Here is a 72,089-nt window from a genome sequence, read left to right on the forward strand (position 1 = left end):
TTGCTGATAACACGAGTCTTTATATAATTGTTGAAATTCCTCAAATGTCTGCCCACGTGTCAAACACCGATTTGTCGCAAATTATTCCCTGGTCAAATACCTGGTTGGTCTCTAAACCAGCAATATCTCCTGTTTTCATGTAAACGTAATAAACACCAACATCTTGACCTTTTTATGAACAATGTTCCAGTCGCGACAGTCAGGTCCCAAAAGCATATTGGACTAACCTTTGCAGAAGATGCAAAACGGGCAACTCATATCTCTAAAATGGTAGACAAGGCTTTGCAGCGAATTGGAATCCTCCGATTGTTCAAGTATTTATTATTTCGCAAACGTTTGGAGCGCATGTATCTTTCATTTATCCGAAATCTCTTGGAGTATGGCGATGTCGTGTGGGACAATTGCTTTAATGAACTAAGTAACGAAATTGAAGCTGTCCAAAACGAGGCTGCAAGGATCGTAACTGGCGCTACCAAATTCTGTAGCCTTGACCGTCTCCTAGTGGATCTTAAATGGGAATCCCTTGCCGAGAGAAGAAACAGTAATCAGTTAATTCTCCTTTATAAAATGAAGAACAACCTTACCCCATCATACCTTTCCAACCTGATACCCGTACAGTCCGAGCACACATATTCGCTTCGTAGTAATAAAGATATTCCAGAAAATATTCAAAAAGACTCAGCTGTACGGGTCTTCATCCCTGCCCTCAACTATCCGGTTATGGAATTCTCTTCCATCGCCCATACGAAACACCACTACAGTAACTGCATTCAAACATAAACTCACAAAAAGACAAAGCACAAGATCGCCAAATCTTTATAATATCGGCCATGGAAAAGTGCAGATCCACCATTGCCGACTACGTCTAGGTTGTAGCACATTAAACTATGAATTTCGACGTAGAAACATCACTAATTGTCCTCTGTGCTCCTGTGGTGCAGAAGTAACGCCATCCAACTACTTATTGCAATTCCCAAATGTTGATGACTTACGCGACTCCTTCCTTTCAAATCTGGCGCGTCCTTTGACGCTAAACAATCTATTATTTGGGGATGACCGGTTATCACCTGAACACAACACACCTATATTTTAGCGTGTCCAAGGCTTCATTGCAGCAACAAAACGCTTCGATGTATAGACGGTAGTTTGGATAAATTCCCCTCCCCCTGATCCCACATACGTGTGTGACAATACGAACTTCCTTCTTTTGTATATATTAATGATTTAGATTTACAAAAGCATCCTTAGCAATTCATTTAGATTTTTTGTCTTGTAACTCCAGCATGGCAGAGAACTAAAACAAGCATCAAATATGCTTGTCTTCTTATCCATGAGAGGTTTAATTACTTCTTGATATGCACATTACTATAATAATGTTTTCTTCCGAACCAATAGATATGTCAAAACTAAATTCTCAAGGAACTCGCTTTTTAGACACTCTAGTTGTCAATGTATCATGCTTACTTAAACTCAATCAAACGTATGTCGCCAAAGTTTAAAGGGTCATTTATGAACAGAATTTAAATTTAATCTGAGCCGTTTGAAGGAGTGTATTTCAGACGTATTTTAGTGATTGGGCCTACGTGATGTAATTGTGTTTGTAAACGTGCACGAGGTATCGAATACTATTATTTTAAATCTGAAATTGCGGTAAACCTCATTGTTTAAAGCTTTGCTATCTTTATGCATTGAGACAGTGATGTTACTTCCGGGTTGATAACAAGCGACGGATTCAACTAACTATATCGGTACATAATAAACGCATATACATCGAAGTCAACGGTTAGCTGCGAGAATATTCACTTCCTGATAAATCATTATTTAAACTCATTCGAGGTTAAACTCATTCACTCTACCGGCTTTCTCAGCATATAATAATATTATTTTTCAGAACAACAACTACTTCACTGTTTGTGAATGTTTCAATTAAAAACGCTCACGCTGTCGTTGACAATACTTGGAATTATAAGTGTCATTTTACTGAAACATTTTGCTGAGGGTAAGTAAATAACTTACTGATAAAAAATAATATATGCAGGGCATTTACAAATATTTGGTATTCATTGCTTCTTTGTTTTTGTTTTCTTCACTATAACTCTGTCATGGAATATTCTTTGTATTGTTTGGTGTATTTTCCATTTTAGTTATAATATGTCTTTAAGTTGTTTACAAACAAAGATATGTATTTTTCTACGCGATTCATTTGTTTATTTACTTTAGTATTATGCCAGGTAGAATTTGACTTAAAATGATGCTCGTTGGTCTTTTTCTTAAAGACCGAGAGCACGTTTAGCGTTGTAAAACTACACGAAACAATACTGAAAGAAGTCCCAAACCAAATCAGAGCCTAAAAAATATAGTGCGCAAATACTGTATTTTTCTAATTGTCGGCTATTTAACATATCTGACTGACAGCCGCGTGGTTTAATTCCTGAAGAATAATAAATCTATTCATTATTGTGAATAATTTGTTTCATGTTTAGTATACTAGATTGTGAGATTGAAACCTTTTCTTGGACGGGTAGTTTCTCTTTACAAATAAAACGTTATGTTCTGTCCGATAAATAACGATAAATCAAACACTCTTATATTAGTTAACGCCTGATTTATCATGTTATGACACATCTCCAGCGAAACAGGTAGATTATTCATGACCGCGAAGGCTGATTGAATGCCACGCAGACAGAAGTAACACGAGAACATTATTTAAATATCAAAATTCGTCTACTTTAAAATAATCTATTTTTACTAGTGCATGCCATGTACATAATTATATCCTAACTGATTGAATCCTTCCCAGTATACCCAGTATTCAATCAATAAACCTTAAGAGCACCAACTAATTGTGGTTCACAGTCCTCAATCAGGTATAGAAACTTACTATTTCTATTATTTGCTTATTAAGCTTTGGTTGACATTACGGTGCAATCGTACAATGTCATTAACGAAACGAACAAAACTAACAAATTCGTTTAAAAAAGATTTACAATCATGATATTTTTTTATTCTGACAAAATATTGAAATATACTGACGTAACAAAAATGACACTTTCGCCATAAATAGCCATTTCAATGTAAAGCGGGTGTGTCAAAAAGTGTCTATAGACGCGTACGGGTTTTAAGTTTGTGCGCTGTAAAGCGAGTATCGCTTGATGTCGACAAAGAGCACAGTTATTGTGGTAAAATTACGAGCCAGCCACATAGAAGTTTCGAATTTGATGCGCGTCTATTAAAGTTCCGGTATTCATGAATAAAGTCTTAATGTTTCACATCTGCGTATGATGGTTTGAATTTACATAAGAAAGAAGAACATAATTTACACACATGTGCAAAACTGCATAATATTGGTGGTAAGTTCGTTTGGATCACGTTTTGAGCACAAGAATATATAATTTATATATTCCACAGGAAAAGTCACATTCATATGAAGAATAATGCTTAATAAATTAAATGTATTTTACACAGTATCACATTGAAATTATCATTTTACCCACTCTTGGTATTGTAGGTATTTTCCATATTTAAGATCGTTAGAGTTAACAGATTCCATAAATTATTAAGATCGCCTCGTCATACAGATAAGTAAGCTGGTTTATGGTAGAGTCGCCCTTAACAAATCCGGATTGAAATATTTTTGTAACTAAGTAGTTTTATACGTGTTTGTGGACACAGCGCTCTATAGGTATTCCGATGCAACTCAATAGGGAAATCGGTCGACAATTTGACGGTTGGGATTGATCTAATGTCTGAAATATTGGCGTGAAATTAGCTAGTTTCCAAGATAAAGGGAACTAAGAGTTTGATACAAGTAATGTTGAAAAAGAATCCTTGTGGGGTGGCCAATTCGTTGCATTCTTTTTAAAAATAGCCTTGGGCTGATAAAGTCCGGGCAACTTGCCTTCGATTGGTTGGTGACAGATTTATAACATCTTTAATATCTTGTTCGGACAGTAGTTTTAAGGTGAGAACGGTACCAGTGAAATTGGGGAGAGAAGGGTGAGAATGGTTTACACTTTCTAAGGTCGATTGTTTGCAGTAGTAGGCGTTCAGTACGGCTGTCATATCCTAATCAGTTACTGCTTCTTTTTATGTGTCAATAGGTGTTGGAATAGGATTTGATGGTTTCTTGCGGAAAAGCGTTTCGCCAGTTTGAGCCATTTCTTTGCCGTGATATTTTCGGAGTTGATTTGATCCATTGTCTTTTTGTGATGATCTGCCTTTGCTTTTGTGATTAAAGAAGTTGTTTGATTTCGTGCATTTCGAAACTTAGTCAATACTGTATGATCATTTGACATTTTAGCGATAAAACATGGACAACGGCCTGTAAATCACGACTATCTTTCTACAAACAGTATCTTTTGTTTTATATATACGTAAAGCTTGTTAAGCCCGTGCATATTGTAAATGTGCACGAATCATAAGGAGATCAACTATGGGCGCTATCCTATGTTTTGTAATCGCTGTCTGTCCGACTGTCATATACACAAGGCGGCGGACAGTCCTAGTTAAAACCCCTTTTCCTTATGAGCGATATGTTCTTTTGAAATGTATAAATTCCTTTCGCCAATAACATTTAAATCACATACATCCCATAAATCAAGACCATGACAACAGACACATACAACGCATATGAAATAAAAGTACAAACATTCAGTTAAACCTTTTTATTTTAACTCGATTGCACCGAAAGCCTAAGTCTTATTTGAAACGCTCTCGAGTCCAATTCCTGGGACTAGAATTAGTACTTGGTGTCATTGGGGTTATACCTAAAGAGATTTAAACAACGCTCCCACTGTGGGGATCGAACCCGCTAGGCGGACACCATATCCACTACGCCAATGCGACTTTTAATGCAACTGCATGTATTTATGACGTGAATGTACATTAAAAAAACAGTGGTATGCGAAACGTCATTTTTAAGATGGGAGTCCTAATATATATTAGTAAAGCCGGCGGAGCACATTTGTTTTCTGACTGTGTATTAGCAGGGGCATATTTCAGACAATAAGTTTTTCTACTGATAAATTCAGAGAGTTGTAACCTTAAACATGTAAAATGTTGAATGATAAACACTTCAACAGATACACCGTCAACCATTTATAACCAACCACACGTATTATAAATGCAATTTCCCGACACAATCACAAACCAGGCTTACAGCCAAAACACAAATTGTAGGAACATATAAATCATTGGACATATAAATTACATGTATTTGGCAAGTTTACACACACTTGCCTAAACAGGATAGTTAATAAATATGTTTCATGCTGCTGTTTACATATTCAACTTCAATAATGTTCCTCAAGGATCATTATCGTAGTAGAGATTTTAAAATATTACACTATTAAGTACTTAAGAGAAATGTTGCAGGTCTGAGTAATGACGGCCGAGTGCACTTGATAGTTATTGGCATTTTTTAAAACCTGTCTATGTTTTTAGAAGTGGGGAATCGAACGACATGTGATTTGGCTATAAAGGAAGTGAAAATAAAGTATTTGTATTATTTGCTTAAAGGTAATTCACGTCGTAAGTAACTGTTTGGTGGTGGTTGTGGTGGTGGTTGTGATGGTGGTGCTGTTGGAAAATAAGTTTATTTTAGAGACAATATATATTTTCAAAGACCAATTAATATAACCCTTATTTATTTTTCCTGATGGATGATGTTTGGTAACAATTGCACATTGCTCGTGAGTTGCACAAGTCATTTGCATGTGTTAATATTCAGAAATGTGCATGCCATCAATTACGATTTTTGTACACTTGGGGCACAAAAGAAAAAGATCAAATTGTGTTTCAAATTTCATTTCTTTGAAGTATATCGATGGTATTGCCATTTTTTTAAGATAGATTTCAACAAAACGAAGTATATTTGGATGTAAAATACCTTTTTTCTTTAACAATTTGATAGTTATTCAAACTCAGATTTTAAGACAAGGCAACAACGTGCTTAATTCAAAACTGAGTTTAACGACTTATCCATGTAGAACGTTACAAAAACTTACTGTAATCTGAAAACCGCAAAGAAATGCTCCTCATTTAGCCATTGACAACTTACCACGGTAGTTAATGTGTCTGAAACAATGGTCAGCAATAGTTGTCACACCATGAACAACCATAGTAGGTAAACCATTGACAACCATTGTTGGTTAACCAAGGTTTACGAAATCCAACCATGTGCAAAAACAGACCCCGAAGCTAACAACATTGTTTACAATGCGCCATATGTAATTCAAAGCTTTTATCACGGTTGTTATTGATTGGCATTAGTACAAATTACCACATCTGATCAACCATGCGTAAGCGGTTGAAGGAACTGGATGGAGGATGTGATCCAGAAGAAGCGGAAGCTGGTTCCCCAGATGAAAGTCGATATTTCAATTTGGTCTTGGAACGTTCAGGGTTTAACGAAAAGTGAAACAAGTGAAGTTATTTTCGTTAATTTAATTAATTCTCATGCTTACTGTCTATTGCACAAAACATGTAATACAAAGTCAAGGGATGCTTCTCTTTATGGTTTTATATCATACAAATCATAGAAAAGCTCAACACCGAAATGCTCATAGATCTAGCGGTGGAATGCTGTTTATTTTAGGAAGCATTTAAACGATTGAATAACTATTGTACGCAATCATTATAATACTATTATTTGGTTAAAATATTTTATTTTAAATAGATGTCAATATTTTTTTATTTGCAGCCTACAAATGGGGTGAATAATCTTCTATGTATTATAAGTTTTTTTTGAAATGTTTGAATTACTAGAAAATGATTGATCACGATTCTTGGAATCGAGTAAAGTATACATAACTGGATCATTTTTTTACTAAGAAAGTGACGCCGATATTCGGCGTCTTCCCCTACCAGAATTTTTCCCCTAAACATACCATTTTCCCTCCAAAAATATAATTTTTCACCAAAATATAATATTTTACCCTCAAAGAAATGTTTTTTTTCTTTTGCGAAGTCGACACTTATCCAATTTGTACCATGTACAACGATCTCGCTCTCTCTCTCTCTCTCCCGACGAACACTCAAATCTGGGAATCCCAGTGATTCTATATATAGCTCTTAAATTACATCATGGAAACTGGGCAACTAATCGTATTAATCATGTGACTATTTTACTGGATTCCGGTCTTGCGCGAGAAGGGTGTTTCGTCAATTAATTACCGGAAAACAGTCGAATTTCATCCGGGTTATTTGAAAGCCAATATATAAACGTTAAAACAGAAAATAGTCTCACAATTGGCGTTCATTCACGAACAAAATAAAACGTTCGGACTCGGAAAATATTAATTGCGTTTACGCATTTTTTAAGAATGAATCATCAAAAACCGTTGAAACCCAGCAGGATTCGGAGGTACATGTAATCAACATCGATTAATACTGTCGGATTATTGTGAAAGTGAAAATAGACAATCGGCAGCTGCAGCACCTTTCCCTTCCAATACTGTAGCAGATCTAGATCGTCAACCCATTCATCATGAAATTGAAATCATAATATTGACATCGTTCCCCGGCCCCAGTTGAAAACATTTCCCATTATTAGATCTACACCTGCAACTTTATTTAGGACTTTGACTTTAATATCATACTTGTTCATGTGTTTAAGAACAAAAAGGTCAGAGACATGCCTCTTTTTCTAAAAAAACCCCCTGAAGTCTGTAGGTGAGTTATAGACATTGAAATGAACAGTTTTTATTTTTTCCCCAAATATGTCTCTTTCGCGCTCGATTTTCCCCTTTTGCCCAGCGTCCAGCGTCTTTCCCTTTTTCTAAAAAAAACCCCTGTGGATATTTAAACAGTAGAGTAGGCAAAACACGTGATTATTTTGTATACGACTATGTTTATACTTTGTACATTATATAGATTATCGCACTGATCAAGTCTCTGTTAGGGCCTTAGTTGATTAATTTATATAATAGTTATGACAGTAAATTGATTGATTTGTGTAAATCAACATGTACACGTGTTGTTAATGGTAGAATATGCGACAGTAGTAAACAAACATTCTAAAGCTTTGTCATTATAAGAAACTTTATAACAAATTAATACGGAAAAATAAGGGGTGTGCATACCGTACAGAAATGACTGTAATTGAAAACTTAAAGTAAACAAATAATACACGAGATGTTTAGTTCAATGGAAGTTTTTTTGGAAAACCTTAGTCACAGTACTTTCAATGGCAATAATACCGAGGCAGAACAATTGTGTTCCAGTGATTATTTTAGTGATGATAATAATGTGTTTCCAGAGTTAGACCAGTCTATTAGTGTTAATGAAGTTATATGTGCGATTAAATAACTCAAGGGAAATAAGTTAGCTGGTGTTGATTTTATATTCAACGAATATTTACTAGAATTTATCGATACAGTTTGTAATCATTTATGTGATATTTTTAATTGTATATTACAATATGGTCTGTTCTCCGAACACTTGACATAGGGAATTATAATCCAATGACACAAAAGCGGCTCTGTAAACGATATTAATAATTACAGAGGAATAATACTTAGTTTATAAGCGCATCGAATGTTTTGTGAAAACAATTGCAGTATTTTGGATTTACGATTCGGATTTCGTAAGGGTTATTCAACCATCGATGCTATATACATATTCATGTCTATTATACAATATATTAATGAAAATAAAAGGCTCTATGTAATATTTGTAGACATGATGAAATGTTTTGATAGTATATATAGACATGCATTGTGGTTAAATCTTGATATAACTGGCATTATAGTTAAATATTGCAAATCGTAAGAGATATGTATGAACACGTTAACTATTGTGTTCAATCATGCTCATCGTATTCTGACTACTTTTGTTTCGGGGTTGGTCTGCGCCAAGGGGAGATAATGTCCCCTTTGCTCTTTTCTCTATTTGTAGATGACCTAGGTATATGTTTAAAACATAATATAGTGCCTGGCTTAACTATAGACAATGTTTACTTATATTTAATTTACTCCTTTTTGCTGATAATATGACCAATTGGGTAAAAATACTAAAGAAGACGAAACCCATTTGGATAATCTTTTATATTGTGATACGTGGGGTCTTAAAGTAAATATTTCAAAGACTAAAATTATGGTTTTCCTTAAGAGCGATCCTTAACGCAAAATGAGACATGGGCATACTATAGCCATAACATCGAAAAAGTTGATAATTTGTATTACAAAGGTACTGTTATAAATAATTCAGGTACTTTCACATTAAACCAAGAACACTAAGTAAGTAAAGCCATTATGGCTCTGAAAACTCTAATGATATAAGTGAAAAATGCATGATCTAAAACCAAAAAATACTTGGTCAGTCATTTGATGCATTTGTTGTTTCGATTTTTAATTATGCCGCCGAAATATGGGGTTTTACGAAGTCTAAAGAAATCAAGTTCTATAAACGTATGCTATAAGTAAGACTCAACAGGTGCAATGCACGTGTGTATGGAGAATTGGGTTGATACCCACTTTACATTAATCGTTTTATAAGAATGTAAACATATTTGTTTAAAATAAGATTGAGTAATATTATTATCTCTTCTGTGTATAATATGAGTGAAATGAGTGTTCAAGAGTGTCTTTAAAGACACATCAATCGGGTCACACATATTAAAAAGTCGTTAACCGATTATGGTTAAGGATATGTTTTAATAAGCTTAGCACGGTGTGTGTTACTTCTTTTATATGTCCGTTTAGAAACTGATTTATAGATACATTTAAACAAGAGTGGTATGGTACATTAAGTACCAGACCTGTATGGGATATGAATAGAATTTTAAACATACAATATTATAAGAACCTTATTTGGATCTGTTACCAAGGATTGTACGCGTTCACTTTGTTAAACTGAGAATTTCTGTAAACCCATTGAGCATCCAAACAGGGAATATAATAATAATCCACGCAATGAAAGATGTTGTTTATGTTACAATAGTAGAGACATTGAAGACGAGTTTCGCTTCGTTTGTATTTGCCCTGTTGTAGTGTTTTTAGACAAAAATACCTTAAACGTTATGTACATGTTTATTCATCTGTGTTGAAGTATCACCAATTACTGATGTCATGTTGTGTAAATATATATCAGATGCAATTCATTGATCACTAACACCATATAATCGGTATCCCTTACACAATCTTTCTGTCATTTAAATACTATATGTTTTGAAATTTTATTATATGCACAATTTCAAAAGTATTGAACTAAATGTATTGGAAATGTGACATACTTACTTATATATTGTATGTATCAAGACCATGTACTATTGTATAAGTCTAAATAAAATGCCTGTTCTGTATATATTAGAATATGATCTAGGAACAAAAAAAACTACAATGGTTTACCTTTAAGTTTGAAATGCAGTCCATGATCATATAAGATTCATTTTGAAATCAGTTTCTAAGTTTAATATTCCTAAACATGAGGTCTTTCACTGGCATAAACGAATAAGTTTTAATTTTATTTTACTATTTCATACTAAGGACCACGAAGAAGCGCCAAAAATTTGCGTATGACAACACCAGCAAATTAATTAATGATTTTAAAGTTTACTTACTTTTTTTTTGATATTTCTAATAGATGTATTTTCGTACTTAAAATTGTTTGTTCATACTGTTTATGTTAGAACATATGTTTAGTAAAAAATAACACTTGATGACTTCAAATATATTGAGCATTTATAACATATTGAGCTGATATTTTGTCCGAAACGTTATTTTACTATATGTCCCAAGAGTACTTATCACGATGACATTTTACCCGAATTATTAAAGCAGAAAAATAAACCATGTATAACTTAATGTTTTCAAAATGAACCAAAACTATGCGTTCTTTTACTTGGTCGAATATTCACAGAAATTCAGTTTGCATTGACTTCATACTTGTAATCAGTGAAATGATTTTACACAACAATTTATGTTAGCTTACGATAAAGGTTATATTAAATAAATATGTTTTGTATGCCATTTTCACGTCTTATATAGATCATTAATGATAAAGATACACTTAACTTTGTCTTATTTAAAGAGTTTGAAAATACTTAAGATATACCGAAGTTAAATTACTTTTGACAAGTGCTCGAACAAACTCTGGCTTGTGATGTCATAAACTATAAATTGTTAAAATATCAAAATTTCCTAATTTGTTTTATTTCAATAATATTTAGAACATAACTTCATGTTAGTCAAGTACCATACATGACAAACTACAAACTGAAATATGAAAAAAAAAAAAAAATTTTGCAGCTAGAAATGTAACAAAATGTGCCTGTATAGTACCAAAAGTTAAATTTGGGGTATACGTTATGAACAGTTTCCTTTTTTTCCCAATGTTTGAATACCAGAGAGTGATTAATTTGAATTAGTTTTTTATTACGATCATTGTTTTGGTTTATTAAGATATCATATTGTTAATTTGTTTAATACAGATTTTTTTATTCATTGTCCATTAAGTTGCACTTAATTAAGTTGTACGTGTATGTGGAACTTGTATATGTATGTTTTAACTCTTCAACGGCGTGTGATGTTTTTACTCCATTGGTCACAAGCTGGCTTCATTAGTTTTTAACATAACCCTATACGGTATTTGACACACCAAATATTTAACCCATGACCATTGCGGTTTCAAATCGTTTTCATTTTTAAGCTCTACTGGCCGAAGGCCTGAAGAGCTTATGTCATGGCGTGGTTTCCGTCGTCCGTGCGTGCGTGCATTAGAATTTTTCTTGTTTACGCGGTTAAGTCCACAGTTTTCATCCGATTCTTTTCGAACTTGTTCAGTGTCTTTATATTAATGAGGACTCGAACCCTATTGAAAATGGATTACATCAGAGTAAAAAGTCCAGAATTATCTCCCTTGAATTTGAGAAAATTGTGAAAGAAGGCTTGTTTACGCAATCAAGTCCACAGTTTTCATCCAATTTCCCAACTTTCACATTGTCTTTATCTAAATAATGAGTCAAACCCTATTGAAAACAAGCAATATCGGAGATATAAGTCCAGAATTATCTCCCCTTGAATTTGAGAAAGAAAATTAAAACTCATTTTTTATGTGATAAAGTCCATAATTTTCATCCAATTTTTGGCAAACTTGCACAGTGTCTTTGTATCAATGAGGGCTCAGACCCTTTTGTAAAAAGAGCAATATCGAAGCAATAAGTCAAGAATGACTTACCCTTGAATATGAGAAAATTTTGAAATCCTTTTGTTTACGCAATTAATTCCACAGTTTTCATCCAATTATTTCCAAAATGTGCACAGTATCTTTATATCAATGAGGACTTGAACCCTATTGAATATGAGCAGTATCGGAGAAATAAGTACACACTAATCTCCCATTGAATTTGAGGAAATTCTCCTTGTTTGCGCGATAGAGTACACAGTTTCCATCTTATTCTTTCCAAACGTGCACAGTGTTTATAGCAGTAGAGCAATTCAGGCCCTCATGGGCCTCTTTTTTACATTTTACTTTGTCACGGTGACCTACATACGCAATTGATTAAACTAATTTGAAAACTTTCGGGTGTGGGCTATGGAATACGTGTGGACGATGTAACACACACAATTAAAAAGCCTTACCCTTTTGTATTAGAGAAACATATTGTAAACGTTTGTTTTCGAGCCCTGGCTGCCGGTATATGCAACAAACCGGAATAATTTGAATAACTTTTGAAAGAGGATCACCTGAGAAGATTCGTTAAAATCTGTTCAGCGGGTTAGGAGCGATGTTTATCTGAATGAAATGTTTACGGACGAATGAATTCAGACACTCTGACAACGCAAAACCCGGCCTTAAAAGCTCCCCCTTTGCTTTGCACGGTTGAGTATAGACGTTATAACAAACTATATATACCTTTACGAATCCCATGTCATACGGTTTCGCCTGTTTCAGCGCAGAATATTCGACTAGTAAATGGATCAAGATCTAACCAGGGTCGTCTCGAGGTCTTCTACAACAACACTTGGGGTACAGTCTGTGATGACAACTTCGACAGTTTGGAAGCAATAGTTGCGTGTCGCATGCTGGGATTTTCTGGGTTTGTAACATTATTATGATGTTGATACCCGACATCTGATGATCTTTAGCTCATCTGAGTCCAACGTATTGATGGTGAGCAATTGCTGTGATTTGCTTTTCGGTTTACCTGTTGCTTATAATGTAGAAAACAAATCTTTAAAGTTTAAAATGTTAAAATTGGAAACATGACGGCTTATAGGTTAGGATTTGTCATGTAACATTGTAAAGTGGTTATCTACCAAGTTTGTTCACATCATGCACCTGGGGTATTATTTGTCCCGCCTAGGATATAACTTGTTTTTCTTATATGAATGAAGTGAAAATTTAAAAATCTTCTATTAAACCGTAAGGCTCAATGGTTTAGTATTTTACATTAATATCATATATTGGTTCTCTATCAATTTCATTAAAATAATAAACCTGGGGTTTTAAATTTGCTTCACATTGGGGCAACTTGTTTTCCTTATATTTGTATATTGTTAACGAAAATAATCTTATCTGAAACCGCTAGGTATGGACATGTAATGTTCAAGTCATTCCCCTGAGGTCGAATTTTCTGGAGACGGGTTAACTCATTTCCCGTGTATTTATATTGGTATAACTTAACCCATATTATTCTCTTAAACATCAAGGTACCGTGGCGTTAAAGTGCTATGTTTACTAGTGTAGCGCTATTTAGAAGTTTGTACAAATAATGAACTCGGGGTCAATATAAGCGCTTTTTTATGGTTAACTCGTTTTCCGTATATTACAAATATGCTCTTCTAAAACAACAAGATCCAAAAGTTTGTAATTGTTGATGAAACATAGTGACGGGTCACCTATAAAGTTTATTTTAATCATGGCTCTAGGGTAAAAAGTACTTCGACGTGGGAATAACTTTTTTGACTTAAATGTAAATAGTGAAAAATCGTTGTGTCTGAAACTGCAAGGTCCAGAGGTTTTGTATATGTTTGTTCGAATAATGCTAAATGAGTCGAATACGCCCCGCTCTTCTGGTAATTTATATTACTTATATGTATGGAAAGAACCTTTATTTTTTTTTATCTGAAACCGCCTTGGCCTGGAATCTCGTTTTTTGTTATGTGACCTTGTTGAGCGGTATTCCACAGAGTTTCTTAACATCAAGCCTTTTGGGTCATGGCGACAAAAACATGTCGAGCCATGGCATCGAAGATAAGCAGTGTGTGTAAATGCTTAAGGATATCTATGATGTATGTGTAATGTAAAAATGCTGGATGCCACTGTTTATTTGCAACGTTTCTTCGTAATTAGGTCAAAGGTAAACTAAGTGCATCTTTAATGTCTCCAAGTTGAAGTGCCACGTTATCTTAAATGATTGAATTTCATTTTTCAAAATACAACATATGCATTGTTCTACATCTAATTGTCGTATTGTGAATACGCCCAAAGTATACTACATTCATATACATATGTTTCTTAGAAAACATTTTAAATTAGGCTAATTAAAAAAAGAAAATTTATGAACGAAATTTATTCAGCAGCTTCCTTTTGTGTAATCAAAGATCTAGATTAAAAAATAATAATGAAAGATCAACTTTCTATCTAATAAACAACGAAATATGTTTTAATTATAAAAACCCACATATCAAAATAGGTGGGTACATTTCTCCAGTAAACATTATTTGAGGTATATAAGTATTATAGTTAGAAGTTCAGCCTCTAAAGACTAAACATATTTCAACATGGAATTCATATACGGAGATTTGAACAACTGCATCAACACAGCACAAAAACTAACTTTTGTGGGATTCAAATATAAGCAAACTGAAACTTTTGCAGGATCAGATAAAGATCATTCTTAGTACCATTCTACGACGTCTTTTTTCTAAGGCACGTTTCATTCAATAAGACACAAAACAAACACACATGGCGACAACAAGAACCAAAACATAAAACTGATGTCATCGATTTGGAAAAGGGAATACGTTTCAATTTATTTGAAATGTCAATAATGGTCAATGGTAAGGTTTTAACGGTATCTACATGAAAGAAAAACACATCGTCCACCAAATACAATAAACGGCTATGAACATATATAAACAATTCAGTAAAGTATATATTTTTATGTGGAATAAAGTTTCATCGAATAGTATAATTCCGATTTGATGGTCGGAACATTATTTAACAAATATATTGAATACTTTTAAATGTAGAAGCCCAACTGTTGTATTTTGTATAGCATTTAGAACGTAGAGAGTAGTGGGGAACATTCATACGTTATATCTTAGGTATATTATTCGAATTCGAATTAGTTAACAAGAGAGTTTTATGTTCTCCTCTAAATCGTCCATAAATTAGGTGCGTAGCCTCGTTTAGACACAAACTAGTGCCTTCACCTATTGTAAACCAGAAGGACATACACTTATGAAACAAGGCGTTGTTTTCCAATTACTTAAATAAGGATTTCTATCATTTTATAAAAGCTTCCCATAACAATTAATGTCGATTGCCTTAAAACTAAAAAAGTAGGCCTTATTAAAACAACCGTTTCACAGATTATGAAAACGACAAACATTAAATAGTGTGTCAATTCCATGACAACAAAATATCTGTAAACGAAACTGACTGACATGTCATCGTTGACAACTTTTTAATTTTCCAAACTCCTTGGTTTAGAAAAAGTTTCAAACTCCTAGGTTTAGTCAATTTAACGAAGTCTTTTAGGAAATGTCATAAGCGTCAAAATACTATTTTCATCTATTAATATTTGTGTTGTTGTATTGAAATAAAACAAACAAATTTATTTAATTAAAAGATTTTAAAGTCCCAAATATAACTTACAATAAGTCCGATGGTACAAGCTTTGATAAGTATAATTGACATTTGGTTCTCGGTTTGAACATCCGCCTCTCATGCAGGGGAGCTGGGGTCAATGCACGTACATGCTCATTTGTTTTTTTTTCCAATTATATTTTACTATGTTTAATACATTAAAACACAGTTCAAGTAATATAGATAACAATGAATACAAAATATTAATATTATCAGTAAAATATTGATACACTTGTGTTAAATTACTTATAGGAATACAACTTGGCTTTGTTACATAACAATTATTCAATAACATACTAACACTATTTATAGGGTTTTCCCCAAAAGTCGTGTTTAGTCCTTGTAACATTAGTATTATAATTATGCTTTTAAGCGATGATTAATTGATTGCGTTTGATATGAATATTGTTTTCATGAGTTTTCACACTATTTTTCGTAATTCCTTTATATGGGTACCCTAGCAGTTTGAAACCTGGTTTGGCTGAATCCCTGATCCATGATACAGTTATATACTCATTCACATAAATATAATACCTTCCTTAAGCCAATTCGTAATATATATTGTGTCCTAAATGAAAGTACATTAAAAAAAGACATTGCTATGTTCGCAATTATTTTCATAGCATGTAACTAAATGTTAGTACCAAGTACTTAAAAAAATAAATGGTTATTTTCTTAGCTTTATTCTTTTTGTTAACATATAAGAATGTTCTTAAAACAGACATATGCATTACAATGGAGATGTGTACAAAGTGCACCTTATTGATATTTCACCTAAAACTCGGCCGTAACATTTGTTTTTGCCCGTGCCATCAAGCAGAAGCATACACGAAAGTGTGGTTCAGTTGCGCAATTATTATATATAAGCATTTCGTCTATGTGGCTTGGTTTATATTATGTTACATTATGCATAATGCCCAGGAGTTTCAAAGTCCTCGCAAATGTGGTCTCTAATGTCTTGACATGTAGAGTGTGAACTTTTTAACAATCAATTATTCTTAAAGCCCATGACCTGTAGATTTGGTATACAAAAGTAACATTATATGATGATCCTCAACCATTTTCTTTCTTAAATCATGCCCCTAGAGTCAAATTGTGCCCGCCCTAGGATAGCCTGATATCCTTATGTGTAAAAATTGAATTAAGAAAATATTTTCAGAAACCGCAATGCCAAGAAGATAAGTATACATCATTGTCTTTGACCACGTTTGTTTCAATCATGCCCTTAAGGTCGAAATAAGCATGAGGTGAATGATATTTGTAGTTGTCCAATACAAGTTTATTCAAGTCATCTTGCCGGGATCATAACAGGTCAATGCCCATGTTCGCTGAGAAATTCATATAGAAAAAAATGACGGTTAAAATCGTCATGATTTGGTTGGTGTGGTAATATTTTTATTGAAAATTTAAAATTGAAAACATTGAATAACGACTTGTAGTACAATATCACTTGTATTCTTTGTATAGTACTTGCTTATGTTGTCATAAGAGAACATTACACGCTAAACATATTATAATTATGTTTCCTGATAGTAGATTATGTCATGAACTCTCCCCATCTAACTGATTATGATGAATGAAATTATATAACAGTGCTCAATATAATATTACGCCTATACAGTTTATAAGCGAATAAAATGTTATGAACTGAGAGCAAATCTTAAAAATAACATCCTTATAACAACTGTCAACAACGAACGGAATGGCCCCAACACAAATGTTTTTATTAATAGCCCGCCCCCTATCATCGTACAATCAGTAAGTCTTCTGGTTGACAAAACATTGATTATCTGAATATGTAGTGGTTTTAGTTTCCATAACATGGGTTTTACAATTGGGAGAAGAATTGACTTGATGATTGAATTATTGATTCAGACTGCAGGATATGCCAATAGTGAATGTCTTTCTTTTCTATAACTTTTACCGAAAACATTACATTCAGTTAATTGACCATCGTATCAATCAATTACTGTCTTGACCAATTACATGCGTTTTGACGTTCACGATTTTGTTCGTTAGTCTGTATATATATACATTTGATTGAGATTTTAGACGCGCTGTGATTATTTCTGGGGATAGTGATCAGCGTCGGCTGGTCCTGAATACGGTAAAACTCTCAATGCTTTACATGGACTGTTTCAGGACGGTGATTCCGGTTTTTATTCTGACATGTCTATAAATATTTTTCTGTGATAAGAGTGGATACGAACACGAATGGCTCTCTGGGTAGACTTTATGTCGTTATATTGTATGGTTAATTATATAAGTAGAAGTAAACAAACTCGTATCGCTGCGCAATACAATCAAGTATTAGAAAACCCATCGGCAAAAATAGGAAAGACGTGGCTTCACATTTTCATATAATGATGATTAAAACCAGGTTTGAAGCATATTTTCAATAACATACAGGTTGGCTTATAACATGTTCATGATCTAGTCTTTCAGGTTCACTTCTTCGAGATTCTTATTTTAATGATTGCTCCCTTGGCAGGTACCCGTTAAAGTATGCAGTACAAGATAAGGCCGCTTTTGGACAGGGTAACGGTCCAATATGGCTGGATGAATTGATGTGCACTGGTAATGAGTCGAGTTTGTTCAACTGCCGGGCAAATGCATGGGGCGTTCACGACTGTGGTCATACCAAAGATGTCGGAGTGGATTGTGACTTTAGTGAGCATTCTGCACTATATTATTATTATTATTATTATTATTATTATTATTATTATTATTATTATTATTATTATTATTATTATGTGTTCTTTATCAATCACAAGCACGATTTAATCATCATTTCATTGAATTAATTGAAACCTGTAACTTATGTTAGAACACTTACTATACACCTTCAACGGCTTATTGCTTCAACGGCTTATTGTATTTATGCACTTACAGAGTAAGAATTGACTAGTTAATGTAGCCAAAATAAAGAAATTCACAAAGAAAAAGTAACGGACATTTATTGATTAGATGTTAACTGTAATTACATGTTAACTGACAACAGCACCATACTTTCACAATTCTGCTTTGTGGCTGATTTTTATAGTTTAGTTCCACTTTAACCAAACTGATTTCTATCCATCACAAATTATATTTATACGTTAGATAAGTGTATGATTGCCATTCCAAGACAAATCCTGCCCAAATATTATGTGTGTATTTATTTGTTTCATTATCGTGTATTTCAGTTTTAATTTATTGGTGGCCCGATATAGATATGCCTCATATTTATATTTTTCAAACAAAAAGATGATAACACCATTAATAAAACGATAATACTAATGCTAGATTCGAAATTTCCAGTTAAATATTTGAGCGATAATAAACAAGTACAGGATATGAAAGTTTTTATTTAATTTTGCTCGTATATTTATTAAATTTAAAAACCCTGAGACGAGTGCCTACATTTTTATGATGTAGTATGTACCAGTGATTGGACATGTGTCGAGTGTGAAAGATATGCACATAGTATTTTAGCCTTCATAGTATTAGTTGTACGATGGTCTTAAATTTTAAGCCAAAAACAAACAAAAATACACTGACTATAACACCACACGTAACTTAATCGTTCTTGTGCTTTTGGTCATTTTTCATTTAAATCACCGGCGTATAATTGGATTCTTAAATTATGACAATTAAAACGATATAATCATTTTTGCCTTGTTTCTCATGTTTTCAATACATAATTATATTAATATTACCTAAATTTTGAGCGGTTAATGTGTTATTATGTATTACTTATCTTCTACAACAAAAATGTGTCAGATCAAGATAGTAAAGCCTATGCAATACAGTCATTCATGGGTGGAGGGGGGGGCTGATTAGTATCCTGAGTAGTAAAGAATCGTATCATAAATCAAATTTACATAATTGTGTTTCTCAAATGAAGAGAACTGAAATTAAATCATGTGTAAACCGTCTCACAAAGTTACAAGGTTTCCCAAATCCGTAAAATTGGAGCATATTTATCAATGTCTCCTATGCTAATCTATATCCCATAGCTCTGTTGTTAACTACCGTGTTATTATTGCAAAAATGGAAATATCCGTTTACCTCGGATTTTAGACATGCAGTTGATTACATATGTCTTATAAAAACGGAAAATACTGCAAGTTCGTCACAAATACGGCAACCAAATTCGGGTAACGTCGGATAGTGTAGAAAACTTTCGGAAAGTACTGGCTCCAGCTGTTCAAACTTCAGGAAACAGTATCAAAAGGTTGCAATTATAACAAGAATTGCACGATGTTTTTTTAAGACGCGTACTTTGCATACAATTTTTCGTCAGCATTAAGGGGGTTATCCGTTCAATTGACTATAAAACCTTACAAAAATCAATCTACAACCGCTTCTGTCCGCAATGTACCGATATCCGAACTTTTCATGCATTGAACCGCCGGTTTTCGTTATTTTGACAGTTAGCAACTGTCGCAGTGCAATATTTCGGTGTTTGAGTTTTACAGTAAGAACTGTCGATCGATAACTTGTCCCTTTGACAGTCAATTCAAAAGCAAAGTCAGGTGTTTTTGGTAATTTTCATTTGCATTATGCGTATTTTTTATCAAACATATGTTTGTTTGGTGGAAATGATTGTGTTCCACTGGCAAAAAAAGATCAGAATCCACCATTTGAGTATTTACTACTGCTCTTGTCAGTAATATTACCCTTGCGATTCCCTTTGCGATATCATTTTAATTCGATTCCCCTATTTCAGGTATGAATGTTCGATTAGTAAATGGATCCAGGCCTAGTCAGGGGCGTCTCGAGGTTTTCTACAACAACTTATGGGGTACAGTCTGTGATGACTCGTTTAACAGTTTTGCAGCAAAAGTTGCGTGTCGCATGTTAGGATTCGACGGGTGTGTAACATAATTATAGAGTATTAATTCGTCATCTTATGATTTTTTTTTGCGCGTCTAAGCATTAATTTTTCATGGTGAGTTATTATGTTGGTAGGTTATCCGGTATGCGTCGTCGTGTGTTGGGAGTAGTTGTTAAAATCGTTTCGGTAGATGGCTATAAATTTGTGTCTACTGGTTCATCCTCTCTCTGTGATTGCAATAAGCACGAGAAAGCAAGTCACTCACATGTTTTAATCCGGCTTGCTACAAAATTCAGCTACATAGATTCCGGTTTGTAATACTTTTAACAAATGTAAGCCTTCTTTATCGACTTTCTTATCTCCATCACTTCTGTCTCCGTAGCAACCTGTTCGCACCCACAGCCTGGGGCTCGGCCTATTATGGACAGGGAACCGGCAAAATATGGCTAGATGGTGTGACGTGCAACGGTTACGAGTCGAGATTGTCCCACTGCCGGGCCAATAACTGGGGCGTGCACGACTGTGGTCATAGCGAAGATGTCGGAGTGGATTGTAGTGAGCTTTTTTAATATATTATTAATATTTTTTATTTAATCAGCACAGAAATGATGAATTTCTGTCCTTGAATCAATTGATACTACTCTTAATGGGTTTCAATTTTTAAGTTAGCTCTAAAATGCCTTTGTATCAGTACATGCATAAAAATATTATGCATTAGTGTATAAAGTCAAAATTGTTCCCAGAACAGGACAAGACAGTTAAATAATTGGATGAAAACGTACATCAGCACTGCACTTAAAAAGTATTCCTTGTAGCTGATATTTTATATGTTCTAGTACTTTTCTCAACTTGTTTCCTGTCCACCACCAATAACCTTATGATCTTTAAAAAAAGAAATACTCGAGAGCCTTTCTAATTATCATTATTGTTACGCGAACATGTAAATAGGCCAATAAAGATGCTAGCTTGTGTCGATGAAACTTTATATGGTCATACAGTTTGTATCGTATATAATCTTTACACACACACTCACATAACATGCTCGGCATGAATAAAATAACGACTATTTTTATTCTAAGATATATTACTAAATAAATAAGGCACATAACCGTTTTGACTCAATTAAGTCGAACTGATTTAATTGCGTCATGTTGTGTTCCATTAAAACAGTGTAAATGTTAATTAAACATTTACTATAAATAAACAGTTTACCATTGATTTATATGTATATCCTAGTTTCTCATGCAATTTTCTTTGTTCAAAATGTATATTGTAAATCTCCCTATTTTGGTTATTTATTTGCCTCAGTTTGAGCTACCAATGTAAAATATGGATAAAAGTCATTAAATGAACGACGTATTCGCCCATAAATATATACCCATATCTGTGAGTCTATTACATTATTGAAACATTCCAGCTAAAAAATGAGTTTTTATATGACCTTATAGATATTGACATATGAGCCGCGTCATTCTAAAAATGGCTGTTTGCACTATGCGACAAGCGCAGCTCCAGAAGCTATGTTATCCGCTGTTAAGTCACGCACGATCGATTTCGTGATCTCGTTGTTGGACAGGGTAGCTCCTGACCAGACTTCGCGGATACGCTTGTCTGAAGCTAATCTGGCCGCATATGGCATAATACCCATATTCGCATGACGCGGGTCATAATGTTTAGTCTGTATATGTGACGCGATAACAACACAAATTAATTTCATAGGCTCTTAAATGTGTCAAGGGTGAATAAGGAAGACATTTTGATTAACCAATTTAGAAAGTTATTATAATATGTCGTTTTACTTTCGTAAATCATAAACAACTGTTGCAATACGAGTTTAAATCTAGTATATGAAGGTTATCGTTCAGGCTCATCTTCTGGTTATATGAGTTCTTATGTTAACGAAAATTGCTACAAATTATCATCCAAAAATAATCAAAATGACATTACCTGTATTGACAGCACACTGTGTGAGTTTATGACCTCCGTAATGTTGACGAATATACTACTAGTAAATCCTCAGGATACACTTCGTCCATCCATGTACAGGAGTTCTAAGTTCTTGAAATGTCTAACTTTTTCAATGTTAACATTCATTATGTGATATCTTTGTGTTTCAAATATTCCATTTTAGTTGCAAATTAAATACAAACGTTAATTGTAGTTTTGTTTAAACGCGTATATAAAAAAGCTATGAAATAAGTGTCTTAACAAAAACATTTCTGACAAGAAAAGCATCGCGTTCTTCGCGGCAGTTTTAATTTTTTAAGTGCAGGGGAAAAACATTACATGTATGTTTGTATACATTTTTTGAAACTTGAATTTAAGAATTCACAAGTTGAGAATTGAGTGAAGAATTCGCGCATCCGTTGTGAACGTTATTTTTTAGACGTTATTCAATAACATAAATGGTGAAAGTTTTGACAGGATGTGATAAACTGTTATCTTCTAATTGAGCAACCCCAAATAGACGTGGACCCTTTCGTCGCCGAAGTTATAACAGAGCTGAAAGAGTGGTGGCCACAACTCGTTATGGTACATGGAAAACCCAGACATCCAAAAAGCAAGTTTTCTGTTGTAAGATCCAACAGTGATATTAAAGCATCCTTGTAGCGTGAATGAGCGAAACAATACTCGAGATCGGACTGTCGTGCCCAAGTTTACCCACCAGCAGAGATATTGTTCCCATCATGAGTGAATTAACCAAACCTTATTCAAGGCTCTCTTCGGCGAGGACTCAAAGATTGGACTTACATTGTCCAGCCTGCCAGCTGATATCCTTGAAGATGATTTAATTGCGCTTTGTCATCCGTCAACTGATACCAACCGTCCTGTTCAAATGCCGTTTATATAAGATATTCCAGGACCCAATTTATATACATAGAAATACTATAACACTTCGTCAAGCTGTAAGGAAGACATATTGAGGTGGTCAAGGATTATTTAATTGCGACTTTAGTCAAAGGTGTACACTTTTCTGATTAATGTTTACATTTTAGGCGAATTTATTTTATGAAGCAGTCAACAATTGTGAATAAGCTGAAGTCGTTTAAAAAATCATGAAATAACTGAATGCATTTTAGTCATTTCGTGAAATAACTGAAGAAATCAGGAATTTTATGAAGTCCCTTAGTGAAACAATCATTTCAAGAAAGTCCTGAATCATTTAGGAATTTCGTGAAATTCAGCGTGTCACAGATTTACAGTAACATCTCTCAAACAAAATTGAATCGTGCGATGTTTTAAAAGATTGTTGAAATATTTTTTTTGGAAATGTTTGCCGCTTACGTTGAAAATTGACAGAGATTTAATCATAAACCGATGGTCTGTTCGAGTTGTGGGATTTACTTTAATGACACAGTATAGAACAGGTATACGAAGTCGTTTTTTTCTAGAAATATTTATTTTTTTTCATATAAAAATTATAAATGTACTTAATTACATCCTTAATATCTAGACCATCGAAAAAGAGTCATTTGAGGGGGAAAAAATCGTTTGTTAAAAAAGAGAATAGCAATTAAGTTATCCTTTTGGATAAAGCAAACATTTAATTAGACAACAAGTTGAGTTTCATTCTAAAAAAATCAATAAAATGAGTATCGCTTAATGAATTATGTTGCAGAAACAGAAATGTTTAATGTTTGAGTTTCTTGTATATCAAGAACCTTATTATAACACGGTCAAGGAGTCAATTGTTGAGTATTTTTCTTCTTATGAACTTGATTCTTATTTGCCATGATCAAATTAGTATCTGTTTTATTTTACTTCCATATTCTTATGTGGCAGTTTAAAAAGATTCGTTAATAGTTAGTTGATCAGTATCAATTACCACGTACAGCTTTTATAATAACGTTTAACGTGTTTAACATTTATTAATGCCAAAAATTGTGTTTTCAGTGATATGTTAAAGGTATTGACAATGAAGATTTCGTAATCATTTGTCATGTTTCAATTTACTATGATGTAATTTTAATAAAACATAAAACCTTGTTTTGCTTTTATTCGGGGGAACAATGCTACATGTTAGAATGAAAAGCCAAATAAATCTGAATATTTTAGTATTTATATTCATTATATTGTTTGGTTGTAGTTTTACATTTACAAATTTGCTATACGTTGCAACGCCCACTTTAAGGATTGAATATTCGTGTAGGTGACTCAAAAACTATTGAATTGATTCGCTTTAAGTCAGTCATGTTTAAAATTATTGTTTTTAGGACGTGAAATAACTGAAAACATAAATCCTTACATCCAGTACCATAAGTAACAGATCTCCATAGTATAAATTGATACAAAGTGGTCAATTTAGTGACATATAGAATGCAGTTGTGACCAAGAACTCGTATGCCAATTTATGTTCTTGTATAGATTTATATTTAATTCATTTCTACCATAATGGTCACATGAGGCCTGCATGATTCTGTCACTTACATCCAAACTTAAAACTATCCATTGCGTCGGTAGTGTTTATCTCAGTAATATATACTTTAATGATTGCATGTTACCTGTTCGATTTCCCTTGCGATTTCCACCTGGTAATGAGTTTGTTTTATTCTGTATCAGCCCCATATATTCGACTGGTAAACGGATCCAGACATAGCCAGGGGCGTCTTGAGGTCTTCCACAACAACACATGGGGCACTGTCTGTGATGACGCCTTCGACGGATTGGATGCAACAGTTGTTTGTCGCATGCTGGGATTCTCTGGGTTTGTACTATTATTATGGATTTTATATCCGTCATCTGTGCATCAAACAATAACTCATCATAAAGCAATGGGCAGATGCTCATGAAACTTCAAATTGAACGATAATTTGCTGACCCACTTAAAATCGTTCAAATCGATTAGCTATCATGTTGGTTTAAATATCGGTCAAAATGATAGAAACGAAATTTAAATTTTGAAACCCCTAAGGCCCCTGAATTTTGTATTTGCTATTTTACTTTGTATTGAAGTTTCCTATTAATTTTATTAACATCATGTCCATAGGGTAAAAATTTGCCCGGCCTTTGGGATTTGTTGTTGTCATTATGTGTGTACACTGGAAATTAAAAACAAATCTTCGTTGAAACTGCAAGAAATTTTGTATTCGGTATGCAATGTAATTTGGTGGTAATCTATCATGTTCGATCAAATCATAATTCTGGAGGACAAACTTGGCTTAAGCTTAAGCTTAATATATTTTTAGTTAAAATAGTATAGTATTTCTCTATCAAATTTGTTTAAATAAACAATGAGCTGCCCTAGGAGTAAATCATCAACTTAAACATCAATGCCAAGCAAGAGGCTTAGAAAATGCATTTTTAAATTTTATATCACATCTCCAACAAATTTGATCAAATCATTCTCCTGGTGTGGATATAAGCCCGTCCCTATTGTTAACATGTTTATAATATTCATATAGTAAAAACATACGTCCAAAAGCTTCTTGTTCTCTTTTTGTTTATGAAACATTGCAACGAGTTGTATGAAAAGTGTCTTCAAATCATGCCCCTTGGTTCTTAATGTACCGCCCTGGTAATGACGTATTTTCAGTATTTGTTATTTGAGAAAGCGTTTAAAAAGGTATGCTATTGTAATATAGCATTATATAGTTGTCTTCTTTAAAGTAACTTCAAATTATACTCATTTGATCAAAATTGGCCCCCGGTAAGCCTCAGTTGGTAATGTAAAATTTATGTTGAAACCTCCAGACCCAACGTCATGATGCTTGTTATGTAATATTGTATACCGGTTTTCCAACAAGTTTATATAATATTGCGTCTGGGGTTAAAGTAAGCCTCGGCCTTAAGTATGCCTCGCTTCTTTTTGTTACGGTCAAAGGTAAACTTAGTACATTTCTCAGGTTTCAACTTTGACTTGATAATATTTCTTTAAAAGTTCTAGGAATTAGGAAATAAAAAAATATCAAAATAAAACTATGTACTGTTCTTCTTTGTATTATGCGTGAATTAAAAAGTCATTAAAGGACGAAAGGTCATTCTTCTGTTTTTATTTATAAAATACAAAGTTGTTAAAGATACAGATGAAACAGCAACTGAATATCAGATAACTTACATTTGTGTAATTATAAAAGTACACTAAACTCTGCTCAAAACGGGCGATGTAAATTCTCACGTGAACTCAAAATATTTCTTCTGTTTCTACATTATTTGTCTTAAATGTGTAAACATGCCCATTAAAGGTTGTTGCGCCAGTTTTATATATCGATGTTATTGCAACTCTATCGCCGGTAAAAATCTATTATTCGGATATTAAGATGTTAAAGTTCTTGTGTTAATGTATATTTCAGAACTTTGTTATCTGTAATAATACAGTTTTATTTTGAAAAAATGAGGATATATATATATATATATATATATATATATATATATATATAACGATTTTGTTAAATATTTACTTTTATCGTTTCCGTAGCAATATTGATAGGAAAATGCAAAACAGCCTAGACAAAATATGGATTGTGTACTTTAAAATGAACACATTATATAGTAAACACAATTCGGTTGTGTAGGAATGGCGTGATTGTTGTTGTAAATCTTGCAGTTACATAATTGTAATTGTTATGTGCATTTTTGGAACACGTTCTCAAATCGTCAAAATCTTTAATATTTTTCACACTGTGTAACAATTTCCTGATTTTGTTTTTCATTTTAGTCGGATGAATCGTGTTATTTTGTACAATATGGCTTTGTGATAGTGCTAGTTTTTTATCTACAAAAATGACGTTTACTGTAATGTTAAATCTTGTTTTATTACGAAGAAAGAAAAGTGTATTGCAAACTTTAAGCAAATTTATATTATGTACAACTTTAAAAAAATCAAGTTTTTTTCCCCAGTTTTATTGGGCGTATAGACTTGATAAAAACACGATTTCTGAATGTTGCTGTACTAAAATGCATTTAAGGTTTAATACATGCTTTCATTCAATACAAATACATGTACTGAAGCTTAAAACGATCGATCATTTGCAAGTGTAAACTTAAATAATGCTTATTATTAGTTTTGAGACAAGAAAGAATGTTGCAGGCTTAATACAACTGTGCTTGTTGCGCACTTGACAATAAAATAAAATAAAACGAGTACGCTATATTTTATTTCATTTTTAACATAGTATTTGTATTCATTTTTCGCAGACGATTTTGAAAAATATCTTTCATTCGGAAAAAAAACCCAAACCTGGCGCAATACCGCTTATTTATTTGATGAATATTTGCCTTACTGAAGATAGTGGAAATGCATATTCACCAGTTTGATTTAAAAATGTCAAATGTCCATGTAAGCAATAAATGAAACTAATATTTTGTTTCAGGTCCAGTTGAATTTTAAGTACATATTTAATCAAATATCAAACATTGGTACTATAAAAGTCGAAGTATAATACAATTAATGTTCAATGTTGATGACGAACACAAATGGAGTCCACTATATTGTTTCTTTAACGTCTACAATAACTGTAAGTTAACACTCAAATTAATGTTTAATGCCATCACATCAATACGCGTGAGTGCATTTTAATGATAATTTGAGAGAAATGCAGTGAAAAAACATGCGTTACTTCCATGACTAGTACGTGCATGAAAAGCGTTATGTACACAGGGTTCAGGCTCACGTGACTTTGTGGGGTTCACAATTTAACGTGTATTGATGTAAACATTGGTGCTTTTTTTCAAATAACTTTTTAAAACATTTTTCTTTAGAATTTCAACTAGTGCATAAAAGACAAACACACACATTAATGGCTTCAATTATTTAATCAACAATACGTACTTTGAATCTACTTAGATCAACAATACAATAGTTGTATGCGCTATATATGTTACACTATAGCCTGGCATTGCTAAGGTATATCTGGCTGTGAGACGGGAAAGCTTTCAACATACAATTTCGAACAAAAGGAACCTGCTCGTTGGTTTTTGGTAATTTAATAACATGTTTTTAACAAGCAAATAAAGTAAGCAATAAAAAAATCACCTTAAAAGTTGAACTGTAGGCTATATTGAAACTGGAATTTCCCTGATTGCCAAAGTTCTTTTCTTTTTTAAGAAAGGCTGTCCCCAAAAAAGTATGTTAGTTTGGTTTCATTTGTAATATATTTAGCGATGTTTAAATGCATGCATTTGGAATTAGTATGGTATTCTTGAGATTGCAAACAAATGATGCCTATCTCATTGACAATTGAACCATGTGCTGTTATGTAGCGGCTGTGTACATGTTTTGGCTGAATTATTGATCCTTTGGTAACATATATAAGTTATATACTTATTCACATGACGGCACTGCCTTCCTGAAGCCAATTGCAAAATAATAAAACCCGCCCACCCACACACGCACGCACACGTATTTTTAATATGTTCAATCAACTGAATTGATCATGTAGTCAATCTTTGGGCTTTTTAGGTAATGAGGAGATATTATCTAAACCACTTCATCCGAATATTATACAACAACTAAATTATAATAACTATACTCCCTGCACATGTGTCAAAAGCTTACTGTTTCTGAATGTTTTATGTTAAGTTTATAATTTAAAATCACACAATAAAAATATTACAGTCCGAGTCTTCAGTAAGAAAACTTTTTTTTTGTTCAAAGTGCAGAGTGTTTTGTATAATATTGAAACATCATATATCATGATCGTTAACCAAGTTTAAAAATACATGCCAATTTGGTTCCTTCCTGATGTAGTCTATTTTCCTCGGAAGTATAAAATGAAGAAATTTTTAGTCTCTGAAACATCAATGCCCTCAAGATAAGTATATGCATGTAAGAACATAATATTTTCCTCTACCAAGATTGTTCAAATCATGCCGTTTGAGCCTTTTCTGTCGGAAAGTGTCTCCATTTTATGTATACGTAATACAAACTAATACAAATCTCATTAAAACTTAGGGCCTAGGTATTCGTTTATAAATGCACTCATATTATGTTACTCGGGTTAACACTTGCCATATCTCCACGGTCAACACAGAGCATTAAGTGTACTTGAAAAATGAATTTTAAAATCTTCATGATTTTATTTGTTGTGGTTTAATTTTTTTTTGTAGAAGATTTGACATTGATAATACTGAAAGGCAAATTAGCATCAGTAGAACAAGAACACTTCTTTTTGTCTTTGTGAATGTTTACTTGTCTGAGTTGTCATATGCAAACATCACCAGTTAATGTTTTAGTGATTTCGTCGTTATTGTATAGCCCTATAGCAGTTTCTGAACACAAACCATCAAATTGAATATGATGAAATGCATGACGTGTAAGTTATTAATATAATATTATATATAGTTCATGTATTCGTGCATACATGTCTTGGGAAACAAACAGTTGACATCTGAATAACCACTGCGAACAATTAACACAAGTTATATCCGATTTGTTTGTTAATGGCCCTCTGAGACCCTATCCTCGTTTAAGTACTAACTGAAGGACCATTGGTTGGTTATTTGATCATTGAGAGGTCATAAAATATTCAAACAATTTCGAGAAGAAAATATTTCATGATTGAATTATGGATTCAGACTGCACGAATTGATTCAGCCTGCACGCAATTCCAAATTTAGTTTTATTGCAATTTATTTTTGTCTAGAAAGGTACAATTGATCGAGGTTGATTTATACACGCGATTAGTATGTTATTATTGCTGGGCCATTGGTTATTGTAAAACACATGGAAAAACAACTTATTCAGATTCTCAACTAGATTGTAACATATTCTTCACGGACTTAAGTATTTATTTAACAATAAATGATTGCTTGATCGGACTTTTTCTCTCTTGGTAGGGACCTGTTCACGTTCGCTGTCCGGGATCAGGCCTTTTATGGAAAAGGCACTGATCCAATATGGCTGGACAACGTGGAGTGTAATGGTACGGAGTCGAGTTTGTTCAACTGTCGGGCTAATAACTGGGGTTTGCATAACTGTGGCCATGGTGAAGATGTCGGAGTAGATTGTGAATTTAGTAAGCACTCTGCAATTTATAGTTTTTATGTGTTTTTAATTCGTGTTTAGTGGTAATTTGATTTTTTTTAAACAATGAGGAAGCAAAAAAAAAACTACTTAATTTCAGCCTTACGTTTCTCGGTACAGCGGAAATGAAAATAACCAATACCCGTTACATATTGAATCCAATTACAGTACGTTCAGATCAACCAATCGACATCGGCTATTTAGATAGTCAACGGCTGAAATGTCGATTATATATATTTTGGAAATATTAAACAAATTTTCGACTCAACTTTTCAAAATTTAGATTGCATATGTACAGAAGCTTCATACTTTGAGACAGTCATGGAAAGTTTTGAGCGAACACGTCTTTTTTTTAAATCCATCGTTTACAGAGTTTGGGATCAATTTATGTGTACAGAATGCTTTATATGCACATAGATACTCTAAAATACATTTTATTATGTGATGTTAAGGAGAAAAGCAAAATTGAATTTAAACATTAACTTGCCTTGGTTGAAGTGTTTATTTCGTTGGTTTGATCATAATTGAACTCATAACCACTTGAGAACATATGGAATATTCTCAACTTGTACATAAGTATGAAGACGATATACCTATTGGCAAAAGTTGTTTTGTGCATTAAAACTGACGGAGATCGTCCTTTTTGTCCTTTCTGTTATTAACCGGTGGAAGAGATGTGGCTTAAACATGTTTGTGTTAGATTGTTAAGTACTTGCATTTCTTTGGCCATTTAAGTGTGGGCAATAGACTTAACGTGTCGTATTTAATTTCTATGAGCTTCATTAATAGATCATTTGCTACTGTGTTTGAAAATTGTAAACGCTTAATTACGTGTTCAAATAATTATCAAAATAGTTGACTTTCAAAATGATACAAAAATGAAATTTTAAGGTGCAAATAACGTTTCGTATCCACTGACTTTATCTTAAATTCTGATTAACTTGATTTGGGTGTATGTCTACAAAATGCCATATAAAATCAGAGTCATATGTTTTTCTGCAAGTAAAAGTATACAGGTAGTAGTATTTTTAGAAATATTGGATTGAAATGCCAAAGTACAGTGGTCAATACTTAATCACATATATAATTTAATCGCTTATGTTAACAAGACGATATAAAGAGTGAATGTACGACTGTTATAAAAACATATTAATGTAATGTTAAATAAAAGTTAAGTGTTTTTGTGTACATGAATTTATTTAGCCAGTTGATTTAATGTCAGACGTTGCATTAAAAAGTGCATCAAGTCATTGAATAAAAAGATGGGGCCAAATAAATATCTCCTTTTGGATGAAGCAAATTTCAAAGATCTTAATTGTGGAGATTCATTTTATGAAATAGTTGAAAAAAATGATTATTTATATAATAAATAAATGAAATATATATACACGCAATTCTTTCTAAAATTAGAACAATTTTCTGTCAAACTTCTGGATCACACGACATTGCTGGCATCGATTTTTCGACACGTTGTTGTAGCTGATCTCCTAAATAATTATAATAACCATGTATGTTTCAGGTCAATCTGTTTCGATAATTGGCAATCAGAGAGTGAATGAAAACAACAGCATAACTCTTGGTTGCCAACTGTCAACATGCTCCACATCCTCGTGTTCCTACAGATGGTCTTCATCGAAAGCGTTGCCCGTAAACACAGCTCAACAAAACATAACGTTGACAAATATAACACGGGATTGGAATACAGCAACAGTCTTTTGCCAAGTCACATTCAATAGTACATTCTTCATTAGATCAACCACAATGAACGTTCAATGTGAGTGATATCAGTATTCATATTGAACTTTCGTGTATCATCATGAGCAAATATGCAAGGAATCTTTGTGGACAAATTAACAGGTTGGCCACAATATGCGATGTGAATACAGTCCTAAAATACTTTTCAAAACACTTGATTTAACAAATTGTTCATTTAATTGCAGTTAAAATCATAATACAAATGCTGAGCAGATCAGATCGCAACACCTTTATGTATGATGTTTATAAACGTAAACGTTAAATTCCTCATAAGCGTGGAGTTGAAAAACGTTTATCAAGCCTGTCTTTAAAATTATTATACTGTAAATAATTCACCTTCTCATACATAGAGCAACACACTACATGGGTGAGTATGAATAAAAGATCAAATAAGTTTATGTACTATACACATCTTGCGTTTCATGAACTTCTCTACTGTTATATATAGGGATATAAAGATAGTGGGATCTTTCCAACACAGTGCATGTCTTACTTGAATCCTTGACAATGTTGTTGTCAATTTGATTCTTATAACATTTCTTCTCAGCTTGATTCTTATTTCTTATTCATCAGTTTCATATCGGCTGTATTTCACTACAATAAATGTCTAAGAAAGTTTGATAAGGTAACCGTATTCTTGAATATTTATGTTGGCTGATTTCCACGACTTAGCTTAAGCGTTTTGTCGGGTTTTGAAGGACTTCAATACGATATAACGCCGCAACGCAAAGTTTTACAGTTATGACATGTATCGTTCTATCTTGGCTTGTTGGCGACAAACCAGAACGACACATCGACTCACAACAACACCTTTGTTTGTTCTCATCCATTGTTTCGAGTGTTTAGCCTCTGATTTGTCACATTGGTATATTTTCGGAAATGAAGGGCATCAACAAGTGGATACGCCAAAACAGCAATTAAAGCACACCCGCGTCAATTATAACATGTGTTATTCTTTCCCGTTCACTTATTTACTGGTTGTGTTAATATAACACAACTAACAGCAGTCCAATAAAAATAATTCGATAACAAACAGAAATTACTTTTACCTGATAATTCAAATGAACTCAATTTTGTTAGAACCTCAACTGAAATGTCAGCACTGAACGGCAAACACGTTTTTTTCATTAGTATCGGATAACACTCTACTCTGGCTATTGATTTTATACAGCATGGAAGACAAATGTGATCATATTTTCAATACATTCTACGCTTTTATTTTGATTGGGCTTATCTGTCAAATTGCTGTTTATAAGTAAAGCTCTCTTACAGATGGTCCATCGTCAGCCAGTATATCAGTCGGTAGCCCATTAACAATGACTGAGAATACAACGTCTCCTACAGCAATCACTTGTTCAAGCCCCGTCTGCAATCCCAGCTGCAGTGCTAAGTGGATCAACGGGTCAACCCAAATACATAGCACAACGCTTTTTAGCACACATGTCAGTCGATACTTTGCAGGATGGTACACTTGTAATGTATCAAATTCGGTTGGATTTTGGACTATAAATCTGAATCTCATCGTTAACTGTAAGTTGTTAACTTGTTAAATGTTTCCTTTACTTTTTAAAATATTTAATGACATTTTTAGTGGTTTATTGTTGAGTATGTAAGTACAATAATGTAGGCCTATTTTCAAGGCTACTTTCGGAACAAAATATCATTTGAGTCGACTTCTTAATTGTAGGATAATTATGTTTATAATCTCGATTGAGTACATTCTAAGATCACGTGTTACGCAGATTATTTCTAATGTAACCGCTGTTGAATATTATGTATAATACATCTACGTTCTGGTGTCAAGACGGACCGTCCGATATATTGATTACCCCTTCCCAAGAAAATCACACCTTGGTGGAAGGCGCCAGTGGCCAGAACATAAATTGCAGCATATGGGACTACTTTCCGTCTTGCCTCGTGCAGTGGAAGCGGAATAATATCATCAGTCAAGAAAAGAGCGTCAATGGCGGAAGAATTGATCTGTTTCTGTTCAATAGAACTGTTTCTAGAGACGACACAAGCATGTACACGTGTACAGCAAAGAACTTGGCAAGTTCCATTGAGATCAAGAGGGAGAAAACCGTGGGCTTGACAGTGCTTTGTAAGCTTGTTTTAATATGATTTCTCTTTGCGCTCGAATGAAATTTTCTGATCAATATCAACATTGACCTTGATTAGTATGTAACATGACACGAATCTAACTTTTTCATAAGTTATTCGTTGGATATATATTAGTAGAATACAATATCGTGAGTTGACAAATGTCAAACGTGGTAGTTGGACTAATCAATTACCAGAAGATGATCAATCGGAGTTACTCGTCATTGATTCACAAACAAATTTGCAACTTGAAAAAAAGATGTTTACCCTAAAGGAAGGTCATGACAAGTTTCTTTAATTATTTAGTAATTTAGATCATTGATAAATACTTAATATCCTTTGTTTTCAATATGTGATTAAGTTAATAATTAGGTGCAGAAAATTCCATATTAATCTTATAGTTGTTGAATTAAGGATACCGTAAAACTGACAGTTTCTTGGTTACTTTTTAGGATCGATAGGTAGAGATTTGAGAAACCTAAGAAGGTTTTCGAAAATAGCAAATATTTGCCTATTCAAAATGATTTTTGCATAAACTGTAACAATCAAGCTGCTGTGGGCCTATTAAATGTTGTCTTAGACAATGACTTATTAGACACTTGCTCATTTGCTAAGTGATGAATAAAAGGTTTTTAAAGGGTAGTTTAGTTTTGCCATGTAAACAATGCTTAAACCATTTCAAATAAGAAATAAGATACAAAGTCAAGGTCAATATGTCACGTATGCGGATGGGGATCATTCCACACTCACAGTGGTAAAAATGAGGAAAATCTTCTTAAATGTGTTATTTTCAACAATTCACACTTAAAATTATAGTGCTTTAAGTGACTTCGGTTTTCTTCGATTAACATGTATGCAGTGCTTGGCGTAATACATAATCTCCTGTCATTTAGATATATACCATTGCTTTATTCATCAGATGGTCCAGATGCCGTTGATATAACGCCAACAGATGCCACCATTCGTGTCGTTGAAGGCCAAAGTATAAGTGTAACTTGCATAATGAGGAACTGTTTTAAAGATTGCATTCTGCAATGGATGCGTTCATCAAGCATCTTCGTACAACCTCAAAGCGTAACGTCGCTTCCTCTTTTTAGCTCTACGTACAAAGTCGATCGCCAAATGTCTGGTACATACGTTTGTATTGGCACAAACAAAGACAGTTTAAAGATTGCAAACCACAGCATGGCTCTTGATGTGCGGTGTAAGTGTGATATTTCATTATGTTATGTTATTTCTACACAAAGTGAAGAAGAATGTTTTATGTTATTATTTTGTTCGTACAAATGTGTATGCGCATGTTTACATAAAATCATAATATTAATCATACACTATATATTTTGATAATTGAATAATGACCCTTGTTTACATAAAAGGGGTAATAAACGAGTTGTGAAATGTTTTATTGCTCAAACATTCCACAAAACAATAGGATGACGACTTTTTAAAATTACTAATACAAATAGGAAGGAGGTATGGCAATGATTTAAAAACAGTTTGATTTTGTTATCGCTATAAATGTCTGGTTACTTATGTATACGTGCAATTATAAGCCTAGTTCACATCTTAGCTACCAACGGTCATAATGTATGTTTAAATGCTAACTTACAGATGGTCCAACGTCAGCCGCCATATCAGTCAGCAGCCCATTAACATTGACTGAGAACATATTGCCCCCTACCACCATCACGTGTTCAAGCCCCGTCTGCAACCCCAGCTGCAATGTCAAATGGTTCAACGGTTCGACTGAAATACATAACGCAACGCTTTTTAGTTCACCGGTCAGTAGATATTTTGCAGGATCGTACACGTGTAATGTTTCCAATTCCATTGGATTTTTGACTAAACAGCTGGATCTCATCGTTAATTGTAAGTGTTTTAATTGTGAAAAGTATCTTTTTTATTTTTAAAAATATTCAATCGCATGTTTAGTGATTTTTTGTAAATTTTATTTTAAAGTATGTTATAACAATGGTGTGGTGATATTTTTAAAATACCTTTCACCCATAGTGTGTAAGTCGTCGTCTTAATGTTACTTCAGTACTGACTAGTCGTAATTCTCAAAATTAAGTATATTTATCTTGAACGCTGTTGAGTGTATTATGTAAAAGGCAGTATTATGCGTGTGCTCTTGATCCACTTTATAAATGATACATACACGTTTAAATATAATATAGTATAAGCAAACATATTGTGATAGGAACATTTACCTATTAACTTCATTTCGGAAATAATGAACACTGGTGTGTGTGTAAATATATTTCGAAATGTAAACAAAGCTGTAATAATGTGGTTTGTGATCTTTGCACAATAATATTTATGCTTTTGAGTTTTGTGAATGCAACGGTTATGTATTTCATCGTCACGCCAACGCTCATTTAAATGATATCATACATGATACAATTTATTAAATGATAAAACAATGAAAATGCAAAAGTGATTACTTTGCAATATGGTCGTTTAAATAACATTCAGCCTTTGAACTATTTTAAATACTAGTAAATTAATGTATACACTAAACATGCTTGAAAATGCATTTAAAACGCTGATGAGTTCTAGTGATAGATTATTATTAGACGTGTGATTGGCGTTCATGTCGAATTAAATCTAATCAAAATAGTGTAAAATAATGAAAGAACAATAAATACCGTCTGAAATTGACTTCGAATTAGGATCGAACTAGAGGGGTAGATAACTTCATTGTAGCATTATTGTATTTACAATATCGATAAAGTATATGCTTGGGTCGTTTGCAGTGCAGATTCCTTCTATGAAACAATTATCGTGTTAACAAAATCAACACGGATGTTTATTGATGGACCGTTTGAAATGTTCATAACACATTTCAAAGAAAATTACACTTGAGCTGAATGCTCCATTGATAAGAACATGCTTTGCATAAATTGCATTAGGGATTAATTTTCGTATTTCCGCGTGCATTGGACGCGAAATAATAGTGTCAGTCAAGTTCAGAGCGTACACGATGGACAATTGATATGTTACTGTAAAATACAAAATTCCAGTTCTGTTACATCGCGGTGCGCAGGCTATACGGATTGCGATCGCAACATATCCGGATCTCGATATAACCTGTTAGGTTATCCATTATATATGTGTATACACACGCATAGTTTGGCAATATCAAAACACATTATTTACCTACTTTGGTATACATTTGTCATGTATTTCGTGTAAATCCTTGGTCCTGCGAAAATTATTCTTCATTTGTCAACATCATCTCATTGACCCTCGGTGAAAGCGTGGGCCTAAATATTTGATTCCCGAATGAAAACTTTGTAGCGCAGATAAATAAGGGATCTATATTTTTGGTTAAGAAATTGATGTTGCATTCAAAAACAAAATGAAGAAACATTTTCTTTAAATGAAAAACTGCATGTTCAGCTAAACGGTCGTTGAGAGGTTAGTAAAATTGTGTCTAGAAACGACAAAGGTCGTACCCGCGTACTGCCAAGAACTTGGAAATTATTAAGAACGCATAGACCTAGTTTGAGTTAGGTTCTCATTTAATGTTTAATAATGGTTATCCATTTTTTAACGGATGTCAGTAGGTCTTGCGGTATTCAGTATGATCAGAACTAGCATAAGAATTGGTTATTGGGTCAAAAGTAACGATTAAACAACGACTGTTGTCAGGTCGATGACTGTAGAACATTGTCCTTCATATTGACAAGCAAGTAGGTTTAACATTCCTGGTAGGAACATCCCTAATAATCTGTTAAGTTGATGAATAGAGGATAAAGATAACACACTATGATTAGTTTGTAAAATTGCTGCAACGATAGGCATATGCCCAAACCGAGCAATTAGTAGGTTGTTCATGAACAGGTTATATTAGAAAATAAAAAGTTATATTTGGGTTGAAAATTCAACATCAAACTATTGGACTCGGTTTAAACTATGTCTGTGAAATAATTGAACATTTCCTTATCACAATTCTCTTAAACATTGTGTTGAAAGTTGTCAGTTTTATTACGCCGTTTGATTATCTACAATACTTTTCATGAAATATAATATGAATCAATGTTCCACGCGGATCATTTTCCATTGGAGATGCTACAAAGTCAGGGGTTTATTATTTCATTTGCACTTTCTACTATTTTAAATATGGAAAATATGCTTTTTTTACGTTTTTACTGGGTTTGTTTTTCCGTTAACATGATGCTTGCACTTGCTATAAAGCATATTCTCATTAATTAATCAAACATTATTTTAATCGAATTTTCTCACTTTAATGCCTTCGTTTGATGAAACAGATGGTCCAGATGCTGTAGAAATTACGCCTACACAATCAAAGATTCAAGTTTTAGAAGGACAGAGTATAAATGTAGTTTGCACAATACGAAGCTGTTTTAAGGACTGCAATCTGCAATGGACACGTTCATCCGACTTGGCTTCACCATCTCAAAATGTAACGTCACTTCCGCTTTTCGAATCCAATCATACAGTCAATCGTCAAGACGCTGGTATTTTCTTCTGCACGGGAACAAATAGAAACAGTTTAAAAACTGCAAACGACACTGTCAATCTTGACGTGTTATGTAAGTGTTGTATTTCTTTCTAAAACGAGCATCTGACATGTTTCGATATCAGTCTTGCATTGCGACACATGTATAGGAAATTGTTTACAAGAAATAATCAGTATAGTTACCACATTAAAAATATATTATGATATATTCAGAAGTATTGTTGTCGCAAACGACACCACAGCGAAAAATCTGGTTTTAAAAACCAATGGACGAAATCATAATCACTCTTTATAATAACTACTTTATACCTTGCTACGCATTGGAATGTTCCGAAAATATGAAGTTGTATTAATGTATTGTTTTTTGTGTCCATTAAGACGCGCCTGATGTGAAGTTATATTGGGACGAAAGCGAAAAGAAGTTCACATGCAAAGCCGCGGGAAATCCCACCAATTATACTTTCCAAGCGCTCGAGCATCGCATATTAGGATTTCCGATCAGAAATATCAGTTTTCAGCCAAATATAGGCGGGTTGCGTTACGCAGTGCTAAAGGAACGTAGTTACCAAGACAAAGGAACTTACACATGTACAGTAGAAAATGGCATTCTCAAAAATGGCGCAATTAAACATAGTCACACGTTGGAAGTGGTAATCAAAGGTACACCTTAGAAAACATATAGTTTTATTGATAAATTAATGTGCGAAAAATGGGATTGACCATCGATTCGATGATTTTGAAATTACATTTCCAATTTTTTTTTATTCAGAATGAATGTGAGAGATGTCATCAGAGTTATAGACACAATACAATTAAGATTTGTTGCTCTAATATTGTTAAGTCGTTTGTATGGTCAGAGATATATTACAGAAGCTCTTAAGTTCATTGAATTGTTTATATTTTCGCTTATAAGTAGATTTATGTTCCATTATAGACGTCCCTATTCTTCTCGAACACACCAACATGTATAACGTGTCAAAAGGAAAACCATTGACCGTCACTATTCCGGTTTACGCCTTCCCAGCCGTCCCGAGGACAGGAATTGTGATCAAGATAGGAGATCGCATTATTAGTGCCTCAGACAATATCACTGTTAACTTAGAGAACGGTACCGGCTTCGTGTTTTTCCACAACCTGCATATTGCAAGCGACATCCAAGCGCTTTCCGTGGTGTTCAACGTAATGCGAGAAGATTTCTTCCGAAATTGTATTGTGAATTTCACAAACGCCGTTGGTATAACAACAGCACATATTGCTATTTTCCCACAAGGTAGCATTATTTTTGTGTGTTTTGTTAAAAGGCTTTTGTATTTCTAACCAAAATACATTTCATACACCACTTACCTGTATAGCCTTTAAATTGATCTGCTAAAATTACACGATGTAATGGAGTTGATTACAAACCGTTATATGTATAACTAATACAGTTCTGTCAACTTTAGTCATTGTTCTGTGCTTGACGACTTTACATTCTATGCGTATAACACACGTTTGCTTTCTGTCAAATTCATTATTAACTTAATTTTATTAAGTTTGTTTTTAAACTGTCTGAAAGCAAATAAAATACTTGCACGAGTCATGTATATGAATTTAAACACCATCAGGCCCGCCCGACATACCGGTACGTTTCGAGCAACACTCGACCACTTATGATAGCGCTACGTTTACCGTCTTACCCGGCTTCTTCAACGGCGGGGATCAAACGCTCGTCTTGCAGTACCGGCGAGTCAACAGCGACTCTTTATGGGCGAACGGCTCGGTAGTTGACGCTGGCAAGGAGAACAAAACTGTAGTGTCGATGACGGTGGGCGATCTTTCGCAAGTGACCGGCTATGAGTTTAGAGTATATGCGTTCAACGTGTATGGCCAGAGCGGGTACTCGGCTGTGGTTCAAATCGCTACTGCTCTACGTATGTACAAACATGCGTTTGTTTTATTTTAAAGAGCCACCATGCTAGGTGAATGTTTAAATACGAGGCGATTTGATAAAACCAGTCTGCGAAGCTTTATTTACTTAGTACTTGCCTTATTGTGAACTCTTTTTGAATGTATTCATTATAATATTTTAATATTATGAGCAACATTTGTGTGGGGCAAAGATATTAGCGAACGCGTAATTAACGTCTTATTATATTCCTAAAGTACAACTCGCCCTATATTACAAAAGGATCTTGTAACAGGTTGGGATATTGTTATTGTTTGTATTATTATCTTCATTCATTTTTGTCAAATACAAAATCCATCAAGAACAACAAAACGCAAGGTACGAACATAGCAATACTTATTTAAACTGAAGACTCGTTTGTTTTTTTAGAAATTATTACTTGAAGTTAATACAATAATAAAAAAATTACAAACGTAAAATTATTTTAAAATTCGAAGTTAATATGTGTTTGTTTTTGCTGTATATTAAAACAACATGTGGAGTACTTATTTTAAGTATACAATGCAGGACGACATATAACAGTCTGGTTTATCTAGAAATTAAGGTGATTTGTTTAGTGCAATGAACTCCGGTTGGAGCCCGGAAGGGGTTAATTTTTGTCTTATTTGATATTTTACTTTAGTTGTTTTGTTGCATAGTTTCAAACTTTAATGTTTATTGTTTGTTAGGACAAACTTAAACAAAAAGAAAAACGTATGTGGACAAGTATATTTAAGTCAGAATGGTTTTGGGTTCAGGCTTCGTCCTTTATTTTGATATTAAATTTTGTCTAATATGGATCTAGATCTTGAAATGGTCATTGGGAGTGTAACTGGCGGCACTGCAGGCATCGTTCTGATCGCGGTGATTGTTTGCTTGATTGTGTACTTGAAAAAGATGCGCGGTAAGTTACACAATACAATAATTACACATTCTGTTTTTAAGAATTTCCGCTTGAAAATGAAGCTACGATAAAATATTATTTTATGCTTTCCGGTGGTTTATAGAGAAATATTAGTGAATTAAAACTGATAATTTCACTGTTTCAAACAGTGAAAATTGACAGTGAAAATTATTGATAATTTTCACTGTTTACTGTGAAATGACGTCATTTTTTGACGAAATGACGTCATTATCCCAGCAATTTATTTTAGTAAAACTCTTTAACAATGTATATAAACGTTGAAAAAAAAGCATAAAATAAAAAGAAAATTTGTTGGATCCGGTGGAATATCGATTTAAATTCACTCGTGATTATAGAAAAAATATATGCGCCACTCGTGAAAATATTATTTTCTGTGATCACTCGTGAATAAAATATGATAATCCACCGAATCCAACAAATATCCTCTATATTATTTTGTTTGATTCATTTATTTGACAAAGTCCTGAAACTGTTGATTATATTCAGTTATGCAAGGGCATGCGTTAAAATGTAATACGATATAATTATTGCAATTTACTGTTTACATATGAGTTATCTTTTGCCAAGAATGTTCTTATCAAGAGCATGACAAGAAAGCTAGTGTGTTTGTCTAAGTGTCATCAGTAGTAAATAACATGTATGAAATAATCTTCGCGATACACAGTCGTTTGATTTTGTTCTACCACTAGTAGCACTATGCGTATGTTTAAATGTTTAAAAGGTCTTATACTAAGTAACAATCTACTAAACAACTATATATTAATGTCGAGTACAAATAATTAATATGTTTTATACAATATTTATATCTATTCAATTTCAGATAAGACGCCTCCGTAAGTAACTTGTAAATGCTATCCATCTAATTTAACATTTATTTATTTAATTTAATACATTCAATTAAATATCCATACACTTAAGTTTCTTACGCCTAACTAAAGCTTACTAGATTAAACAAAATAAAATTTCAGTTGTTGAAGCGTGTAACGGCATATATAATTTGGTGTTTTTTTTTTCAGACCAACTGCTCCGTTTACGAACATTCTAGAAAAGCAGAAATGGCAGGGTAAAACGACATAATGCATAAATAACCTATTGATTCTCAATAATTAGTCGTTTAGAAAGCTAACATTTATGAAATACGTTTAAGGGGCAAAGTTCAAATGTATACATGTCTGACTGAGGCATAATTCATGATTCATACAAAAGTATATCAACGTCATTTTTATATGTATCTTTATTTGATACAATGTAAACAAAGTGTAAATTTTGTTAAGACTTCTGTTTTAAAACATGATTTATTAATCTAATCATCTGCCATTGTGATACGTCTTAAAGACCGATTGCCTTGTAACAAATTGTTGAACACAGCAGGTGTACAGTTTGTACATTCGCATTATTTTACTGTTACGTAACATGCATATTTCATAACTTAAACACACAATGGAGTGTTTGCGTAAAGGACCATCTCAACCATAAAAAGTTAGTGTATTAAAGTTACAAAGCCAGAAGAATATTTTAACAAACAGTAACGAAAACAAAATGTGTTTATGTTTTTCCCAAGTCAAATAATTCACAATATTCCTTTATAGTAGTGTTTAAGTTGATTTTTTCATGAGTGTTTCTTTCTTCCACATATTGACATCCTCTCATTTCAGTTCATGCAGAGAACAATTTGTAAGTGTCTTTGAGTCGTTCTCTCTTTTAAAATATCTTTGTTGAACTCAATAAGCTTAATCAAAATTATTATTCGAAGGTTTTCTATTTAGCTTTTCCGACGATGTGCGTATTTATGCGTACCTTATTCATCTGACTATAAATTGTATAATTATGCTTAAGTAATAAATAAACTTTCTGTCTTGTTATGTTCTATTATGTTCATCTACCGAATATAAACATGCAGGCTAAAGCTGAAATTATCTTGTTATGTTTTCTCGTTAACAAAACGAATGCCAAATAGTGTTCTATCTTCTAATAAAGTAATCATTTTTTATTCATTTTAGGTATGCAAAGTCTTTACCAGCATCCGAAAATATCTACATGAATACTAACACCACTAAAAAGTATGTGTTATTTTTTTATTGTTTAACTGTACTTATCAGTGAGTGTTTTAACCACCAGCCTTTAAAACGCTAACGTGCTAAATGTAAATGGTTAATTGATTTAAATGACAATACAAATATTTTTGAAATAAAAACGGATATAAAGGTTACCATTATAAACTGATTCTCGACGCCGTGGTAAAAGTGCAATGTTTAATCGTATGTTTCTTAATGGCCAACGGATACGGTATATGTATTTAAAATATTATAAAAAGTTCCATATTTGTATTTAATTTCAGTGATGCTACATCGGTAACAATTTGTAATACTTTATAGTGTAAAATACTGTTAGTTATTTTATTTAAGAGTACCTTCAAAAGTCGATGATGACGAACTATATGTGAATCAAGTTGGATATTCTCCCTACAGGTAGTTGTTTCTAGACATCTTTGATTTTGTACAATAATGTATAGCTTGCCAACATTAAAATCGCCCAAAGGTTTATGAATGAATACATTAAAATACTGTTCCGATGATCGTCATATTTTCCGAGTATTAAGGATTAAAACCTATCACATTTACATAGAGAATACCATATGAGTGCTATTGATTAATTCAATTTATCCGACAAATTGAAGAAAGGTTTTAACGGCGAGGCTTTTATTTAACTTGCAATATCGTTAAAAAAGCTGTCCTCACCAATTTTTTTTATGGATACAATCAACAACATGTTAATTTTGTCCTTTTGTGTTTTCTTTCACGATGAGTTTAAAATCTGCACGCAACATACACAACACATTTGTTCGTCGCAATCATCATTTCCGTTTTAAAAAAACTGTTAATGTAATCAGACAAGTGTTTGTTGATAGAAATTCTTTGATCAAATAACAAAGAAATGTTTCTTTTTCAAAGAAATTTCCCTGTTAATATTAAGTTAATGTTTGTCGAAGCATAAACGAATATTACACCATACCTATACGATTTAATACTCATTTTTGTCACCTACACTGTTATCAATAGGTAAATTGTTCAACAAAAAACCCCGACCAGTTTCTTTGTTCATTAACTTTTTGCTGGTGTGATGTTGTGTTTTACAGACAAACGTCTGTCGACAGTAACAGGCATATCAAAGACCATTCCTACCACGATGAGGACTACATGAATGTTGCAAAGCAGTTCGGGAAACCACAGAGCATAGATGAGGATAGGAGTGCGGATAATCCCGTGTATGAGAACACACAGTTAGCAGATAACTCTACCAATAAGAATTTGGAACTAGGGAGTATCAACATAAGGCCGGGTAAAACACAATCAAAGAAGAAGGAAGACGACGAGTATGTTGTTTATGTTTGGTTTTATGTATGCCTTATGAACAATCCATTCCATGTGTATTCATTTTCTATAGTTTTATTTATATGTGTTTTGTTGAAAGTATGGTGCTTAAACTTAAACAGACTGCATTAAATTCGAATTTTTATTAATGTACCATTTTGTTTTGAGAATAACATAATACGTTCGTTGATTAAATGTTGAAATACCTTTTATATAGTATAGGTAAATATCGCTTTTCAAGTTTAAGTTTATGCACATTTGTCTTGTAATTAGTTAATACAATTCAATTACTTAAGACTTACGCAGCATAAATATTTACCGAAATGATAAAACAGAAACTAAGGTACACTTTATTAAGTTCATTCACATTTTTTTATTTTCAGATCTGAACATGAGTACATGGCCTTGCAATGGATAAAGAAGTAAACGGTAGTAAGCATATACTGGATATGCAAATTCAGTTTGGTATTTTACCGTATATCTACCGTAAAACGTGACTGTCTAGAAACCGAGCATTTGTACCGGTTCAGTCGGTGAACGGTTTAGAGGGATTTCACTGTAGTATGTTCGAAAGGATTTGACCAACATATCTTTGTATTTGTTATAGGTTTTCATCATAATTTATGTTTTAAATAAATGTATTGTTTCTGCTGTTACACATTTAAATTAAATATGTGTAGGAGACTCTTGGGGTGTGTTACATTCAGACGTTCATTTTTATATTCTTCTCGATGCATGCTGATGTACAATTTGTTGATGAGTACCACGATTGTGACATTATTTTCATCAACAAAAATATCTTACAAATCTCTAACTCAGACATGAAAATAAATTATGAAATTTGATTGCGATCTTAAAAATAAATCATATACAGTTACTGGAATTCTTTACATAATTCTTTAGCTCTCAATGTCGAGAGTTAGATTTTCAAACATGTAATTTATTTTTCCAGATACTACATGTACTATGACACATTATGTTTATAGCCGGAGTTTATAGTTTGACTTCGATACCATGATATATATGTTTGAACGTCGGTTTGAAAAAAGGCTTTAGTAAGGACCATATTTCAGTCTGATCTCGGGTTTACTTTGCAATATAAGTGGTTTTGATCACCCACACATGGTAGTTTAATATCACATTTTCTTGAATTACTTTGAACGAACTTCCAAACCACGTTGTCGATTGAAATACGTATAAGTAGGTTAACAAAAGCAAACATTAAAACACATACCGTAACCTTCGACGGTTTAAAAAAATATGTAATATAATATAATAAAATAAACTCAAGCTTAAATTTTGTTTTTGTTAGAACAAATATTCAGGTTTTCAGTAAACTGACCTGTGAAAAGCTGCTGTCCTTGACAGCAAGCGCCTATAAACCGAACGACAAAGAAAATGTTAACATGAACAGGAAACAAACAAGTTTAATTAAAGTTCGAACTTTGGGCAACATAGAAAACATGAAAACGGATTATGTTTATTTGAAATTAAACGATTTCAGTTTTTGAACTGGTCAAGTGATTTATTTGTACATTGTACCATTTGTATATTATATACTACGGAACACAATTAATAACATATTTCGGTTGAAATATGATACATGATAATGGCAGCACCAAATGACAAAGCCCTTGCTTCCAAACGGTTCTAATGAAGAGGACTCTGAGAATACTTCTACAAAAAGGAAGAAAACGAATGACTTAAAAAACGCTTCATACTAACTTTAATAGGTGTAGGTGTTTAGTGTTATCATGTGTTCAGTGACCTGCATCATTCTTAGACAAATCACGCCCTTGTTAAATGTGTACATCGTTCAGCAATCTGACTTTCTTCCATTACCATCTTCATGTACATAATTCAATGAAGTAACGAACACGTAACACGATCCAAGATGGTCATGATGATTTACGTGTGTTTGTGCTGTGAAATATAAGCTAATTAATGACGTTATTTGTTATTTATACATTGATTTTGCTTTGTTTTTAGCGTTGTTCTATCGAGTGTAATAAAAATACGTTTACTTTTGTAAACATATGCAACTCCACCCACTTATGTAAAACATGTATTAGATCTAGTTACTGTAGTTAAAGTCAGTATTTTCATTCGAAACAGTTTTGTTGTATTACATATTCAATATGTGTTATAAAATGTTAATGCAATATTAAATTTCTTGGACATTCAAATAGTTATTAATTATTTGTGTACTTATTTACCTAATTTATCTGGGCGTATTTAATTCACGTCTACATGAACTATTTTGCATCATTTAATACAAAATACATCATACTTATGTTCGTATACCAGTTCAATTAAGTGTTTTTCTAAAGTTTAATACACCTATTACCATATCTGTTTTATTATGACATATTTAATAAAACAATATATTATTTGTATTTGGCCGTTTACACGCGATTGTTTATCCCGTGCTTACGTTCCGCATACCGAACGTGTTAAGTTGGGTATATGCTTCATTTTGTACGCTGTTTAAAAATAATACTAGGTAAACTTCACTTTAAATTCTTCATTTATACCAGATATATCTATTTTACATTCGTTAAAATTGATGCTTTATGTATATATCAGGCCGAACCCGTAGGGACATAAACGCGTTCCATTCAATTAAAAAACTCAATACTGTTTATTGAATAAGAACACTAAAACACTTTTGAAACTGGGCACTTGTTTCTCAAATTTACTAGATGAATTAACGTTATAGTTTTACCATATTAATGCTTTGAAACTAACTGTTCATTTTTCAAAATATTTCTTAATATGATTTGACAGAATAACTGTTTTGTTACGTGTAAATCCCTTTTTTTGGATTTGACCTTTTGATGCATTTGATTACCCCATAGACTCAAAGGCGAACTCAGCCTCGATACTCGTATTGTCAAGATATTTTAAGATTTTGTTTGTAACAAAGTTTCAGCAAGATTGAATCATACATTTTGTTTTAAAGGGGTCACGATTATTTTCTAAGATTCGGAAGCCGAGTCGCCTGGTTCGCCCCATGGACTTAGAGTCGAACTTAGATTGAGTTGTTTTATGATTTTTAGTCTTTTAGTGATTACGTAGTAAAATGACGATAGCACTTAGTGTTTTAAGATTTGACCTTGTGACTTAGTTTATGAATCCACATGAACACGATTACTAGGATATAATCTATACATCTAACAAATAGTTAGATTGTGGAAGACTAGAATTGACAAGTCAATTTGTTTAGAAGATCGATGCCAGACTGCTTCTTTTAGCTCATTTATTAATGAATCAGATATCTGAGTATTTTATGTTTTGAAATCAAGTGGATGTCTAAATACAACAATATAACTCGCGTGTAGTTTGGTATTTTTTAAAGGGTATTTTTTTACTTAAATTAATTAAATAAATTTCAAACAGTTGGTTGCTTGAGTTGAAAAACATGTATTGTTTTTTTGCTTTGGCTTTGCTTTTTGTAAAGTTTGTGTTACAGCTTAGGTATTAACCAATCAATTCAGTTATTCTGTGTGTAACATTGTATTATTGTTGTTTATATGGAATAATATAGTTTTTTCTTGTAATAATCACGGGTATGTAAGTGGTAAATTGTTCGATAATATGATGTATATATACCTACAACGAGCATGTATCGAGTGTTACTGTACAATTGCAGAGCATTTTATGGATTTATGCGTATAACCAATACGTAATTTCTTTAAGTATTTAATATACATGTGTATCATTATGTGACTTCTTTACTGATTTTGTTCAATTTCAATATTATATAAGTTTGTGTGTGTGTTTTTTTTCATACACATTTTCTCTTCTGTAATAAACCTTATTTCAGTATATCCCGTTTTCTGTATACAGTATTTATAATTGATTTGTTGATAAGTGTAATCCATTTACGCTTTATATTATGTTGACGTATGTAATAAATGCTATAGATACATTAATATCAAGTGCGATGGACGCTCTGTATGAAAGTAAATACATGTCAAAATCAAATAATAAATGAAACGCATACATTTAACACATTATGTTTATGAATTTTAAACGTTTATGCTACACAATTTGATTATATATCTTAAACAATTTTACAAAATGCTTTGACTTTAAATCGTCAGCTAGTGTTCTATCTGAAGGTTAACTGCGTTATGTTTGTATCGTTGTGTCTCATAATGTTTGTTCAAATCCATGTTACTGATATTCTTAAATGTATTTGTATAATAAATACGATATAAGCCTTGTATTAAGTATGTCGTGCATGTCGTTTTCGGATGTGAGGCGTGAGAGCAGCGATAAACGGACATTGTACCAATATAACCAATTGTTGTCAACGTTACAAGAATATTGTCTGACATCTTTCGAACAATGCTAAACCACTATATATGAAATTGTACAAGATCAAATCTTTTGTATGGTAAACTAAATTTAGCATAATGGAATCTGGTTTTCTTGGTCATTTGAGAAACAATGTTATGTTTAGTTTTTACTTATCAATCCAATCTCCCTCCCTCCCATCCACCAACCAACCACCCACCCACCCACGCATACTTTTGGCAACTATATTGAACAATGCAATTATGAACATTGAACAGTTTATACAATAAGAACAGCTGCTGAAAATATAATTTCTTATCCTGTGATTATTGTTTAACGTCAAGCCAACCAATAGCAAATGATGTTAGGTCATCGAGACATTAATTTAGCACGTTCACCTGAATTACATGTTTGCATATTCCAATCTGTTAAATTTTAACACTCTGAGAAAATAAGAAACATCGAAATAAGAATGCCACCAAACGTGCAAATAATTATTTAATCGAGCACTATCTCGATTCAAATGTACGTTACTGAGCGAAAAACTCTATGTTTTATCTACTTAAAGTGACATTAACCTTGACCCAACGGTTCAAATTGTAATACCAAGCTAGGCCCCTCTTTAAGCTGTCAACATATAACAGTTCAGAACCAAAATTGGTGAAATGTAAGCTATTTGAGGACATTGATATTTTATAAACAGTGACATTGATCTTGAACCAACTTGCACAAAAAGTCAAAAGCTAAGTATAAATTATGTCATCAACATACATACTTTCAGCACATCATGTCCACTTAAACTTAAATTTGGGCAGACAACGTTGTTTTTTTAGTTTTAACGGTCTTGATATTAACCAACACGCCTTCAGAAATCAAGTTATGGATATCAAACGTTTGTTTTCCTCTTTTCAGAAAAAAATGACCTCGACCTAAACCTAAATACAATCCCATGCTTGATCTCTATCTCTGCCGAAAAGAAAGTAACATTACTTTTGTTAAATGAAAACTTGAGGAATTCACCGGAAACAACATGTTTGACGCCGCACGAAAGCCATCTTGCCTTTACCCAATTTAATGATCTGAATTTTCATATTCGCTTAAAATCTTATTAAAACATACCAACTATATACTTACAGTAGGCAATAGATTTTTAGTGTACTTGTCAAGTGTGCTTCGTAAAGAATTGCTTGAAAGCCATACAACATTTTTTGAAAAGTTACATAATGGTACAAGACGGACATACGTCGGAACCAATATATAGCATGCTACCAACATGTAAAGTATATACATGTTGTATTGATTGTTAAGCTACACAACGCTAAGATTAAAAATCTACTAATTTGGAATCAATCAAAATATTTCCATGTTCTCACGGGTGAAAGGGACCTGCTTGGTCTTAATGTCTGCATTGAAATATACTTAAACGTAACAAAATATCGGGACATTTTTGAAGATCTTTCACAAACTATTTACTGCTTAAATAAACAATCATAAAACTAAGATATGATATAGTCAGGACATGAATGAAACATATCAACAACATTTCAATTATGGCAAGGTTGGTGTACCTGATGTCGTCCGTCATCTGCATCTTTAGCGGGTAAGAGAGCAGAATTGCGTTTCCGTACTCCATGCTCGCGGATGCATTGAAAAACATATTTTGCATGTTACTTATCTGCATACGACACAATATGATTGATATATATATGTTTACACAACTGATTGAAAAATGCATATTTATTTCTGTATTTTTTTAATATGTGCCCATATATAAATTTATTACTGCGATATGCTTTCAATCATATATTGATATACTGACAAGAGCAATATCCAGTTGCGTTGTTGTCATAGTGTTAAAAAAACGCACATTGCTCATAGTAAGACACATGAACAACTTATATAGACTCTAGATTTACAATAGACAGAATGTTACTTTTGAAAGGAATGTACGTATCATAGTAATCGCTGTGTGGGCCTGTATTGGCAGCATCTGTAAAAGCATCATCAGGTTTGGCCCTGGTGCCGAAATTAAAATTGTCCCAAATGAACCAACCCGCCTAAAATTGTGTAAGCCTGTGCATGCAAATGTTCGTTAGAAGTTGTATAGTATTTGATGATTGTATATTGTATTATGGTGTTTCCAGTATATTTGATTTTATGACGTTCCGTCATCTCGATTGCGTTCTGCACCACGAAGACAAATAATAAAAAACCTAGTCTAGTTAACAGTGTAACTACACTTGCTTTGTCATGCTAATTTAAACTTTCTGTCAAGTAAGTTGTTAACAAGTTTATTGAAAATCAAATTTCCTTATCAGGACTATTCCGAAACCAGCATCATTTGATGGCTTTGGTGGATCCTGGCTTGGTATCAACGCACTTTTGCTTGATATTCCATTGTCTATTTTGTTTAATAATAACTTATTAAGATATGTTGATGTAGAATGTTGTCTTTTGATATGAAAATAAGTTGAGTGCACTGTGCCAATTGCTATATAAGTTTTGGTTGATAATGTTTAAAGTATTTTTTTTAATTAAATATTAAAATGATGAACCATGATACTAGTTTCTTACCGCGTTTCACTATACGAAAAAATGGTTAAACAAATTAGATGCGGTTGCGTTTAATGTTCAATTCATATTTTCTTACCCTCGAACTCATTTGTTTTACAGAGTTGTGCATGCATCTTTATATATAAAGATAAAAATTTAATGTTGGAATATTCATTTAAAAGTATTTAAAGTACATGAATTCATTTATGAAGATTTACTTAGTATCGCCCAATGATACCCAGTGGTGGCAACTCGGGGATAGGGGTGAATTTATACCAATCCTACCTCACGTTTCTTCTTTCGCCAAATCAGGAAAGCGTTTGACCTATTTTCAGCCATTGTATTGACGATGCTGCTTCAGCGAAGCAGCTCGTCTGAGTTATCATACCCTAAAAATTCTTCGCAATGGCGACCTTTGTCAAAGACCGAGCCAGTCCGATTGAGTTAGCTAAAGTTTCTGAATCGGCAAACCTCGCTGATTATCATTGATAAAGGTAGAGGCAGCTTGGTTCCCGTCCTCTTTCAAATTTTATCGAGAGGATCGGGACAGGAACCAGACACGAAACTGCCAGGTGGCACTTCAAACGCTGTGACGCTGGGAAAACCCCAAATGTAGTTATTTTTAGATTTGATCGAGAATGTTACCCGCCTCCAAGTTTCGGCGAATGGGTCAAGTTCTCCACGGATACTACTTCCCCGTACCCCCATTTTTTTCATACCCAAAGTTTTTCGCATCCATTTTTTTTTCGTTCCAAAATTTTTGTTCGTACCCACTTTTTTTCGAACCCAAATTTTTTTCGTACCCAATTTTTTTTCGTACCCAAATATGTTTCTGGCATAATTTTTTCGTACCCAAAATTTTCGTACCCAAAATGTGTTTCGTACCCAAATTTTCGTACCCACAAACACAATTGTGGTGATGTAGATAAACGTATATTGGTGCTTTTATATCCATCCTCTTCAAAAGCATCGTCACACTAGTACTGTCAGTACTTTGATTGAACAGAGCGGAACTGCTTTTTCATAATTTGACCCCCTCGATGTCAACGATGTTATTGGGACACCTGTTCTGAAGAATTTATATGGCGATTGGGAAATAAATTTCGCTTCTAGGGCATTAACATATGTTGACATCGCTCGGTGGGAGACGGACTGACGACGAAAAAGACATATTGACGAATCCTGTTTCAGATTAGTTAGTGACACACGGCCATGTACCTTTTCAAGTTAGAGTCGTGTTAAAGTTACATGTTTACCGTATACGTAATCGCGATTATCTTTTTTTTCAAGAAAAACGATTGTATATTATTTAACGTATTCAATAATAAGTATATATTCTGCATTAATAGATCTTCGTAGATTCCTATGTATGCACATGTTTTAATGTATGAACATTAAGGTAGAAATACTAAAAGAGGTATGTATTATTTAAAAATAATAACAATGATATAAATTATACACACCGCCAAAAACGAAGTCACTTTGCACATATGTTGTCATATATAAAAAAAACGTCATACATCAAAATGGGTTTTTGTAAATTAGATACGAAATTCAAACCATAACAGTAGGTTTATAGTTGTTTTTAAAATGACTTCGTTTAATCATTATACAAATATAAGGCAATACAATGAATCATCTTTGAAGGCTTAAATGCAGTTGCCGTGCATCGTAATGGTCAGACGGAACTCAAGGTTACCGACAAATACTGTATACTTTACTACTTCTTTCACCGACTTTTAATTGGCATATACGCCCACTTTTCAAAACTTACTATACGGACTCGAAGTAATTAAAAGACTTATTGTAATTAAACCCAAAATGTGTGCACGTTTGTGGTCCATCCAAACGATGCGATTTTGCGATTTCACACCAAGGACGTGTAATTACTTTCATTTGATTATGTTCCAGTAAACATGGAAAATATTAGCGATTCTTTAATAAAAATGTTTTTGGAATGTATTTAAAAATAAATTTATCAAGTTGTCAGATGTCGCTTTGTGTGGTTGATGTCATGCCCATGTCTTTTCGAGTCGTTACTCTTTTTTATATTGTTATCATTATTATTCGTTATGATATTGTAAAACAGTGTAACTGATAAGATATGTTACTCACATTAAAACAACTACTCTGTAAGGCGGAATGTTGTGCTTAATACGTTTGATGAAATACAAGTTATAAATGTCGCATGTTAAGATTGATTTCCAAAGAAATGGTGACACACGAAAGTTAAGTACTTGTTTATCTTTATTTGACATTTACATTTTTGCATATCAAATGTTGTTTTATTATGTTGAACTATAGTTATACTTGTACAATTAAATGTGTTACATTGGTTCTTCATGACCTGTACAGTGCGAGATCGTGTATGGTTAGTTCGAAACTATTGAAGTGAATGTGAATGTTTTATGAAAAATTCCCACGCTTTTGGTGATTTCTTATGTTCACAAATAATCAAATAAACCATTTACAAACATGGTATTTATGATTGCTGTAACAATGATCACTTATTGTAAGCCAAAAATAGGAAGTAAACGTAAAAGTGTTCTTCAATATGAATCTGCAGCTTCTATTCATGAATCGATATGGCAAGCATAATCTAAATTCAATATCGTTAAAGAGGACCCCCGGAAATCGAGGATAACATTTTCGCGTCTGTAAAAATGGCCATAAAGTAAACATTTGATTTTCAAAATGCCGCTCACTTTTCAGCCATATTGGAATGAAATTGATTAGCGTTGATATCGTATTGATATTCGCGCAATATCTCGACTTTACGGGTTACAAAAGTACAGCTCCCGCTAAAAAAAAATGAAGCGAGTAAAGTCGAGATAAAGAGCGAATATTAAAACTAAATAAATAAAAACGCTAATCAATAACTTGCTGAAATGGCTGAAAAGTGAGCGGCATTTAAACAATCAATATATGAAATAACGTGTATCACACGGCAAAAATACATTTCTCGGATTGGACGTCGCCATCTTGTTTGTCACGTTATTACACCGTCTGGTAAAGCATTGCTATAAGTGGACATATTTTTTTGCGAGGACTTATATGCTCTGCATTAAAACTAAAATAAATCCACGGATACCAACTGCAATATCGATAAGGGTTAATGGGGTGGGATGAACCGACGGCCTTCTGAGATTGCTTTAAGAAATCCAGAGTAATTGTCTGATGCCCATGCAAGAAGACTGAATCAGGTCGAAAATGAATTTAATTGCGACACTGTCCGTTAAGGCTAGTAGCTGAAAGTAGACAATGGTTGCAAGTGAGACATGCTAAAGGTTAAGCATCTTGACCATTCTGGTATGAGCTAACGCGACACGTTATGCAACATCCCATATAAAGTGACTAAAGGGAAAAAAAGCTGTAACAAGGATGTAATTCCACAAATGATCCGATCAATACAGTCTGGAGCTATCAAGAAACAAGGTGGATAACCAACGGCATTTAGAAAATATGGTTCAGTGCTGGTTTTTGTTGTAAAACAGTGTGGACTTCAAAATCCTTCAACCATTAATCCTCGAAATTCGTTTACCAAAAAGCTTGTCATCATAGATAGAGCATGGTCTTTTTCTCTCTTCTTCACCTCACTACAGGCTTCTTGCATCTTTTGCATCATATTTTTTGTCCTGTTAGGAAATTGTACAACTCTCATTGATCAGAGTACTTGTCTCAATATCATCTTTATGTTGTGAACTGAAACACTCTTTCATCATTGCTAACACAGGATTGGGATGATGCTTTTGATATATTGATGGTGTGTCGCGTGTGGTATATGGTTACTGAACATGTCTGCAATTCAAAGTGAGGCTTACAAACCACCGTGACTAATAGTTATATTCATACACGCTAAGCATCAGAGTATGTGTTTAGCTTATCGCGAACAAAATCTGTAGACAATATTGTAAAAGTCAAATCCAACCCTATCACAACTAACTGATTCGTCACAGGTAGCTCTCCTACTAGTTCTCCTATCGGCACTCAATCTGTCATCCATGATTGAAGATGTGTATTATGTTCTACATAACGTTGCGATTAAATGTTGCAAATATATTCAAAAACATATTTGCTACACTTTTTATTTTTTTTTATTTATTATAAAACAATTGTTTATTAAATGAAAATTGATAACAGTAATAAATAAGCAAGTTACATAACGTGATATCAAATAAGTTATAATAAACAACTTACATAAATGCTTTTTAAAACAAGCAAATCTATCTGTACATCACCAAAAAGGTGCATACAATTTTAAATCACCAAACATGGCTGATTGATTGATTTACAAAAAACAAACTAATAAGGCTGCAAATAGAGTTGAAACATTTACGAATGAGGAGAAAAGTTCTAAAAATGGAAATAAATAATTACTAGAAGCACCTTGTACTTTTTAAATTAAAGACGCTTAAAACACAAGATGATCTCAGAATGAATTACGGCAGGTCGACAAACTACTGTTAATATTTTCTAATAATTTCTTAAATTTATTTGCAAAGTAAAAACATTCATTGATTTTAGGGAAATGTATTAAGCTTTTAGAACTCGTATACGACTTTTGTTTCATCGCACGTTCCCCATTGTCATGGTTTCCTGCATCACAAATTGTATGTACAAAATTACTGATTATCAAAGGATACCCATACCTTCCAAGTTGCCAACCGTAAAGCTGCCCCCTACCTTCCCTTTTTTCATAACAATATGATAAAATTCCCTCTAATGAAGCTAACTATTAATATGAAGCAGTTGATTTATATATATATATATATATACATTAATAAATTATATATGCAAATATCAAGGTCCATGTTTGTTGATATTGGAAGGTAATATGTCACTGTGGTAATCTACTTAGTTTATCAAATTCATGCCCCTGTAGTCAAAATTATCCTCAAACCAGGGGTTCCTAGTTCTTTATATATTCTCAGAAGAGCAAACCCAGTTTCCTGTTATATTTTTTATTTATTTATTACATCGTCGAATAACATAATATACACTCTCAGATTCGCATACTCATAACTAATAGGTCATATTTTGCATTTAAAACAAAATGTGAATAATGAGTTTGTGCAAATTATTTAAAGGATATTTGAAACTATTCTTAAAAAAAAAAAAAAAAAAAAAAATAGTGTACGAATGTTGATCGAATACTATTTCTTACAAATAATTGGTAGCTATTTGAAGATTCAAAACATCACTCTAGTAATTGTGTTTCAGTTGGAATACATTTATAGTCTCCAAGTGTGTGCAAAGCTAAAGTGATCTTTCTAACTCTTGTGTGTTTATGGTCTCAACTGCTTAACAAGAAGAGCCGCACATACTCATTGATTTATATTGGACAGAAGTGTATACATTATGTATTTTACAACAGTAGGTCATATTTTAAATAATAAAAATGTCAAATGTTTGTGCCACACACACTGTCAAACATTGAACAGAACAAAATAGTTTATTGTGCTTGAAGGTTATGTATACAGCTCAACGCAACGCAATAAACATGCATATGCAATAACAGCATGCGTTTCAATTTAATACAAAACATACATCATTTTGAAGAAAGACCGAATCGAATGTAAATAGGAATGAAATACGACATGTTTTAGTGAGAATTTACATGGTTGAGGTTAATACTTCGTAACCATATAATGTAAAAACGTTGTTTAATGATTGCAACAAGTATTACATTATTCTAAGCTTATTGACTCTGTAAACGATAAATAACGTATACTACTTATATAAGACATTTTCTTGAATGTAAAAGCCTTTCAAACAAAACATGGCTAGTTTTCTTCACACATTTCTTCTTTAAACTATTAAGTAGTTCGGTAAACTTGAACATATTTGGGCGAGATCTATAATAATTTGAAAATAGTGCATTCCTAACATCGGTATAGTAAGGACATTTAAGAACAAAGTTTACTCCTCCTCGATATCTTTTATATTGCATAAAACACATTTACGTTGATCCCTAACAATGTTGTGGTGTTTACCCGTTTCAACAATAAACTTGTGAGACGATAAACGTAATTAAGCAATAATTATCCTTTTTTTTTTATTTCAACAATATCAAGATAAGCCGATCTTTCGAATACTGGTAGATGATGTGTCATTTATATTTCAGTTAGTGATATATTGGTCTCGTAATCTGTTTTATAGTAATGGGATTAATTCATTCTCAAAGGACTCGCTTTTCAGGCACTCTGTATCATTCCCACACTATCTGAAAACAACTTATATGCCAACATTTAAAAGTGTGCATTTATAAACAGAATATGACAATTAATGTTATCTATTTGCAGGAGTTACTTACAGACGGATATTGCCCACATACTGCTATGCTGTTTTGTTCACTAGCTATTGACGAGAAATATAATCTGACATCGCGGTGATACGAGAGTTCTTAATGCGGATACTGATTTAATGAATAAATCAAACGAAAATAGATAGTTACACAGTGAGCGCATATACAGCAGAGATAATGGTTTGCAGCTAATATATTCACTTCCTGATTACAACATTATTTAAACTCACGTTTCTGACGGCTCTCTCGACATATTTTTAAAATACTATTACAAACCATGCATAATGCGATGTTTGCGGATGTCTCGATTAAAAACGCTTAAGATGTCGACGACACTATTTGGATTTATTAGTGTCATACTACTGAAAAAAAATTGCTCACGGTACGTACAGTTCTTATTTTTTAAAATAAAAATTATGCAGGACATTAACAGTTGTTCGTTATGAATTACTTCATAGTTTCTTTGTTTTCATCGTTATTCGGTCATACAATATATAGAGGATATTTGGTTTAAACACTATTTATTTAGTTCATTGAAAGTACATATAAGCAATACAATACAAACATACATATTATATTTGAGCAATATGCTAGGCAGGTAGAATTGCAGTATTGCTTTACATAAAGGCTGTAAAATACAATTGGACAGAATTGAGAAGGAAGCTCGAGGCTTATACTATGTCTCTCTTCTGTCCGTTAGAAGCGCTGCTGTAATGGTGTAAACAACTAAACGTATAACAAATATTTAAAGACATGTCAAAATTACGAACAATATATATAGATAATTGCATACTGGTTAGAAATGTAAAAATAATATATCTTATAATACAAAAAGTATAACAGAGTAATGTAGATAGCATAAGAGCTGATAAGTGGAGAAGGAAAGGGATAGCAGTGGAAGAGTAGAGTTTCAGAATAAGTGAAGTTGCGGTAATAAAGGTAGCAGTTGCGGGAACGGGGCATCGTTAGCAGAATATGGTTTGTTCCTGAGATAGAAATGGATTAGAATCTATGACTATCTCGGATGAAAGACTGAACATGTTTGAATATTAATGAATTTACTTCATATGAGCCGTCTTTAACACCGAAAAGAAGAAGTTGCAAAGTTATGGGTAAGAATCTAGACAGATTGTTAAAAAGGATAACTCTTTTTTCTGTATAAATGAGACAATTGAAGAAAAAGTGATATGTGTCTTCAATCTCACCGCATTGACAATATGGACTTTGTACAATGTTTTTTGAGTACAAATGTTCATTTAAACTGCTACAATGCATTCGTAAACGCGCATGTAGAATATTAGATGTCCGCTCCCCATCGTAGAAATGCTGGGGAATTATTTTCTTATCTTTGCTAAGATTTGCTTTGAAAGCAGAGAGAGAAGGAGCCGTTCTCACCGATTCCGGTAAATTGTTCCATAAGTTTATAGTTGATGGTAGGAAAGATCGTGTAAAAAGTTGTGATTTGCATTGGATACTGCGAATGTTGTTAGAGTTACGAAGTGGATAAGCAGATCTTTCTCCCACGCTAGAGGGGATAAGTGTGCACAAGTATGGGGGTGCTAGTGAATTATACATTTTATAGAATTGGGTAAGTTTATGTTTTGTTCTCCTACTTTTTAATGGTTCGAGAGCAGTTTCATTGTAAAGGTTTTGCAAGGATGCCAAACGTGTTCCCCCGCTGATTATCCTTGCTGCTTCCTGTTGAATCTTCTCAAGTTCTATTTCATCTTGTGTATTAATGTTATCCCAGACTATATCAGCGTATTCAAGAATTGGTCTAATAAATGTTGTGTAAATCGATAGTAGGGACTTTCTATCGAGCGTAAACTTGAACGTTCGCATTACATTAAGTCTTTGCCATGCTTTCTTCTTGACTGATTCAATATGGTCATGCCAGGAACATGTATCAGAAAAAGTTAAGCCTAGATGCTTGTGAGACGAAACATCAGTGATTTGGCAGTCGTTGAAAAAGAGAGGGGGATGGATTGGGCGGTTGATTTTTCTAGATATAACTAAGGATTCGGTTTTGGATGGATTGAAGGTTACCAACCACTTGTCAGCCCAGGAATGAATTTTTGCAAGATCAATGTTAAGATGATTAGACGCATCAACAGGGTTGTCGACGATGATATATAGCGTGGTGTCGTCTGCAAATAGTCGAATTGGACAGTGTATATCTCGTACAATGTCATTTATATAAATGAGAAAGAGGAGGGGCCCTAATATAGACCCTTGCGGGACACCAGCGTTTATGGGTAATGGGTCAGATTGGCAGCCAGAGATTACAACACACTGGGTCCTCTCATGTAGGTAGTCTTTTAACCAAGATAGAAGATTGCCCGAGATACCACTAAGTCGGAGCTTGTGGATAAGTCCTTCATGCCATACTCTGTCGAAGGCCTTAGAAATGTCGCAAAAAACGGCTCGAACCTCTTTACCTTCGTCAAGGGCTTTACAAAAGGAGTGATACACAGAGACTAATTGGTTGACAGTGGAATCTTTTGGAATGAATCCTGATTTAGATGGGGTTATAAATTCAATAGCCCTTAAATGATTAAAAATATATTTGTGGAGAATTCTCTCGAGACATTTACTTAAGACACTTAAAAGGGAGATCGGTGTGTAATTTTCAACATCCTAAGGATCAGACTTTTTGTGAAGTGTACAAACAATTGCTTCTTTCCAGCTCCGTGGGACCCTACCATTACTAATAGAAAAATTGAAAAGATTTTGTAGTGGACCTGCAATCTCAGATGCAATTTGCTTTAGAACTTGACTATTTATTTGGTCTGGACCTGATGCCTTTCCCGTTTTCATAACTTTAATGGAATCCAAGACATCTTGACGGGAAATAATGAGATCTTCAAAGACGGGTCAATCTGGCTCTTGGGAATGTAGGTTGTGCATATGCGTACTTGGTGTAGTTAAAGTAGATTGAGATTGGAAGAATGAATTAAGAATATTTGCTTTATCAAGAGGTGACTCATATATGGTACCATTATGAATTAAGGGAGGCAACTCGTTTTGTGTGGTGTTTTTATTTGTGAATTTTTTTATTATTTTCCAGAAGTCGGATGATGAGTGTTGATTTTCACGTATAAGTTTAGCGAGATTTTCAAAGTGCACTTTTTTCGCTGATCTGACAAGGTTGTTAACAATATAACGTTGTTGGCGAAAGATGTGCCAGTGTCGGTCTAAATTGGTAACCTTGGCTTTTTTGTATACTCGTTTGCGGCGTCGGATTTCCTTACGAATATTAGTATGTAGCCATGGAGGATCGGCTGTTCTTATTGTAACTATTTTGTTAGGGATTGTAACTTCGCAAAGACTGATAAGTTGACGTGTGAAATTTGAAGTATATATGTCAATATTATTATCACAACAACTGTTCCAATCGAAATTCTGCACAAGTTGTCTTAGATTAGTGTAGTCCCCATCTTTATATCGCCATATTTTACGTTTAAAATTAGATCCAGCTATTCTATTGAAGTTTATGACGCAGTAGACTGGGCAATGAAATCGAAGTTGCTGGTTAAGAAAGGGTTCTCCAACGCCGCTTTTTAGCACTTTTAAGGAAGATGTTACTATAAAAAGGTCAAGAATGGAATTCGAGGTTTCAGTAAAATGAGTGGGTTCTTTGATAATCTGTGTGAGATTATACTGTAAAAGAAGGGAGTCCATTTTGATCCTGCACTGTGGTTTATTCATGTCAAGATTAAAATCACCTGTAATAACAATGTTCTCAATACCGGTGTCAACGGCTAGTGAGATCGAATCGTTTATGCATTCTAATAGATAAGGAGAAGAGTTTGGTGGTCTGTAGAAAGAGCCAGATAAAAGACGCCTTCCCTTTATACGTAGTTCGACCCATAGACATTCTAGATCATCATTTTGTAGGTCAGGTCGCTCAATGGCAAAGAGATCGGATTTTACGTATACTAGAATACCTCCATGGGGATCGTTTCTTCTATCCCGTCTGAACGGCTTATGATAAGAAGGGAAAAGTAGGTCGTCAGTGTCAACTGTTGAGCTAAGCCAAGTTTCCGTAAACACTATAATATCAAAATTGTTGAGATCGGCATACAGAATATCTTTCTTGGCGAGGAAGCTCTGAACGTTGTAATGAACAATTTTTAGATTATGGGCAAATGCATCATTAATTGAAGATGAGAAAGATGTACCCGAAGAAGAGGATGACATATCAAGGGAGCTGTCGGGTCCAGGATTTGGATGGACATCGCCTCCTCTAAGAAGAAGGATTGCCAGCCAGCAAACTAACTCGAACATATTCATTTGTTGAAGCCTTTTACTTTTCATAGTACGTGAGTGGAACAAACCTATCCTCATCCTGTACACTCCTATGTCAGTGTACATCATGTAATGCTGAGTGCAAGAAATAATTGGATGAGGAAAAAGCTATCGTGCGCCCGGCCCGCAAGAAGTGAAAGAAGGAAAAAGGAATAATGAGAAGAGAAGAATAACAAAAATAAACAAAATATTTGGTCATGTTGATGTTATAAAGAGATGTTAAAACCTCATTTGATAAATTTATATTTTGGGTTGTATAATGATACAGAAAGTGGAGCTTATATTGAATGATCGCGTAGTAACATAATAGTACAAGGATCCACGCAACATGGGCTTAGTACTTGGGCAAACCGAAAAATGACAAGCTTTTTACAAAGCTTGAATTATATGCTACTGCGGCGTGTTAACGGGGTAGTCTGTGTTTGTACAATGTGCACGATTTCCGCAAGCTGAAAGAATACATGTGCACTAAGTGTGTGGCGAAAGATTGTAGATTACTATTTAGGCACAAGTTAGGAGTGAGTGATCGTGTTAATTGTGTTTTTTTTTTCTTAATACGAGTTTACAAGTAACTTCAGGGAATTTGATATTGAAAAGTGCATCTTATTGGGTGATTTTTTATGAAATGTGTGTAGTTGCATTTACAAAATAAAATAGAAAAGGATGTGTGTATTCACCAAAGTGTAAATATTAATTTTCCGAGCTTGTGGATTTATTTATTCGTGGATGGATTATCAGTTGATGTGGGCTTAATTGCACACCACAATTTAAGGCAACATTTGGACATATATTTACAAGAAGCGAGTCTGGTAAGATCTTACAAATCATAGTAGAAAGTAGATGTTTGCTTTTCGATATGTTGGATAATTGCTTGATTAATTGACCTAGCATATGGATTTACTTGCAATCAGTCAATCTGACAACACAATAGGTCTAAACAAATATCCTAACAAGCAAGATAAGCTATCTGGAAGCTGAGCTTCGAAATATATGAGTGGTTGTGAGTACACAAAAGGTTAAGTTGCTGTACACCAACAGATAAACCAACCAATAACTGGAGTTCAAATATGTAAGTGTTGAGATTTCACAAGTAATAATTAATTATAATGATGTACAAATATACAATTGGTCATCCAGTATGTGGGGTTAAACTGTATAAGTGCAAGAGAGTACATAGGTTCCAAATAATTGAGTTGCTGTACAAAGTGAGATAACACAGTCACCCAGGAAATGTTCAAGTTCAAATATGATTGATTGAAAACAGTCAATACACACATGCATAACATATTGTCAATTGACTTATAAAACATATCCATTTATCATATACACCTTAAATATTTGTTGAGTAAGTTAACACCTATATTATGCTTAACTATAAGTGCAAGAAAATACACAATCAATACACACATGCAGAACACATTGTTAAGTGACTTGTACATCATTACCATTTACTTGGTACATATAAATTCCAATAATATGTACTAAAACGAAGTATCTGAAACATTTACCAGTTTTATATTCAAAAATAAATGCTTGGGGAAATCAATACAGAAACATGCATGCATAACATACTGTTGAGTGACTTGTACAACATTACCATGTGTCATATACACCATGAAAGATTTATCATATAATGTACATAATTACCATTTGTTATCAACTACTGATAACCATCATTTACCTAACACAACTTTAATATGCGCCATTTTTATGCACCATTTTTATACACCATGGTCATAGATTATTATTTTATAACATGGTGTCATCTGTTATGTACTCCAGTACACCATTAGTATTTATTATCTAATAAACTCAGGCTTATATAAGCAAGATACATATTTGTCAATGTGGAGGGTAACACAATAGAATTGATAAATAATTTGTTTTTAATTTATGCACATTTTGAATGTAATTATTGTAGTATCAGTACCTATTTTCAGTTTTGAGTTGTTTTTTTATTCATTATGTGCAGTGAAATAATTAGATGACTCACTTTTGTCATAATCTTGTAATGTTACAAGAGAATGGAAGTGGATCAATGCTTTTTTGAGATAGAAGAACAGTAATATCAAACAATCTTGGAAATGGAAAGCGAAATGTCCAAGATTATTTGAATTGTTTATTAGGTAGTGATTTATTTATTTTTTGTAAAGATGCTAGCTTATAATCATGTTTTTCGGATTGAGTTCAAAGTTTGTGATTGCATTTTTTATAAGATGTTCATATTCACAGATTGATTTTAGAAATCTATGGATCAAGATATATCTTGTGTCAACAATGAAGTAAAAAAAACAAGTTACCTGCCATGTGTAATGGTTGATGGTTTATTTTAGTTTGATTTATTGTGTGTGTCAATGAAACCAATTATGTGGATGATATTGTGCAAGAACCTAGCGGTGATGCAATTTATTATCTAAACAGATTTAGGAAAAGTTTAAATACAGTATGCATAATGCTAACAGCATGTCTATTAAAGGTGTAGTGCAGAGCAGTATTGTTTGATGGTTGACAATAGATATATCCTTATACAATAATTTCTTATCATGAGATGATATTAAGATTTCTTTAAGAAGTTACATTAATAACTTTGAAATAATATAGTATTTTTTATATTACCGATAACATATGAGTTATGTAGATAACCCCTTAGGGAAAGGAAATTTATAAATATAAGCAGTTTTTTACCAGTTTAATTTAGGAAATTGGGTGTAAAAATAAAATATAAGCAGTTTTTTACCAATTTAATTTAGAAAATTGGGTGTAAAACTACATTAGCATTATTTAAGCAAGAAGTAAACCTGGTTGTGGTATAATACATTTACATGTAAGTGTTATTATTAAATTATTTTTTTATATTTCGAACTGTAAATAGAACCTCATGGAGTACACATTTACATTTTATAGGTATATACATGCAATATGGCAATGTTAAAATGTATTTTCATTATAAAGTTATGTTGGTATTGAAGAAAAAAAAAAAAGAAAGTATTTTAACAATTTATCATTACTTTAACATGGTTTCTCATATTGACATTTCAATGGAAAAACACGCAGTAATTATGGATTTGTTTTTAACATATACATAATTTGCATGTCATATATTGCATTTACACAGTATATTCAGATTATATTTGAAAAAAAGAAAACATGAGACAACATTTTAGTAAATGGTCACACAAATTAATGAAAAAAACAGCACCTTGTAAACTATTTACAGTCAGTAAAAAAGTTTGTACTATGGCTTTATTATTATTTCTTTTTAATTAATTGTTTTGACATATTCATGTTATTTTATTTGTAATTTTTATTGTTAAACTTAAATTCATTTTAATTATATAAGAAGCTCTTTATGTACAATATGACAAGAAATATGGGTACAGTTTAAGTTACATACAATAAGAATAACACACAATTTTGACAATTTACATAACTTTTACACTATTTGGGTGGCATTTGTAACAAACATTGGAGTAGGAGTAATCACATTATGTTAGTAAATAGGCAAATATTTGCATTGTTGTAGGTAAAAAGTCAGTGAGTATATGGTAGAATGAGTTTCCTTAACATTGTTTCACATATTGGCATTTTAATGGTAAAACACACAGTTATTATGGATTTGTTCATAACATATACACAATTTGCATGTCATATATTGCATTCACACAGTATATTCACAGTATATTTGAGTAAAAAGGAAAAAAAAAGACACAATTTTAGAAATTGCTTACACAAATTATTGGAATACAGCACCTTCTAAATTATTTATTGTATGCAAATTATTGTGTAATATGGTTATGGTATAATGTTTTTTAAATTACTTGTTTCTATGCATTAATGTAATTCTATGGATAATTTCAATTGATCAACAGCAATTTGTTTTAATTATATGAGAAGCTCTTAGTGTAACATGTGACAACAAGTTTGAATACCGTTTAAGTTACATAGATCTACAGTAAAATAAATAGACACACAATTTTGACATACATTTGCATAGCACACTTACAATTATTTTTCAACCTATTTATGTACACATACACATAGACATATCTTGTACAAAAGCACACACATTTGCATAGTACATGTATGCATGTGGTATTGTTTTACTTATTTATATAGTTATGTATTTATATATGTATACTAGTTATAAAGAACATGATACCATGATTCATATATGTGTTAAGTTATGTATTTTAATATTTATAACAAATACAAAATGTACACACTATTATACACATGAACATATCTTGTACAAAAACACACACATTTACATAGCACAGATATAAATATTGTTTTACTTATTTGTTTACACAAGCACATAAACATATCTTGTACAAAAGCACACACATTTGCACAGTACACCTATACATGTGTTATTTTTTTACTTATTTATATAGTTATATCTTTATATGTATCACTAGTTATAAAGAATGTGATACCATGATTCATATCTGTTTTAAGTTATGTATTTGAATATTTATAACAAATTATACACACTATTATACACATGAACATATCTTTCACAAAAACACACACAATTGCATGGCACCCATATAAATATGTTATTTTGTTTACTTATTTATGTACACATACACATAAACATATATTGCACAAAAGCACACACATTTGCATAGAACACATACACATATGTTGTTTTTTTAAAACTTATTTATGTAGTTTTGTATTTATATGTATGACTAGTTATTATCAATATGTCACTATGATTCATATATGTGTTAAAGTAAGTATTTAAATATTTATAACAAATTATACACACTATTGTACACATAGACACAACTTGTACAAAAGCACACACAGTTGCATAGTACACACATAATAATGTTAATTGTTTTACTTATTTATTTGTTAAATTATTTGTTAGAGTATGAATTTTTGATTCTCATATGGGTGGAAAAGACTATTAGGTTAGATCTTCACCAGTGATTTTTTTGCTTTAATTTGTTACAGCCTGTGCCATTTGAATTGGGAAAATTAGCGCGATAAACCGTGAAATTGGGAAAAATAGCGCAATAAACCATGAAATTGGGAAAAATTAAGCATTATAAATAGGATTATAAGAAACAGAAGTGATATTGTTTTTAAGTGCATGTTCAGGGAGTTTTCTAGAAAAGGAGTCTGGTCAAATTGGTTGTTTTTTATAATTAATAAGTGGCAAGTTTGGGAAAGATTTATGGACAAAAATGACTAAATTCAAGTTATATATTTTGTAAGATGTTTAAAAAATAAAGTTGAGACCTAGATTTAAGAAATTATAATTAAGTTATATGAGACTTCTTTCAAAAAAAAAAAAAAATTTTTTTTTTTTTTTTTTTGTTAGTTTGGCTTTTTTGGGGAAATTTTGGTCAGAATTTTGGGAAAAAACGTGTATTTTTGCGATTGGGAAGCAGCCGAAATTCGGCTGTAAATTTGAGCAAAAAAAATCACTGTTCACAAACAAAGTGTTTTATGGTATATAGAACTTGACTTAGGCTATATTTACAGGACAATTCAACACTAGAGATGATCTCATGCATATAAGGTTATATTTGCTTGTAGCCAAATTAAGACAGATCCTGGATTGAAGTAATCTTTATTTTCTTATCCTAGTTCTTCAGCTTGATAAAGATGTTACCATCAAATGTCCATGTATCCGAAATGGTAGAGCTGGGGGCGTTTTTCAGTTGCCTGCAATGGAAAGCAATTTCCCTTCTTATGGGTGTTAATTGTTCATTGATGAAAACTTTACTTTTGTTGAGTCTCAGCTGTTTTCTTGATTTTATGAACATTGACTGGGCTTTATAGTTTGTAAATTTAACTATAATATCCCTGTGCTTTCCATCATTCCTTTTTGGTGGTCCATTTCTGTGGGACCTGTCTATGTCTGAGAGAACAATGTTGGATCCACTCTCTTTTGCGATGTTTAGGATGATATCATCGGTGGATTCATCTGAATTTTCTGGCACATTGCTAACAATAACACAGTGACGCCTGCTATATTGATTGGCATTGTCCAGGTCTTGTTCGAGATCAGCTATTTTATTGGTTAAGGTGGTTACAGAATGTTTCAGTGCAGTGAGTTCATTTACCAGAGGGGTTACATGCTCGGCTACACATGCCTGGAAAAGCCCACGGATTTCATCTCGTAGGGAGATTCTTAAGGTGTGTACGATTCTTTGCAGATCAAAGTCGGTAATGTATGACTGAGGCATCATCTGTATGGGGGTTGACTGCATAGTGGGAGGTCATGTATGGTGGGATCTGCCTCTCAGGGGATATAACATAGTGATGGTCATGTGCACCTGTTGGATGTACTGATGCCTGAGGAGCAGTCTGGATCTGCAGAGACAGTTGGGTGTTCGTACAGTTTTTATCAACTAGCGTTGAGTCAAGGTTATCACCATGGGTACTGCTGTTCGACATTTTGTGAGCTTTGACAACTTTATGGGATTCAAATTTGTAATTATGTGAAAACCAGTCCACACTTGACCCTTCAGTACTCTCCGATTCGTACTCAGACTGTGTCCGTAGTTATTCTGGACTTTTTATCAAGTCTAATGCTATCAGGGGAGACAACTTTACGTTTGTTAGCACGGATCCGTTTTGTGTGTGTTTTATTAAGATTGTTTGAATCTTTGGTAGGAGAGACAATGGACGTTAGATCACCTTTACCCATTAGACAGTTCTGCTTTATGATTAGGGCGAGGTTAACTTAGTTGTAGACAAAAATTACATTTTTTCACGAGAGCGATTCAAAATTTGATGTGTTTACACCGGAACCGGAATATCAAAAAAGAGGATATTTGTTCATGTCTGTGTAAGATCGTTTGTTATTTCACTCGTGGTCATAGAAAATATATTTTCACGAGTGGCGCAGGGAACCGTTAATAGCTGTATATAGTGACGTTCACTATATAATACTCGATATCTGTTCTTGATCTTCTTGATCTTGATGTGTTATGGTGAAACATTGAAAAACGTTTACTCACCGCGCGTGCGTCAAGTAGCTGTGATACATACTTAGTTTTCGAGCCCCCCTCTAATTTGGTTTATAAACACAGAAACACGATCATTTATAGCTGTTTGATATTTGCGAATCAAGTCCGGAGGAAGAGAGTTCCAGTCACATATTGTGTTTGGGATGAAACTGAACTTCAGTACGTTTGTCGTATAACATAATTACAAGTGTATTCAGATTTTTCCTATTCTCTTGCGTATGCTGTACCATGTCATCGTGTTGTGAGACTCCGTGAATTTATTTTTTTTACTTCCTCCTGCTTCAGATACAATTTTGTACAGGCTGTCCTGCGGGTGAATAGTTAGGCAGGTTTTGCTTTGTATGGTATGCTAGTTGAGACTGAATCGTTTAAATTGCATTTGTAAATCTAAGCCGTGGATAGCTTTTCAATAGACAAATAACACACGTCCTGTTTTTGGGGTTTACAACAATGACCACGATATTAACTTCCCTTTAGTTGTATTTTTTCGTAAATTTGAAGTAAATATAACTTCCCTAAATGGGTGTTTACTTCACTTGTATACGAGTAGCAGATCGCATTAAGATAGAAAAGATACAAAACAATACATAGATCTAGTTAAATGCATTGCCATTGTTTATGTCCTTGCTTAACAGATGTTGTTGGGTTGAATATTGATTTTATTTTCAAATACATGTTGTACTGTAGTTTTTACTTTTCTCATTAAGCACATGATAATTTCATAGGAGTTTACCATTAAATAAATTTTGATTATAATCCACCTATCAGTAGATGATTAATGTGCATAAGAATAATAATCATTATGTCCAATATGTTGTCGCGTTAGTTGATGTTACTGTATTGCTGTCCTGAAACTCTTGGCTTTAACTTGCATTGATGAAATTTATATGTTTTCAATTAATTTGGAACAAAGGATCACCTATATAAGACAGTTTTATACACGAAAGAAACACCGTCAAAAAAAGTCAAAATTTAGAAGTTAAATGTCAAAGAAGAATACTCTATTGAATAGTAATACATGAAAGGTTTACAATAACAAAATATTCATCAATGTGAGATAATGCTTTGTGAGCAAAAACACAAGGCTACATTCGATATTTAGGTTAAACTTACTTAAATGTCAAAAACAGCACTAGAGTACCAAAACGATCTTGCCCGTTATATAACCATGTATTGAAAAAAGTCAGCATACTGATAATTTGACAAAAATGGTACAAACGTATGACGGTGTGTTTAGCACAATAAACATATGGCTATCTTCGATATCAATGTAATACTAAATAGGAAGAGGTCAGACAATCACAGTTTTTGGGTAGAAATAAAGCTTGTCCGATATATAACCACATTGGATTAATGGATTTCAAAATAACATTGCACACACAAATTAGGCTTACCTTTCTGGTATTTTTTGCGGACACAAACCACATCGCTACATAAAAGTTAAACTTGAACATAAAAAATAGAAATACAACACTGAATTGTACAATGTAAGCCCTTGCATCAGTTTTTAAGCAACATGTTGGCTGTATAACTCACTGTCAGTTGTCCTTCATGTTGTAGGTGTAGGGTATTAATTATTCTGGTGATACGTTTGATACCTATAGTTGTATTAATGGTTGATGGTATTGCGGTTGTAATAGTAAGTAAATTTAATTTTACAAAATGAAGTATGTTTTGCTTTAATAGGAACCCTATTTGAAGTACTCGAGTGTTTAGAAATAAGCATGATCAATTCTCTTTTTCTCTGCTATTATAAATTTCTTTGGTATTATCTTTCAAATCTGGTAAACTTAACAATGTATCATCTGTGTTCATTGTCCGATATATCTCTTATAGCGTTTGTATATGAATGTTAATCCATTCACTGCGCTCAGATAAAAAGTCAAATTATTGTCCGTGCTATACTCAAGGTACACTCCGATGCTTACTGTCTTAGTTAAGCCTTCTGGATTCAGTTGTTCTCAATTGTGTTTGATTAAATACGAATTGTTTTATTGGCATACATTCTGCTAGACAGGTTTGCATCTGTAGAACTACTGAAAACGTTATAGGACTTTTGACAGCGATCATTTCACCATTCATTATCAAATTTATTTGAATTAAAATTTTAGCCATGTGCATCATAAACTAATGATTTACGTTTTGGACAACTCTTCCCGGAGGAGTAGTCTCCCATAACTAATAGTGGATACGTTATACCAAAAGATGAATACAATGATGTCAGAAGTTTCATCCCTTTCATTGGTTTTTGTTTTACACCATACAAATAGGGTGTTAATTTCATCGTTAACATTTCAGTATAAGTGCACTGGAGTAGAGAAGAGAAGCAAACGTTACTATATTAAGAACAATGTATGGTCGTGCTGATTTTTAAATTACTTTCAATTGTATTTTGTTCATGAGAAAATTATTATACTGAATTTATGTTAGTTTTGTGATATGACGAAAAGAAGTCGTTGCAAAAATTACAGTAAAA

At 33.0% G+C, this 72,089-nt stretch overlaps 2 protein-coding genes across 2 annotated transcripts in view; both read left to right on the top strand.

Moving 5' to 3' along the window:
- The first annotated feature begins 1,759 nt into the window (after window positions 1-1,759).
- On the top strand, window positions 1,760-49,383 carry LOC127875476 (uncharacterized). The gene is made up of 24 exons (XM_052420552.1): window positions 1,760-1,999; window positions 12,892-13,036; window positions 18,305-18,483; window positions 20,525-20,669; window positions 21,015-21,187; window positions 25,193-25,337; window positions 30,407-30,585; window positions 32,113-32,367; window positions 33,621-33,878; window positions 34,153-34,449; window positions 35,368-35,652; window positions 36,060-36,317; window positions 38,723-39,007; window positions 39,313-39,594; window positions 39,869-40,204; window positions 40,539-40,844; window positions 41,664-41,762; window positions 42,604-42,616; window positions 42,800-42,846; window positions 43,439-43,457; window positions 43,784-43,843; window positions 44,189-44,251; window positions 44,920-45,156; window positions 45,538-49,383. Exons 1-24 carry the CDS (start codon window positions 1,918-1,920, stop codon window positions 45,578-45,580), a joined length of 4,191 nt encoding a protein of 1,396 aa, XP_052276512.1. The 5' UTR covers window positions 1,760-1,917; the 3' UTR covers window positions 45,581-49,383.
- A 13,504-nt stretch (window positions 49,384-62,887) lies between these two features.
- The window catches only part of LOC127875478 (hemicentin-1-like), a 62,935-nt gene continuing 53,733 nt past the window's right edge, over window positions 62,888-72,089 (top strand). The window contains exon 1 of the mRNA XM_052420555.1: window positions 62,888-63,430. The gene's annotated coding sequence lies outside the window, so the exon portion shown is untranslated. The remainder of the gene's footprint in view (window positions 63,431-72,089) is intronic.

Source organism: Dreissena polymorpha, chromosome 3 (genome assembly GCF_020536995.1).
Source record: "Dreissena polymorpha isolate Duluth1 chromosome 3, UMN_Dpol_1.0, whole genome shotgun sequence".
Taxonomy (NCBI): domain Eukaryota; kingdom Metazoa; phylum Mollusca; class Bivalvia; order Myida; family Dreissenidae; genus Dreissena; species Dreissena polymorpha.

Bases quoted from the DNA above. Each gene is read 5' to 3' on its own strand.
- LOC127875476 (XM_052420552.1), top strand. From the start codon at position 1,918: ATGTTTCAATTAAAAACGCTCACGCTGTCGTTGACAATACTTGGAATT. The intron at 18,484-20,524 runs GTGAGCATTCTG...CCCCTATTTCAG, and splicing joins CGGAGTGGATTGTGACTTTA to GTATGAATGTTCGATTAGTA. The intron at 36,318-38,722 runs GTAAGTGTTTTA...TTGATGAAACAG, and splicing joins GCTGGATCTCATCGTTAATT to ATGGTCCAGATGCTGTAGAA.